The 71,712-nt window shown below is 36.0% G+C and overlaps 8 protein-coding genes, 1 long non-coding RNA gene and 1 other non-coding gene across 10 annotated transcripts; 7 read left to right on the top strand and 3 right to left on the bottom strand.

The window, feature by feature from the left end:
- Positions 1-436: 436 nt before the first annotated feature.
- Positions 437-1,411, top strand: LOC106402461. The gene is made up of 3 exons (XM_013843203.3): positions 437-803; positions 945-1,008; positions 1,110-1,411. Exons 1-3 carry the CDS (start codon positions 519-521, stop codon positions 1,283-1,285), a joined length of 525 nt encoding a protein of 174 aa, XP_013698657.2. The 5' UTR covers positions 437-518; the 3' UTR covers positions 1,286-1,411.
- A 3,113-nt stretch (positions 1,412-4,524) lies between these two features.
- LOC125588439 lies at positions 4,525-5,703 on the bottom strand. Its single transcript, XM_048759777.1, has one exon. It carries the CDS (start codon positions 5,701-5,703, stop codon positions 4,525-4,527), a length of 1,179 nt encoding a protein of 392 aa, XP_048615734.1.
- Positions 5,704-20,591: 14,888 nt separating this feature from the next.
- Positions 20,592-21,369, bottom strand: LOC125588906. Its single transcript, XR_007325101.1, has 3 exons — positions 21,277-21,369; positions 20,965-21,125; positions 20,592-20,855 (listed from the first exon to the last, which is right to left on the bottom strand). It is a non-coding gene; the product is annotated as an uncharacterized LOC125588906 (long non-coding RNA).
- Positions 21,370-26,587: 5,218 nt separating this feature from the next.
- On the top strand, positions 26,588-28,581 carry LOC125588905. Its single transcript, XM_048760850.1, has 2 exons — positions 26,588-26,629; positions 27,726-28,581. The coding sequence occupies exon 2, from the start codon at positions 27,731-27,733 to the stop codon at positions 28,439-28,441; it is 711 nt and encodes a 236-aa protein (XP_048616807.1). The 5' UTR covers positions 26,588-26,629; positions 27,726-27,730; the 3' UTR covers positions 28,442-28,581.
- Positions 28,582-38,844: 10,263 nt separating this feature from the next.
- On the bottom strand, positions 38,845-40,762 carry BNAC06G15860D. The gene is made up of 4 exons (XM_013847295.3): positions 40,173-40,762; positions 39,808-39,946; positions 39,520-39,580; positions 38,845-39,141 (listed from the first exon to the last, which is right to left on the bottom strand). Exons 1-4 carry the CDS (start codon positions 40,606-40,608, stop codon positions 39,007-39,009), a joined length of 771 nt encoding a protein of 256 aa, XP_013702749.2. The 5' UTR covers positions 40,609-40,762; the 3' UTR covers positions 38,845-39,006.
- Positions 40,763-43,439: 2,677 nt separating this feature from the next.
- Positions 43,440-44,600, top strand: LOC106402402 (copper transport protein CCH-like). The gene is made up of 3 exons (XM_013843117.3): positions 43,440-43,659; positions 44,030-44,105; positions 44,187-44,600. Exons 1-3 carry the CDS (start codon positions 43,651-43,653, stop codon positions 44,483-44,485), a joined length of 384 nt encoding a protein of 127 aa, XP_013698571.2. The 5' UTR covers positions 43,440-43,650; the 3' UTR covers positions 44,486-44,600.
- Positions 44,601-59,106: 14,506 nt separating this feature from the next.
- Positions 59,107-61,864, top strand: LOC106405535. The gene is made up of 3 exons (XR_007325100.1): positions 59,107-60,719; positions 60,812-60,993; positions 61,301-61,864. It is a non-coding gene; the product is annotated as an uncharacterized LOC106405535 (transcript).
- Positions 61,865-62,770: 906 nt separating this feature from the next.
- LOC106402916 (glutamate--cysteine ligase, chloroplastic) lies at positions 62,771-63,794 on the top strand. The gene is made up of 4 exons (XM_022704175.2): positions 62,771-63,045; positions 63,128-63,187; positions 63,452-63,539; positions 63,670-63,794. The coding sequence occupies exons 1-4, from the start codon at positions 62,958-62,960 to the stop codon at positions 63,725-63,727; spliced, it is 294 nt and encodes a 97-aa protein (XP_022559896.2). The 5' UTR covers positions 62,771-62,957; the 3' UTR covers positions 63,728-63,794.
- LOC111198288 (protein PATRONUS 1) lies at positions 63,728-64,615 on the top strand (the record flags this gene model as incomplete). Its single annotated transcript, XM_022704176.2, has 3 exons — positions 63,728-63,872; positions 63,948-63,994; positions 64,079-64,615. Coding segments are annotated over 3 exons (390 nt in total), but the record flags the coding sequence as incomplete, so codon positions are not given.
- Positions 64,616-64,846: 231 nt separating this feature from the next.
- On the top strand, positions 64,847-66,682 carry LOC106405735 (putative BTB/POZ domain-containing protein At2g40440). Its single transcript, XM_013846272.3, has 2 exons — positions 64,847-65,455; positions 65,538-66,682. The coding sequence occupies exons 1-2, from the start codon at positions 65,315-65,317 to the stop codon at positions 65,994-65,996; spliced, it is 600 nt and encodes a 199-aa protein (XP_013701726.1). The 5' UTR covers positions 64,847-65,314; the 3' UTR covers positions 65,997-66,682.
- The last annotated feature ends 5,030 nt before the right edge of the window (positions 66,683-71,712 follow it).

The raw sequence follows: 71,712 nt of genomic DNA, 5'->3' as shown, positions 1-71,712 counted from the left end.
TGGATTTAGGGTTAGTCTCGGGTTTTAATGATTTTTCAAATATGGATATTTTTAAAAACCTAAATCAAATTATCGGATGACCGGATTAACCGATTTGACCACATGTTCGGGTTGAATTTAAAAGTACTGATTTAAATGCAAAAATATTTTAAATATACAAAATTATTACAAATTAACAAACTATTTGTTAAATTATTAATGCTTAAATTATTAATGCAAAGCGCAGATCCATATCTAGTTTTTATTATAACATTTAAAAGACTGGGAATTCAGTGATGCAGATGATTGTGCAACAAAAATATCATATTATTAACAAAATAAACACAAGAAATAAAATTTAAGCCTCATAAATCACGAGATAACTAAACTCCCACGTAACCACATTGACCACAGCCATTATTCATTTGTGGCCCCCTATCCATTTCAACCCCTCCACATACACACCACATGTATGTTTACTATATAATATACCACAATATGCAATCTAATTTACTTGGAACTAGAACGAAAACCAAAAGATGGGTCTAAGAGCACTGCCTCTTCAACATAATAGTGGATTCATCTCCACGACCAAAGTCCCGATCTCAAGAACCTCGCAGAGATTAAGCTGGAACCCTAGATGGGTCGTGGTGTCGGCCAAGCAAGAGAAAGATGAGGAGAAGAAGAGGGAAGATGAGACTTCATTGTTCACCAGACTAACAGATGCGTTGGATTTCGCACAGGTTCGGTCGGAGAAAGACGCCGAGCTTCTCTACGAGGCCCGTGAAGCCACCAAATCTGGTGGCAAGATGAGCAAAGAACAGGTCAGTCTACTTAATTAACCTCACCACTTTCCAACCTTCATGTGAATAAAGCTTGCTTTATTAATTTTATTTTTTAAACCATGTTTGATACATTCGTAAAGTTACCGTCGACTTATGTTTAATACATTCGTAATGCTGCAGTATGGGGCGTTGAGAAGAAAAATCGGAGGGACATACAAGGACTTCTTTAAATCCTACGTTGAAGGTAGGCTCTAAATAACTATTTTATTTGGAAAAATGATGATGATTTTATTTTTTTTGAATATTTGAAATGATTTTAAATTGTTGTTTATATAAATGTGATAGTGGATGGAGAATATGTGGAGGAAGGATGGGTGGACAAAACATGTAAGATATGCAAAAAGGACACAAAGGGTGAGGCAAGACAAGTGGACAAGGCAGGGAGATATGCTCATGTCTCCTGTCTTCAAAACCCCTCCAACTCTTCTGGAAATTTCTTCACCAGACTCTTCTCAAGATGATCAATCTCCCAAATCATATACATGACTGTATTTGTTTCTGTTTTTTTATAGCTAAGTAATTCTTGCAATTTTGTGTATCTTACAGAAATCGAAATTATACACATGCCAAAACAAAAATTATGTTTATTGGGATCTTTAGAAACAAAGACATAACGATATCACTAGAAACTAGTTACAACTTACAAGTCTTCTCAGAATATCCGGCTCATCTCCACTGTCAATCTCATGGCTCTCTTCATTATACATGGGTTTTAATTCCATAGGCTGATATATATATTTATGATTAATTATTAAATTTAAATTTTGTTTTTCATAAATACAAGAACTTTCTTGAGATTTTGGGACTACTGTGTTTATAAGCATCTACAAAAACAAATACTACTTGCAGGCCTTCGTTACCACATAAGAACGCAGCATGTTCATACATATAGAAAACTAACCATCTCCATCAGTCCTTTATCCGTTGCAAGCAATTGATAAATTAAAAAGAAAACAAATAGTGGAAAAGTAATCGATACTGCATTATATTAATTGATACCCAGAAAAGAATGACTTGCCTTTTGACACACCTTTTAGAGAAGTAATGCCTCATTTCTAATACGGGAAGAACGAAACATAGATGGAAGAATATTCTAATACGTTTGGTGCTAATGCATTATCCTACTATCTCCAAATAGAGTTTCACCGACAAATAGAATTTTCTTATTTCATATTTGATATCTTTTAAAAATGAGAACAAAATATTGTCAATTTATATTATATTTTTAAAATTAAAAATTAAAAAATAAATAAAAAATAATCTAAGTTACAAATTTAAAAAAAAAAAATATTTTCAACGTCTCGTCAGCAAAACACTAAACACTAAATCGTAAACCCTAAACCCTTGGGTAAACCCTAAACCATTGAATAAATCTTAAACTCTAAATCAAAAACATTAAACACTAAAACACTAAAGGGTTTAGGATTTAGGGTTTAGTGTTTTGGTGTTTAGTGTTTTGATTTACAGTTTATGATTTATCCAAGGGTTTAAGTTTTACCCAAAGATTTAGGGTTTAAGATTTAATGTTTAGGATTTAAGGTTTATGTTTTAGGGTTTAGAGTTTAGGATTTAATGTTTTGCTGATGACGATAAAAATATATTTTTTAAAATATATTTTTTCCTGTAACTACTACTATGTTTATTTATTTATTTTTTACATTTTTATTTTAAAATCATAATATAACTTCACAATATCGAATATGAAATAACACAATCTTATTGGTTGGTGAACCGGGAGATTCATCCTATGGGGTGAACCTAAGAATAAATCCTCCAAATATATATAAGAAAAAAAGTTCTCTGGCTACACAAACTATGGGGTAATGTATCTGAAACCCCTAAGTACTAAAATGTGTCCTATACTACGTCAACTCACTGAAACATATTGAATTCAACACTCGAGGTGTAATTAGATCTAATTCTAATCAAAAGTTCTTGTTGCTCAATCGAATTCTTTAAAATTTTATTTGATCCAACCCCAAATCCAACTATTAAGATGACCCGACCCGGCCCTTATCCTCTAACTGTTTCGTTTTCTCTGCGGTAGCTCCCAAAATCCGAGGAAAAAAAGAAGAAAGAAAGATTAATGAACGGAAGTATTTCTAGAAAGATCAGAACACCTCTATAACTTCACCTTACCTTATCTCCGGTGAGGTCAACATAGATCTTCAGATGCATCAATACCATCTCCTCATCTTCCTTCTTCTTCTCCGTCTCAAAGATCACGCAGCCAACAGATCCCTCTCCATTGCTGGAGTCGCGGCGGCAGCTCGGCTATGGAATCTAAGGATTATTAAAGCTGTGTGTAGAGACGAATCTCCAGTGAAGATCGAAATTGGCGTAAAGAGAGGTGTGGATGAAGAAGAAATGGACAAGGATGAGAAACTGAAATTCTCAGTTTCATTGTTAAAAATTGGAGAGAATTTTATTGTAAGATAATCAAGCTACACTAACTAGAATACACAGTAACACATGGATATTTTTTTTCAACAAATACGACTAGATTAATCATTTTAAAAGTACATACAAGTTTTTCTTAAAAGCAATCTTTCAAGCAAGCTCAAGACAAACTTTGACTAGTCTCACTCGTTCACAGACTTGAAGTAGTCTATGAACCGCTCAAGCTCTTAACCCTTAGTGGCTTTGCTTCACCTTATTCGGACTTGCAAACCTCCTATTGCTAAAAACTCTCTCTGTGTGTTGAACGGCCACGCAGTGCCAAGACTCCTCTTTATACTCTTAGAGGAAAAACCCAAGATGTAAAATCTATCTAATGGAAACTTTCCATATCTATTCCTTCAGCGAATAAGCCAATCTTCCTTTCCTCTAAGCTCGATTGCTTCTTCTTCAATACTTTCTTTAAACTGACTTATTCAGTAAATCTTCCTTGAATGCTCGTTAACAGACTCGACCAACTCTGGTATCCTTGTCTGATGTCGTAGTTCATGTCGTGCTTCATGAACTACGACATCTCCGTCTTGACCATACATCTTAAATCTCCCCATTTTTAATCCTTGCGTCTCACAAGTACCTAAGATGAAGTCACATACAAAACACAGGGACTCGCAACAACCAAGAGCAAACTCACAAAACATAGAGCAACCAAAAGCATACTTATATTATCCTAATAATTGGGTTCAAGTATTTAATACATCTTAACAAAGACAACACACATAAATACTCCCCCATAAACCATGATCAGTCTGAATAATAGGATAAAAACAATTGCAGCAAGTGGTGCAATCGCAAAGTACATAAACCGATAACAAAATAAAAAAAGTTGCTCCCCCATAAACTTAGCCCTTCTTCATCTTAATCCTCATCTTCTCCCCCTGCTTGAGAGCGCATGGGTTAAAAACAAATGTAAACGAAAGAGTCCCAACTAGAGAAGGAGTTACTAACCTGCAACAGAGCGACTCAGATCCTGGACAATGTCAGTCAGTGCTTGAAAAGCTCGGGTCGTTTGCTGTAAGACGGCTTGGAGATCTTCCTGAGTGAGTAATCCTTGAGGTATGGAGACAGATCCAAGGTCATGCACACTGAAGCGTCTTGTTCCAGTGTTGTTGCTTGGAGTTGGAGCAATCAAGGATGGTGGCATAGGAGGCGGCATGCGAGTTGATCGAGATGACAGTTTTCCTTCCCCTCCCTTCTTTGCCTTACCCTTTGCCTTGGCGATGCGCTGTTCGTATATCTCACCAACTCATTTGTCTTTTGTGTAGACCACTGGACCCTGAGCTTTCTCACCCGAGAGAAGAGATATGCAGTGTTGCTTCTGGAGAATGTTCATGATTAGGCGAGGAAATATCAGCCATCTAGAGTCATTCTTCTGCACCATACCAAGATTCATGACTTGCTTGAAGATCAATCTTCCCATGTCAACGCGGATTCCTCGAGCCATCTTGTAGATTAGGCGTGCCCTACCAATAGACACATGGGTCTTGTGTGTAGACGGAATCCAGTTGTAGGCAGCAATGATCATGAGAGCACCATAGCATGGAGAAAGATCAGTCGTAGTCAGATGATCCCATTCCTTTCGAGTTCCTTCAGTGAGAAACTCAGCCAACTCAGACTTGGAGATGCCATCAAGAGTAGTTTCTTCATCCACTTCATCTTCATCCAGTGGTTCGAGATTCAGAACCTCATTGATTACTGTTGGCGAGAAGTTATAGGAGTGACCACGCACCTGCACCTCAATTTCCTCTGCATCTGCTTCAACCTTTGTGACAAGAAGACCCGCATAGAACTCAGCAACTACTGGTTCAACATAGTTGCCAAGCGATGATACTGTTGTTACCATGGAGCCCTTTGTCTTGAGGCGCTTTGATGTCCCTAACCCCAATTTCTTCATCACCCTCTTCTTTCTTCCTTGTTTCTCAGAGATCTCTTCAGAGGATGTTCCAAGAGAAACTACTCCTTCAGCCTCAACACCTTCTTGCACTTTCTCGACTGGCTCAGATTGGTCCTTACTCTCATCTTTCGTCTTTTCACCAGAGTCATCCTTTTCATCATGACAAATAAGCAAAAGAGAATCAGCTACCGGACTTGGATTTTCAGATCTGCGAGATTCTGATCCCGCAACTTCGAGTGGAACAGATTGAGACTTTGGTGGCGCTGGGTTAGACGATGTCGCAGTAACTGAGGCGATCTGAACCTCTTCGCGAGTAGAGGAGGTTTGCTGGTCACCGCTTTCCTCAGACAGATCCTTCTCACGCGCAGTGTTGAATTCGTCTAGTTCCTCAGTGATCTCGGGAAACAAGGCCGTCGACGACGGATCATTTCTCGGAGGAGTTGCTTCAGATCCTTCGTCAGTGAGATGCGACCTCGATGATTCACCCTTTGCATGTGTCGGCGAAGTAACTGCAATGTCGCGTTTAGCCATATTCTTCGTTCTCACCATCAATTTTGAGAATCTTGACTTTTGTTTGAGAGCAATAGAGATGATGTGGAGCGGTTCTAGAGTTTAAACAGTAACCGTTTAGGGCTTCTGACTCACAACTTCCCTTAAGAGGGAAACTCAACCAACTGTTCCGAAATTGCAACTCTGGTCCCTCCCTTTTAGCCTTTTCCCTATTTTGACCTACACTTTTAATTTCTCTCATCCAAACTCAATGTCATGCAAGCACATTCGTGAATCAATAGCGTATCATAAGACTCTCAGAATAGTAATCAAACACGAGTTAAAACTCACAATTGGCCAATTTCTAGCTGGGAATTTAAAGATTGCATATTCATTCTTTCTACCTTTTAAGATGTGTGCTGCAAGACTTGGCTCAACACTTGATTCAGGTTGCACATATCACTCTTTGAAGATTGTACGATCTGGTGCATCTGATTGTCTTTTTATGGCTAGCTTTCACATTGCCGTGCCTTTATCAATCATGTGGGTTTTCAACCTTTATTCGCGCGCTGTGAAACCCTTGTTGTTCCCCCTTCTTCCTTTTAATAAATATATATATATATATATATATATATTGAGCATCTTTCTGAAACATTACCGGCTCTTTTGAGATTAGGGAAGGGCCAAAGATTGACGCGAAACCTATACCTCACATATTGACGGCACAGCAAGCAGCTCTTTTCCACAGCGTTCTCAGGTCCAAACATAATCAGAATTATACGTACATCCTGAGCAAGTGCCTTCACTAATATCTGCACAACTTGACTCAATGGTCAAAATTACACACTCCAATTGCATTTCTTAGAGTGATAAATCGAGTGTATTCAAGAGATTTAGTAAATATATCAGCCAATTGAGAATCAGTAACTACATGATCGATGACTACCTGATTGTCTTCAACTAATTCTCTGATGAAGTGGTGCCTGATGTCAATGTGCTTTGTTCGTGAATGTTGAAGTGGATTCTTTGAGATATCAATCGCACTTTTACTGTCACAGTATACAAGAAGGGGACCCGAGTGCATTCCATAATCAGCTGACATTTGTTTCATCCAGATCAGTTGTGAGCAACAGTTTTCCATAGCGATATATTCTGCTTCTGCCGTAAAAAGTGATACATAATTTTTTTTCTTGCTCAGCCACGAAATGAGATTGTTTCCTAAAAAGAAGCATCCTACACTTGTGCTTTTCCTGTCATCAGCACATCCTGCCCAGTCTGCATCGCAATACCCCACCAAGTTTTCATTTGAGTTCTATGAGTAGTACACTCCGAGATTCTCCGTTCCTTTGACATACTTGATGATTCTTTTCACAGCGTTTAAGTGAGACACCTTTGGCTTGGCTTGATATCTTGCACAGACACCAACACTGAATGATAAATCTGGTCTACTAGCAGTAAGATACAATAGACTCCCAATCATTCCTCGATAGAGCTTTGTGTCAACATCTTCTCCTGCTTCATCACGTGCAAGTTTCAAGGCAGCACTCATAGGCGTTCTGGAAGTCTTGTTGTCTTCAAGTCCAAATTTTTTCACCAGACTGTGTGCATAAGCGCTTTGAGATATGAATACTCATTTCTCTGGTTGAACAATATGTAGCCCCATGAAGTACTTCAATTCACCACACATACTCATCTCAAATTCTTGTGTCATGTTCTCCACAAATTCATCTACCATTGATTGAGACGTGCTCCCAAAGATTATATCATCCACGTAGATCTGAACAATAATTATGTCTTTCTCTCTTTCCATGAAAAACAAAGTCTTGTCTACACTTCCCCTGATGTAACCGCCATCCACAAGAAATCCAGTAAGTCTCTCGTACCAAGCACGAGGTGCCTGCTTTAATCCATACAGAGCTTTCTTTAGTCGGTATACATGATCGTGATGAGTTGGATCCTCAAACCCCTTTGGTTGTTCCACATATACTTCTTCCTGTAGTATTCCATTCAAGAAAGCACTCTTCACATCCATCTAATAGACCTTGAAATTTAAAATACATGCCATTCCAAGAAATAACCGTATAGATTCCAGTCTTGCAACTGGAGCAAAGGTCTCCTCAAAATCATCTCCTTCGATTTGCGAGTATCCTTGTGCTACAAGTCGTGCCTTGTTGCGAACCACTTCTCCATGTTCATCTGTTTTGTTTTTGAAGATCCACTTGGTTCCAACAATGTTGAATCCATTAGGTCGAGCCACCAATTCCCATACATCATTCCGTGTGAATTGTTCTAATCTTCCTCCATAGAGACAATCCAATACTCATCTCGAAGTGCTTTAGCATGTGTCTTAGGTTCGATGACTGAGACAAAGCATGCAAACTGAACCATTTCTCTGAAGTTGATCACTTTTCCACGAGTTTTGCGCTCTTCCTCAACTCCTCCAATGATATCTGAAACTGAATGATTCTGATGAACTTGCTGAATAGCTTGTTGAGGAACTGCAACTTCTGTCCCAGCGACTACACCTTCTGTCTCGCTTTCTTCAGATGATTTATCACTAACCCGAGGCTCCTCCTTTTCGGTATCTTCATCTGACTCCCATTGCTCCCACGTGACCGATGACATGTCATCAAAGACAACATTCACAGATTCCATGATGATTGCCGATCTCTTGTTGAAGACTCGGTAAGCTGTACTAGTTCCTGAGTAGTCCAGAAAGATTTTCCCATCACTTCTTGAGTCAAATTTGCCGAGGTAATCCTTGTCATTTAGTATGTAACACCTGCAACCAAAGACATGACAATAACCAAGATTAGGTGTTCTTCCATTCCACATTTCATAAGGAGTTTTTGTGGTCCCTTTTCAAACATAAACCCTGTTGATTATGTAGCATGCAGTACAAAGTGCCTCTGCCCAGAACCTCTGAAGTATCTTGTTACCATGAATCATTGCACGAGCCATCTCCTGTAGTGTCATGTTCTTTCGTTCAACAACTCCATTCTGCTGTGGTGTCCTCGGTGCTGCAAACTGATGACTAATACCCTTTTGTTCACAGAATTCCATCATAACTCCATTCTCAAATTCTCCACCATGATCACTGCGTATCTTCTTGATTCCTCCTCTTTCATTCATAAGTTGGAGAGCCAGGATTTTGAAGCTTTCAGCAGTCTCTGATTTTTCTCTAATAAACCGAACCCAGGTGAAGCGAGTGTAGTCATCTACCAGCACAAACACATACTTCTTGCCTCCAATACTCTATTTCTGCATGGGTCCCATGAGAACCATATGAACTAGATCAAGTGGAGCTGATGCTTGTACATCAGGAACCTTCTTGTGTTGAACTTTTACTTTCTTTCCCTGATTGCAAGCTCCACACACAAGTTTGTCATCAATTCAGAGTTTTGGCACTCCACCAACTAGGTCTTTATGTACCAAATTTGTCATATTTCTGTCATTCATGTGTCCCAATCGTTGGTGCTATAGCTCTGCATTTCCTTGAGCCGACTTGCATTTGATCTTCTTTTCCCACATGTAGCAGTTGTTGCCTGACCTGATTCATTGCAATATCGTCACACCATATGCATTGATTGCACAACAATCAGTTGCTGAGAATACCACGGTGAGTCCTTCATCACACCACTACAAGAAAACAGGGGGATTCTGATGGCCGAAATCGTCAGAAATTCGTCGGAATAGACCGATTCCGATGAATTTCTGACGAACATATCCGTCGGTATCGTTTTGTCGGGAAAAAAAATTCGTCGAAATTTCGTCAGAACTTCCGACAACTTTCTGACGAATACCGAGAAACGTCATTCTGACGAACTTCCGACAATATTACGATGCGGACACACGAGACCAGAGTTCATCGGAAAAACTATATACCGACGGAGAACGTTCCTCGGACAATTCCGACAGAGTGAATTCCTCGGTATATTCTGACGAATTCTGGGCGTTGGAATATACCGACGGACATTGGTTCGTCGGAATATACCGACGGATATTGGTTCATCGGTATATTCCGACAGATATTGATTTGTCGGTATATTCCGACGGATGTTGGTTCGTCGGTATATTCCGAGGAACCGTTGTCCGTCGGTATATTCCGACGCCCAGAATTCGTCGGAATATACCAATTTTAAAAACGAATTAGTTTTGCATTTTTATATATTTTTTTATATTAAAAATTAATGAATAAATTAAAAAAAATCAGAAATTTAAAACTAATAATATTATAGAATATAAATTCATACAAACCGAAGTAGAAAAAAACATTCAGAAAGTTTAAAATTCATACAAAGCGAAATAGAAAAAAAAACACTTAGAAAGTTTTAAAAAGCCGAAAAGAACTAAGAAGAACTCGAAGACATCAAACGATCTAGCTTCTGCATTATCTCGGTGTTGAACTTCTTCTGGGATGCCAACTCAGCAAGGATAGTGGCATTCTCCAAACGGATAGTGGCATTCTCAGAAAGGATAGTGGTGTTCTGCTCCTCCAATGCCCCAATCCGTTCATCTTTGTCATGTAGCTCCTCGAGAATCATGGGATCGGCATACGGAGCTTGCGAAGAAGATGCCGGATACGAAGAAGCACGGCGGGCCAACCCAACTAAACGGTCTCCTTTCCTTTTATTAACCGCCTACAAAAGTATTTAAAGTTAGTAAATAGGGACAAGTTAGTAATCGACATTATAAAAAAAAAATATTAATAAAAAAAATTACATTTTCAACCATCTCATTTATTTGCAATAGAGACAAGTTGGTTGAAGCTCCCGTAGAATCGCCGTCATCAGAGAGAGGCTGAGATTGAGATACTATTTCAGCTTCCACCAAATCAACGACACCTTTGATCATAGGGTCCTGAATTTAACCCGTCGTCTTGTTAGTGTGAGCAACCTTAATGAGTTGGAGACGATCAACGGGATTACCGTCATTTGCTTCGATCTAAAAAAACCGCCATTATTAACCAAGGAATATATAAAATATTTATTTAAAAAATATAAAGATAAATAATAATAAAAAACTTACAAGTTCATCCTCCTTAGTAGACATAGAGCAAGGGCCGAGGTTGTGCACATACATACCTTTCCCGCCACGATCGCTCTTCCGGTTCTTGGAGTTCCTAGAAGACGTCTCTGTAGTTTCTTCCTTCTCCCAATGAGCTATCAACTGCTCCCACACCGTCCCGTTGATGAACCATGGCCTCTTGTTCTTCTGCCAAACTGTCTTCCACGCGTTTATCTGCTTCGTATAAGAGTCCATGGCCTTTTCGTTGAATTTCTTACGGACTATTTCCGTGAGATCGGAGTGCCAGTTGAACTCTTGCTACAAAACAAACATAATTTAATAAGTAAATATATTAAAAAAATGTAAAAACTTTAAAAAAATGAAGAGTTACTATACCGCAAAATGACGAAACCACAACTCTCGTTCGTCGGAAGGGTTCACACTCCACTTTGAATATCCAAAACGGAGCATGGAGTACATCATCTGGTTGATGCTCCTGCTAATGCCATTTTTCGACTTGGTGAACCTTTAAAAAAAATACAAGTTAGCAAGTTAATTAATGGAAAAAAACATAATGGTACAAATAAAAAAAATACTAACCAAGTGCTATGTCCTCGTCGTGGGTTGGGTCGGAGAACCGGGAGATGCTCTCGACCTGGTTGTTGAACCAATAGTTCAACTGGCATGACCCCCGGATCCTGTTGAGCAGCAGCGCGAGGGGCAGCGGGAGCTGGAGCGGGAATATATGCGGGAACCGAGTTTTGTTCATGAGACGATCCCGATGCACGGGAACTGCTCACCGAACTACGTCGAAGACGGGCTGCGGGGCGGGGTTCATCCTCGGCCCTAAAAAAAAATTAATACATCAAAAATCTTTTCAAATCATTTATATTTTTAATGTTTTCATTTATATATTTACAAAAGGTTTTATAAACGTTTTAAAAAAAACTATTAAACCTTTTATTATACATAGTTTATTTCTAGAAACTTATAAAAAATAATAAAAATTTTAAAATTTTTTTATTATACATGATTTATATATATATATATATATATATATATATATATGTATACACAATTATAAAAAAATTATAAATGTAGAAAAATGTTGTTAAATATTTTTAAATTTTTTTAAAAAACGTTTTATTATACATAGTTTATTAGTGGAAACTTATAAAAAATTTTAAAAAATTTTAAAATTTTTATTATACATGATTTGTATATATATATATATATATATGTATACAAAATTATAAAAAATTTATAAATATAGAAAAATGTTGTTAAATATTTTTTAAAAAATTTTAAAAACGTTTTATTATATATATTTCATTACTGGAAACTTGAAAAACGTTTTTAAAAATCAAAAAACATTTTAAAAATAGTAAAACGTTTTGAATTTTAACAAAAAAAAAATAATTCCAAAAAAAAACTAAAACAACAATCCAAACAACAATCCTATATATCCTAAACTATCCATTCAATCCTAAAATTTTCAATCAAACAACCTAAAATCCGAGATCTAACTTCCAAAACCCTAAACAATTGACATAAAACAAGGTTTGGGATGATTCTTACATGATTTGGGGTTTGGGGAAGAGATATGAGGGTGAGAAGAGGATTCGCCGGTGAAGGGAGGTCGAGAAGGGCCGGAATCGCCGGAGAGATAGAGAAATCGCCGGAGAGAGAGGATGTTTGAGAGAGGGGCGAAAATAACGAAGAAGGAAGAAGAAGGGTTATTATATCTGAAGATTCCGACGGACACGGGTTCGTCAGTATTCCGTCGGTATAATTAAAATATACCAAATGGCGATTCGCGAAAATTTTCACGCGGTTTGGTTCTCCCGGGCAAATTGGATTTCCGACGGAATGTGTCCGTCAGTATATTCCGACGGAATGTGTCCGTCAGTATTTTCCGACGGAATTCCGACGACTTAGTGTTTAGGGTGTTGATTACAAGTTTCTAAATGCAAAATCCATATCTTTGATAAGATATATAGTATTTGCATAAAGATTTAACAATAAAAATGTTTTTATAACACGATTTTACACAACAACATTTTTTGTAATGTAAGATTATATGAATATGATTGCATAAGTATATGAGTGTTAAGATGAGATGTTATGAAAACAATGATATGCATACATAAATATTTTAATGAGTTGTTATATTTGAACGGTTCCGATCTAATACTATACTAAACACTTATTATGTGTTATTTTCATAGTTTTGGCATCTAAATTTATAGATTTTTATGATTGAAATATTTTAGAAACACATGTCGTCGGTAATTCGTCGGAATATACCGACGACATTCCGACGAACTTGTCTAGTTCGTCGGAATGTTGTCGGTATATACCGACGAATTACCGACGACCTTTCCAAACTTCAGCGAAACCCTTGGTCGTCACTGTGTCGTCTGTATATTGGGAGGGATTTCCGACGGACCAATAATAAAAAAAAAAAACTAATCAGAATCTTCTGAATCTTCGTCAAACTCCCTAACCTCGGCGTCTGGCTCCGAATGTACAACAGCATCATGTCCAAACACAGTCAAATTCTCAACAAGTTGAACATTTTCCAAATCTTCAACTGCCTGGGCGTTGCTGGTGGACTCTGGTTGCAATGGTTCATCATCATCAGATGTTCCATCCACTCGTCCTCTTGGGTTGATTTGCGTTACAGTAACCCATGGATCATCTCTGTACGTCACCCGAGGGTAACTGATGTAGCACACCTATACATATCAATTATATAAGTATTAGTAAAATATATAACATTAATTAATTATATTGGTAAAAAACTATGAATAGATTGACATACCTGATCAGCTTGCGAACCAAGAATGAAGGGATCATAATATTGAAGTTTCCGCCGCGAATGAACTGATGTAACACCAAACGCATCAATCTTCACTCCTCTATCTGGGGTGGTGTCATACCAATCACAATGAATACTACACAACGCAATCCAACCAGTCCAGGAAATTGGATTTCCAATATTTCTTTTATGTTGCCGTAGTAGACATCGTCACCGGAAGAAGATGAAACACCAGCATCATATGTTGTCTTAGAATGACATTTTCTTGTGAATGCATATCCTCGCGTACAAAATTTAGGATATGATTTGACCACATAGTTTGGTTCCTGCACAAATTCACGTATCCAATCATCGAACACAAGACCGCTGGCCAAACCATCATTCACCTATAAATTAAAAACATATATGATTGAAAAGTTAATTAGTTTATATTAAATTTAAACTAATCATTTGCATAGGGTAATATGATAGATGACTCACATAACTACGAAGCCACGCAGCAAATCCGTTATCTCTAAGTTGTCGAAGCTCATCTTCTGTTGCATGCCTGTGAGTCATACGCAACTCCGCCATATATACACTATATACAAAAATATTATCAATATGAAATAAATTTATTGAATATTAATCTAATAATAAATGAATAAATATTTTTACCTCTCATATTGTAGAACATCTTCACAGTTAGTGAGCAAATATGTTTGCAAATGAGCGTGCTCAGTGTCCGTAAGTCTCCGCTTCGTGAATTTTCCACTAAGTCGTCCTATTTCCTTGAACATGCTTGGGACAGTAACATGATATGTTGCTCTCTCCCCTCTATCATCATGCCGAGCAGGTCTTCGGTGTTTTGTATGCACTTCTGGTGGAAAATAATTTTCAGCAAAGATTCCAGTTTCTTCATTGATCACCTGTGCCACTATAGAACCTTCCACACAGCTTTGATTTTTGACCATCTTCTTCAGATGATGCATATAACGTTCAAAAATATACATCCATCTGTACTGTACAGGACCACCAAGTTCCAATTCTCTTGCGAGATGAATAGCAAGATGTTCCATTACATCAAAGAATGATGGAGGAAATATCTTCTCAAGGTTGCACATGCTGACTGGTGCGTTTGTCTTCAAATTATTAATACCCTCTTCAGTCACTACTCTGCTGCATAAGTCGCGGAAGAAAACACTAATCCTTACATAGATAAAAGACATAATTTTCGTAAGTATTAAGTTTTTATAAGCATAATTGTTAAATATAAAAATAAATTAAATTGTAAAAATATAAGATACCTGCAATTGCTTCATGAACATTACGTGGCAATAATGCTGAAAAAGCAAACGGAAGGAGGCGCTGCATAATTACATGACAATCATGACTCTTCAAGCCAGTAAACTTTCCTTCGCTTCTATCAACGCAGTTCCCCAAATTTGATGCATATCCGTCATGAAATTTCACTTTATCTGTAATCCAATCAAAGAACTCTTCTTTTCTAGCACCATCCAGCCGATAAATGGGAAAAGGGGCCGTACCGTTCTCATCAACGTGAAGTTCAGAACGATCACAGATATCGACTAAATCCAACCTTGACTTCAAATTATCCTTCGTTTTACCTTGGATGTTAAGGACTGTGTTCATCAGATTGTCGAAGAAGTTCTTCTCAATATGCATGACATCTAAATTATGCCGCAGTAGATGACTCTCCCAATATGGCAGATCCCAAAAAATACTCTTTTTGTACCAGTTATGTAGCTCTCCAACCGCACTGACTCGAATGTTTTCATGTCCACCTACATCTGGCGTCCTTTCTGCATCAAAATACCTAAACTGGTTCAACAAATCTTTCCCACTAACTTCCTCAGGTGGACCATCAAACACCTATTTGTTCTTCGTAAACGAAGTCTTACTCCTGCGGTATGGATGATCAGGTGGTAGAAATCGTCTGTGACAGTCAAACCAACACGTTTTCCTTCCGTTCTTTAGTTGGAAAGCATCTGTGTCATCTTGACAATATGGACATGATAGCCTCCCATGTGTTGTCCATCCAGATAACATACCATATGCTAGAAAGTCACTTATTGTCCACATAAGTACTGCCCCCATCTGAAAGTTTTCTTTGCACGAAACATCGTATGTCTCAAAACCATGCGCCCATAGTTGTTGCAACTCATATATCAGTGGTTGAAGAAACACATCTAGTGATCTTTTAGGATGATCTGGCCCGGAGACGAGAATTGAGAGAAACAAAAACTCTCGTCGCATGCACAAGCTCGGCCGTAAGTTGTACGGTGTCACAATAACTGGCCATAGAGAATACTGTATTCCATTCTTTCCAAATGGGCTGAAACCATCAGTAGATAATCCAAGATAAACATTTCTTCTCTCTTCCGCATATTCTAGATATGTTGACTGGAAATGTTTCCAAGCCTTCGCATCTGAAGGATGTCTAATCTCACCATTTGTGGAATGCTCTGCATGCCATCTCATTGCTTTTGCTGTGCGCTCCCACTGATACAACCTCTTCAATCTTTTTGTCAAAGACAAATACCACATTCTTTTGAATGGGATCAGAACTCTTCCCCTCGTCTCCTGATAACGAGGTTTTCCCCAAAATTTGCATACATTCCGTGTCTCATCCGCTCTCCAGTAGATCATGCAGTTGTCAATACATACATCTATCACTTCGTACGGTAGTTGAAGACCGGCAACAAGTTTCTGAACCTCGTAGTATGAGCCCGGTGCAAGGTTATCCTTAGGTAGAATACCTTTGACAAAATCAGTAATCGCATTCATACATTCTTCAGCCAAATTATAATCTGTCTTAATACCCATTAATCTAGTTGCAGATGATAAGACTGAATGACCATCTCTACAATTTTGATACAAAAGTTGTTTTCCTGCATCCAACATGTCAAAAAATCTCCTAGATTCGGGATTTGGTTCTTCCCCTCTATAATGATCATGTACCATCTGCTCAGTACCTACACCATAATCTATATCCGTTCTAGATTCTTCTAACCTAATATCAGACTGAAATTCACTAAAAGGCTGAGGTTCGCTAGTACTACCATATTCATAACCAGTTTCCCCATGAAGGTACCAAACTTTATAATTACGTGAAAACCCTTTCATATACAAATGAGTCCAAACATCAAATTCTTTTATAACCTTATTATTATTGCAAGTAGAGCAGAAACATCTTAACATACCACTTTTTGCATCCGGCTGCTGTTGAACAAGCCTCATGAATTCTCCAATCTCTTGAACGTATTCTTCCGTAAGCAAATTGGTGTTCGGATCCAAATGAGGTTTATCCATCCACGAACGATAATAAACTTCTGAAGACATGATTTTCACGGAATTGTTATGACTAAAGAGAATGAAGAGAGAATGAAGTGTGAATGAGTTGAATGAGGAGGGGTTGTATTTATAGGAAATTGCTTACGGCCCTCCGACGACTTTCCGACGAAATTCCGACGGATGTAAAGAAGTCCGTCGGAATTCCGTCGGTATTTTCCAATCTCAAACGGCTATACAACGGTCATATATATTTGTCGGCAACGGTCACATGTTTCGTCGGAAAATTCCGACGGAATACCGACGACTGTACTGTTAATCGGAGTGTCGTCGGAAGTTCGTCGGTATATTCCAACGAATTTCCGACGACGTAACGGTTACATTTTTTATCGGAATGTCGTCGAAAAGTCGTCGGAAAATTCCGACGACCCATGTTTCGTCGAAATTCCGTCGGAAATGGCCGACGGAATTCCGACGACTTCAAATTTTTGGTTTTCGTCGGAAATTGGTCGGTAATCCGTCACAAACGTCCGACGACATTGTTGTCTGTCGGAATTTGACGTATTTTCTTGTAGTGCACAGTTGACTCACACTAATCAGATTTGCCTTTAGTCCTTTGATAAAGTACACATTCACCAGTTTGGGTAAGTCTGAGTTGCACGTGGTGCCTTTGCCTTTGATGATTCCATATCCTCCATCGCCAAATGTGACCTTTCCGCCTTTAACCTTTGACACTTCTTCAAGATACTCAGCATTCCCAGTCATATGTGTGGAGCATCCGCTGTCAAAGTACCATGGTTCATCTGAATCAGAATCATCTGTGACACGCGCCATGTTACACCTAACTCCACCAACCCCATTAATGACTGGTCTTGAATACAGGTCAGTTTTCTTCATCCAGACTTGGTTAGTTTTCTTGATTCTCCAAAACTTGTGTTGTTTCCACATTTGCTTAACCCTGTTGAGGTACTTGTAGCAGAACTTTTTGTAATGTTCAAACTTCCCGCAGAAGAAACACCCAGAAGCTTGACGCACGGTTGTCTTAAAGTTGAGCTCCTCTCAATGTGCATACCCTCATGACACAAAGTTTGTCTTACCTGTATTACCATTCTGTCTTCCCGTGTAGCCCAGACCCATATGTGAGCTCTCCGTTCTTCCAGTACTCAGAATTTTGTCTAGTTGTTTGGTTCCAGTGAGCATCTTGATGTTTTTGTTCTGGTGATCCAGTTTTGCCTGGAGATCTGTCGACACCTTTTTCTCAGCTACAACTTCATGTCTGAGCTCTTCAGCTTGTTTGGCCAGAATTAGTTTTTCTTTGATTAGTCCGACACTCTCCTTAGCCAGTTCAGCTTCTCTCTGAAGTTCAATTCGAACGAGAGATAGTTCAACTTATAGTTTCTCTTTCTCTTTAGTGAGAGAGAGATTCTCTTTAGTGAGAGAGAGATTCTCCATACTGAGCCTGATCAATGTTTTACGGACCTCCTTATAGCTTTCATCCAACTCTCTTTCTGGTTCACCATCACTATCAGAGCCTGATTCAAAGTCAGTTATTCCAAGAAAAGCCACAAAATTGTTCAACTCTTCCTCACTGTCACTTTCCGAGTCACTGTCATTGATTCCAATCATGGATCTTTCATTTTTCCTTTTTCCATCTGCCTCACACTCAGCCTAAGTATGACCAAAACCTTGACATCCATGACACTGAAATTCTCTTCTCTTCACCGTTGGACATTCGGTTCTGAAGTAACCATATCCCTTACATTCATAGCACTTGACATCAGCCTTTTTGTTACCCTTGTCAGGTTCAGCACCTGTCTTTCTTCCTGGACGAACTTCTTCTGTCCTTGCTCTACCTTGCGTAGGGCTCTGTCAAATCGTCTGACCAGCAGACTCACTGGATCATTATCCATGACTTCACTTTTCTCAACTGACGCTAGCGCGATTCCTTTTGCCTTCTTTCCACCAGATACCTCCATTTCATGAGCCTGAAGCATCCCAACTACTTCATCAAAGGTCATGTCGTTAGTGTTCAGGGACACACTCATTGCTGCCTTATACGACATGAACTTAGCTGGTAGACACCTTAGGAATTTTTTCACTAGCTTCTTTTCTTTGTATTTTTTTACCAAGCGTCAACGCTTCCTGAGCCAATGAGCTGAGCTTGGAGCTGAAGTCACCAATTGATTCGTGCTCATCCATCTTAAGTTCCTCAAATTTGGTAGCAAGCATGTCTTTTCTGGAACTTTGAACCTTCAGTGTTCCTTCAAAATGAATTTGAAGGATGTTCCAAGCATCTTTTGCTGATTCGCACCCTTGAATCAGCTCAAATTGTTTTCTTGCTACGCTGCAGTGAATGACAGTAAGAGCTCTAGCATTAAACTTGGCCATCTTGTTTTCTTCATCAGTCCAGAGCTCTTCTCCCCTTGGTACATCTGTTCCATCATCGCCTCTGGCAACAGGTGCGGTCCACCCAGATTCCACTTCTTTCCACGCCAGAGGATCAATACCCTTGATCGCTGCCTTCATATGCGCCTTCCAAAAGCCGTAGTTTCCAACTTTAAGAATCACCTTTGAGTGCGACAACATCTCACGGTAGTTGTCCATCTTACTCCGCATGATCTTACCTGTTTAAAAACAAATACAGATACCCGCTCTGATACCACTTGTTAATGTAAGATAATCAAGCTACACTAACTAGAACACACAGTAACACAGGGATATTTCTTTTCAACAAATACGACTAGATTAATCCTTTTAAAAGCACATACAAGTTCTTCTCAAAAGCAATCCTTCAAGCAAGCTCAAGACAAACCTTGACTTGTTGACTAGTCTCACTCGTTCACAGACTTGAAGTAGTCAATGAACCGCTCAAGCTCTTAACCCCTAGTGGCTTTGCTTCACCTTATTCGGACTTGCAAACCTCTTATTGCTAAAAACTCTCTCTGTGTGCTGAACGGCCATGCAGTGCCAAGACTGCTCTTTATATTCTTAGAGGAAAAACCCTAGATGTAAAGTCTATCTAATGGAAACTTTCCATATCTATTCCTTCAGCGAATAAGCCAATCTTCCTTTCATCTAAACTCGATTGCTTCTTCTTCAATACTTTCTTTAAACTGACTTCTTCAGTAAATCTTCCTTGAATGCTCGTTAACAGACTCGACCAACTCTGGTATCTTTGTCTGATGTCGTAGTTCATGTTGTGCTTCATGAATGACTACATCTCCGTCTTGACCATACATCTTCAGAGAATTTCTCGAACATGATTGAGAAAAGACCTCCAAGGAGACCTAAGAAGAGACCAAGGGTTGTTCCAAAAAAAACTTAATATAAGCTTTATCGGAAAATTTTGTTGTTCGGTCTGAGAAAATTAAAATCAATTCTGTGCTAATAATTTTGTTTTTGTTTTGGGATACGATTTTTCCTGGATTTTAGTTGTCGGAAGAAGTAACAATGGATTCTCATATGATGTTCCTGAAGCTGTGGAAACGTGACAAAGGTGTTAACTTCAATTGTTATTCTCTTTGCACCACATTTGTTTCAATTTTCTTGAGACATTCTCAAGGTTTTTATATGCAGTTGTCATTGTAAACGAATGAACATGTAGCGCAATGACTCGGGTGTGTGAAGAAACCCAATTTCTGATATATTTTTTTTATCATCACAGAGGAAACGAAACATAAGAGTTGGATCGGGTCATTTTAATAGTTGGATCGGATAAAAGTTTAAAGAATTCGATTGACGCCAAGAACTTTTGATTAGATCTAATTACGCCCTGAATGATGAATTCAACATATTTCAGTGAGTCGGTGTAGTTTGGAACACATTTTAATAATTCAGTAGGTTTCAGATACATTACCCAATAGTTTGTGTAGCTAGAGAACTTTTTTCCATATATATATTGATACAAGACTGAAAACAATTCACTAATTCAAATTTCAATCTGACTTAATTATATTATAATCCGAATATAAGCTTAAAATATGTATATTCCTTCTTTATAACGACAATCCCATCCATGCTAGAGATCTCCTGATCTTATCCTTCTCCATATGGCTTAGCGTGAGATTACATTTAACTGCATTTATAGTTCGTATATATGTATTAACTTGATCAGAATCATGTATTAATAGCCCCATATCTATAACAAATAAAAGAATGAGATGACAATGATTGCATAAAGGTACCATGGCTTAGAGTGACTTGAACCGTCAAACCAGATGTACTTCGACGGTCCATGGGCCATACAATGGACGACCAATCTTTCTAAAGATCAATAGGCCGATGTATTGACCGCTGAATACGAAGATCTTTGTATTTTCTTTTCTCAAAATCTTGATCTGCATTTCTATAAACAACAAATCCTTTCCTTTATATAAGCAAAGCAAAAGAGTGTTTACAGCATTCGAAAGAAACTAAAAAAATGCGAGAAAGACGTTATCTTTTCGATTATTCTCACGAATCGAGCAAAGCAACCTAATTTAAAAGTGCGAACGTACCGTCGGATAGTCGACACGGCGAAAAGCCAGCCCACGTGTTGGGAAGTTCGAACTAGCATCAGACAATAATTTTGCTAACCCACGCCTCTCTTTATTTTTGGAATAGCTTCTTTAGGGATACACGGCAACATCAGACAAAGACACGTGGTTTTCAGTTATTGGATACGTTAGATTGCATTATAAGTGTTGGCCACGTCATCATTCTGATATCGACACATTGACGTCAGCTCCAAACTCGTATAAAGAGTGTTTTTTTTTTCTTCAAAATTTTAGCTAACATTCAACTTCGTCCTTTCTCTAACCAAAAGTCTCCTGCTTCTCTCTAACCCTCAAGCCGCTGCCGTTTGCTTTTGTCACTGGCTCCGGTAGCTATCATAGCACTAGAATTAGGTTTCTTCTTCTTTTTCTGTTATGTTTCTTTTTCTTTAATTTTTTTTATTCGTAAGTTTCATTTTTTTGGTGGATCTAAAAATCGATTTGGGAGTTTTTATTTTAGATTTGGCTGGTTCGCGTCTACAGTGAAGCTGAGGCACCGAATCATTTGGTTCAATGGTGCGGTTGATGCAAACGCCATAATTTTCCTTCTTCACCCTAGCTAGATTTCCATATATACCTTCTTTGTTTCAGAGATTTTTGAAACCTCTTTCAGCCGATCTTCTTCTTTCTTCTTCAATGATGATAGGTTTGGATTCTTTCCAATTCGATATTTTCTTTTTCTTCTCCTCATGTGTCTGCCGTTAGCCATATTGAATCATTTTTTCCATGGCGTGTATTTAAGCGAATGGGTGCAATATCATATATGAACCATTGCAATTATTTATACGAACAATTGCAACTATAGAATGAAACTTTTGATAATTAACCATATTGATAATTGCAATTCTTGGTGATTAACTATTGCAACTCTTTACTAACCATTGCAACTCTTCACCAACCTTTGCAACTTTTGGTTTAACCATTGCAACTATTGGTTGCAACTCTTCATTCTCTACATAAGGAGGTATAGGCATTGGCAAATGGAGATAGAAAAAATCAGAAACTAATAGTTAGTAAGAAAGAGAGAGAGAAAAATATTCATTGTTCAAAGATCATCAAAGACTTTGAAGAAACACATATAAGCACTAAACCTTTATTTATATCTTAGCCTAGAACAAGAGTGAGACTTTGATTGTCTTATCCTACAAAGGGATTTCGTGTAACCCAAAGTTTGGAATATGGTCGAAATACTGTTTAAGGAAAGCACGGCGATTCAATCATTATCCAAGTATATAATTCACAATTTGCGGGTTACAACCCAATATAACAAACAATCTTAAAGAGTATTTTCTTGTGAAATATGGCTGGTGTATCGGTGCGAGAGATGACATCAAAGTTTGGAAAGTTATATAAGTTTGAAGGAGTAGATTTTCGGAGATGGCCAAAGAAGATGCACTTTCTCCTCACAAATCTGAATGTAGTGTATGTTCTAAGCATGCCTATGCCTACTGTACCGGAGGATGCTGAGAATGAGTCTCTGGATGAGACATAGAAGCAACTTAAATGGGAAAATGACGATTACATATGCCGTGGCCATATTCTCAATGGTATGTCAGATCCTCTCTTTGATGTTTATCAGAATGTCGAATCTGCAAAAGAGTTGTGGGATGCGTTAGAATCAAAATACATGGCTGAGGATGCTTCTACTAAGAAGTTCCTTGTTAGTAATTTTAATAATTACAAAATGTCTGATTCTAGGCCAGTTATGAGCAATACAATGAATTACTTTGTATACTAGGTCAATTTGCACAACACAACATGAAGATGGACGAATCCATCTCAGTATCGAGCATCATCGATAAGTTACCACCTTCATGAAAAGATTTTAAACACACGTTAAAACACAGAAAGGAAGAGTTGTCTCTTGTACAACTTGGCAGCCATTTGCGCATAGAGAAATCTTTAAGGACGCAAGAGGGAGAAAACCCAAAAATAATGAGGCTAGTACTTCTTCCATCAATATGATGGAGGAAGGTGTGAGTTCTAAGAATAAGAATAGGAGGAAACGATCCTTTAATAACAACACTTACAATGGATCTAACAAAAAATTTAAGAGCATTTGTTGGAATTGTAACAAGCCGAGTCACTTTAGTCGTGATTGCCGAGTAGGGAATGATAAAAATAAAGCGGGAAAAAACCATTTGGGACAAGTGTCTAAGGACCAAGGTCCATCCACTCATCAAGGTCAAATCTATGATTTTAAACTATATTCTAATGTGAATTATGTATCAAAGATTTATGAGGCATTTTATGTGCAGGATGATGAAGTGGCATGGTGGATTGACTCGGGTGCAACAACACATGTTTGCAAGGATCGTGAATGGTTCACTACATATGAGCAAGTTCAAGATGGATCCGTACTTCATATGGGAAACGAGTCAACTGCCCCTATCCTAGGTCGTGGAAAAGTGGTGTTAGAGTTTAGTTGTGGAAAAACCCGTGATCTCAAGGATGTACTTCATGTACCCGAAATTGGGAAAAAACATAGTCTCTGGTAGTATTTTAAATAAATGTGGTTTTAAAAAAGTGTATGAATCCGATTAGTATATATTATCGAAGTGTGGTATATTTGTTGGATTTGGATATTTCTGTAATGGAATGGTTATGCTTAATATTAATAAAGCTGTCAATTCTGTTTATATGACAAGTTCTAGTAAAAATGATTTATCTTTGTGGCATGCTAGATTAGGTTATGTACATTATAATCGTATGATTAATATGTCTAAAGACAGGTTAATTCCTACTTTTGATATAAATTTAGAAAAATATAGTACTTGTATGTTAACAAAAATAATTAGGCAACCATTTAAAAGTATTGTAAGAAATTTTGTAGTGCTAGGACTTATACATAGTGATCTATGTGATTTGCATGCTACACCATATTAGGAAACAAGAAGTATTTTGTCACTTTTATAGATGATTATTCTCTTTTCTGTTATGTGTATTTATTACATGCTAAAGATGAGGCCCTAGATAAATTTAAGGTTTATAAAACTGAGGTTGAATTGGAACAAAATGGTTTGATTAAGAAGTTACGCACTAATAGAGGTGGAGAGTATTATGATCATGTATATTTCCAATCCGTAGGCATTATTCATGAAACTACGGCTCCATATACACAGCAAAAAAATGGTGTATCACAAAGGAAAAATAGAATCCTAAAAGAAATGGTTAATTTCATGTTATCTTACTCGGGATTAAGTGACGGATTTTGGGGTGAAGCCATGTTAACGGCTTGCTATTTATCAAATAAAGTTCCTAACAAAAAGAACAAAATTACCCTTTATGAACTTTGGTATAAGAGAAAACCAAACTTGAATTATCTTCGAGTTTGGGGATGTAGGGCTGTTGTAAGACTACCCCAACCCAAAATAAAAACTTTGGGAGAGAATGGTTTTGATTGCATTTTTATTGGATATGCAGAGCATTCCAAAGCTTATAGGTTTTATGTAATAGAACCTAATGATTTAGTAGCAGTTCACACTGTAATTGAATCAAGAGATGCAATACTTGATGAAAATCGGTTTTCATCTATACCTATGCCAAAGGATTTGGTACCAAGTTCAAGTAGAGCCAATAAAGGAGACGACACTTTAGTGCCTCCTGGCATATCACCTATGCTCCGTAGGAGCAAACGAGGAAGGATTGGAAAATCATTTGGTCCTGATTTTCAAATATATTTAGTTGAAGGATCAAGAGATGAGATTGGTTTCCAACACTCATATTGTTATCATATTGATAATGATCCAAGAACTTATAGTGAAGCTATGAATTCTCAGGATGTTTCTTTTTGGAAAGAAGCAATAAATGATGAGATGGACTCCATCATGGGAAATAATACTTGGGTCTTGTCGGATCTCCCACATGGTTGCAAGCCTTTAGGATGCAAATGGATCTTCAAAAAAAAGATGAAAGTTGATGGAACAATAGACAAGTTTAAAGCATGATTGGTTATTCAAGGCTTTAAACAAAGAGAAGGTATTGATTATTTTGATACATATGCTCCAGTTGCTAGGATCTCTTCTATAAGATTATTAATTGCTTTGGCAGCAATTAATAACCATGTGATTTACCAAATGGATGTTAAGACAGCGTTCTTAAATGGTATTTTGGAAGAAGAGGTGTATATGAAGCAACCTGAAGATTTTGTTATGTCTGGTAATGAGCATAAGGTGTGTAAGTTGATCAAATCATTGTATGGGCTAAAGCAAGACCTAAGCAGTGGCATCAAAGGTTTGATGAGGTTGTCTTATCAAATGGTTTCATGTTAAACCAATCGGATAAGTGTTTATATAGCAAATTTGACGAATCCGGTAACGGCGTAATCATTTGCTTGTATGTTGATGACATGCTGATCTTTGGTACTGACCTTAGACAAGTAGAGCTTACAAAAGCATTTTCGTCATCAAATTTTGCAATGAAAGACATGGGGGAGGCGGAGGTGATTCTTGGAATTAGAATCAAACTTGAAACTAAAGGACTATCTTTGACACAATCTCACTACATTGAGAGAATTTTTAAGAAGTTCAATTGTGAGAATTGTTCTCTAATGAGCACTCCCATGGATGCTAGTGTGAAGCTTATGCCTAATGCAGGACAAGCAGTATCACAACTTGAATATTCACAAGTGATTGGCTGCTTAATGTATGCCATGACGAGCACTAGGTCAGATATAGCTTACGCTGTAAGAAGGTTGAGTAGATACACTAGTAATCCTAGTACTCAACATTGGCAAGCCTTAAAAAGGGTGCTCAAGTATTTGAAAGGAACCATTAATTATGGTTTAACATATGTCGGATGTCCTTCGGTGCTAGAAGGATATTCAGATGCAAGTTGGATTACCAACATAGAAGATCATTCTTCTACAAGTGGTTGGGTGTTTTTGCTTGGGGGAGGTGCCATTTCTTGATCTTCCAAGAAGCAAACTTGCATTACAAGTTCGACTATGGAGTCAGAATTCGTAGCATTAGCAGCTGCTGGTAAAGAAGCAGAGTGGCTAAGAAACTTAGTGTACGGGATTCCATTGTGGCCGAAACCAGTATCACCAATTTCTATCCATTGTGATAGTGATATGATCATGGACCAGCCAAACAAAGAAGATAATGAGAGCATGGATGATCCAGCTGATGGAGGAGCTCTAGCCATATCTGAAGGTCCTATGACTCGAGCCAGAAGCAAGCAACTCAAAGAAGCCATTGGAGGATTACTTAAGACATCACTGAAGCAAGAAGAGAGTCTTGGAAGAAGCTTGATCAACCAAGACACACTTGCCACAATTCAAGCCATCTCAGCTCCAAGATAGACATCAAATGAGCAAGTAACATATGTGTGCTCTTTTTCCCTATCTTTGGTTTTGTCCCACTGGGTTTTCCAAAGATAGGTTTTTAATGAGGCCATATGTTGCTTTCCTATCACTCATTTGATGATCTCAGTTCAAGACTTTATTTTAATTAGTTATCTTTGTTAACATGAAGCAGAATTAGACTGCTAGACTTGAGAATTAGGCTGCTAGACTTGAGAATTAAGCTGCCAGACTTGAGAACCCTTATAAGGTTTTATAAGGTTTTATAAGGTTTATTTTTAAGGCCCATTTAGAGACCAAGGAGCCTGTTCCTTGCCTTCTCTATAAATATGTGTCTGAAAACCCTAATAGAACTATCCAATCTTTTATTTTCAGACTCTTGTCTCTCTCTGACGGCTGCAAGTCTTCTTGTAGATCTGAGTGTTCTTGAGTCTTTGTTAGTGTGTCATATCTAACAAAACCACAAGAGTGATTGTCTTGGTGTGTCATATCCAAGGGATTCACTTAGGAGTATCAAGGAGACCTCTCACATCTCTTTGTGTCACCATTCATTCCACAAACCTTGAAGCAGATTGAGTCTTTGATTCTCTGTGTGCAAGGATCTATCCCATTCCAACCAGAGAAGCATCCTAGGAGTGTATTATGTGGTATCAGAGCAAATCTCTGGAAGGAAGTTTCTAAACTCTCTACTTCTATTTTCAATTTCGAAATTTTCTTATGAACCCTAGATCTGAAAAAAAAAAAAAATTGAAATTCTTCTAATCTTTTTAGATCTGTTCTGTTTGGGTTTGTGGTCGAAATTCTCTGTCTAGATTTGAATCTGATTCGATTTGGGCTTGAGTAGGTTGAGTTTCTCTTGATCTGTTTGAGTTTTTGGTCAAACTGTTCTATATCTAATCTCAGGTTGAGTATCTGATTATTGTCTGATTTAGAGCTTGTTATTTTCAATCTGAGTTCAATATTGATAGATCTGTTGTTCTGTGCTTTGAATGTGATAAATCTGAGAATTTTTATTCTAGATCTGTGCTGAATCTGTTTCATCTCTTGTTTGTTTTCCTTATTTAATTTTGATTTCGAACTACTTACTGGCTTAGTCTTTCTCTTGTCTCAGGTACCATGGCAGGAGATCAAAAAGGAGAACTCACTAAGGATGAAAAGCTTTTACTTAAGGCTATGAGTGCTCAGATGCAGGAGAAGATGAAAGCCAGCCTTGATAAATTCCGGCATGAGTTGAGACAGGAACTCCAACAAGCTACTGGTCAGAGTTTTGAGTCTAGAAGCAGTGAGAGGAGACAAAGACGTGGGCATGAAGGCCGAAGCAATCACAAAGATAAATTGGCTGATCAAAAGCTAAAAATCCCTCCTTTCTATGGTGATGCTGACCCTGCTGCATACGTGGAGTGGGAAGAGAAGATGGAGTTGATTTTTAACTGTCAACACTCTGCTGAAAGAAAGAAGGTTCAAATGGCTACTGCTGAGTTTTATGGTTATGCTTCAAGCTGGTGGAATCAATTGGTGTCATCTAGGAGACACTATGGAAAAGAACCAGTTACAACCTGGCTTAAATTAAGGGCTTTGATGCGTCCTAAGTATGTTCCAAGACAGTACAACAAGGAAGTGCTTCGAAAACAGTCTGAAACAAAGCCATGCTCTGCAAACTCAGTTCAGAAACAACAAGTCAGTATGAGATCAATTCCAGCCAGTGTTATTGGTTTACCTAGCAAGACAACAAGCTGGTTCAGTGAGGAGGACATAAAGAAGCTGTCTAAGTGGTTATGGATGTTGAGAAACAACTCAGAGAGACCTACACCACACGTCCATCCTTAGAAGAACAGAACCAGGAGTCAATCACTTCAGTCTCAGAACTTAATTCAGCAGAGCCAGTATCAGCTACATCTATTCAAGGAGATCAAGGCAAAGAATCATCATCTATCATTCAGAAAAAAGAGCAGCCTATTCAGAACTTCATGGTTCCTTTCAAACAAGACATGGTAGCAGAGGAGACACCCAGGGAACCACAGGCAGCTCACAGATTGACTAAACTAATTGTCTTTGATCCATATGATTTCCAAAAGACCTTCTTAGGTACTTTTCTGATCAGACCTTTTGTTTGGAGCAAGGCCAGAGAAGTGGAGCTCTCAAGACACGAACTGGGCTTGAAGCATGTTGTATTTGAGCCTGGAGTAGACTTGTGGGATCACAGGAACAATGACATATTGATTAAGAAGAAATCGGCAGCACCCACAAGTGATTTTGATGATCTTTTACCAACATGAGATAAAGTGATTCAGCTCAGCAAGAGTTTCACTATGAAACCAATTGGAGAGTGTTACCCACTCAGTCCTTGATCCAACAAACCAAACAACGAAGCAAATGGCCACCTGATCCTCAAGATATTGTCCATTTTGCAAAACATATCGCTTTGGATCATTTCCGAGATATGCTTAACTCTGATTGGACTGGAAGGTTACAGATCTACTTTTGGAAACCTGGAGCATATGACAGCATATTTATAATCCTTGGGGAGTGCTCTGCTCGTACTAGAACCAGCTGGGGTAATAAAGAGTTGGAAGCTGATAAAAATGCCTTGCTTCTTGATCATGTCAAGGTGTGGAAGCCACCAGATTTGCAAAAGCTTCAATACCATTTCAGAGATTGTCAAACCATGAGTGGAGATGGAGATTTCACTAGAGTAAATGGTAAAGTGATTACTGGAGCAGGAGGAGAACTCATGTTTTTTTCTCAAATCAAGGAGAAACCACCAGATGGACTCAGTCTACATCAATCTCCAAATAAACCAACCCGAGGTAACTATCTAAACTCAAAGAAAAATATGAAACCTGATTTGCTTGCTGTTGGAACAGGTAAAATTGTTTTGAGGTCTACACTTTTCGAAAAGAGGGGCCATAATGATCAGAGTGTCAATTATGAGTCATTGGCTAAGTTGGAGACGCAACAATCAAACTGTCTAGCCGCCAGCTTTGACATAGGAGCAGTCCGAGGATCATATCTCAACAACCAAAAGGAATTAAGCAACAAACTCGACTGCAATAGAAACTTAACTCATCTGGGTCTCACGTCGAATTGGAATCATGTCCAAAGCTTCTCAGATGAAATAGTTATGGGTTTTAGAAGTCGGGTGATCCTGTGTTTGCTTTGTTTGAAATTTTCTGAGTTTAGAACATCTCAATTCTATCTATGGCGACCAGGTGAGTATGTTAATGTAAGTGATCATGTTTTCAAGAATTCTTTTATCACTGATTATAGAGATATGATGCACTTGTTTTTGTCAAAAGAGCCATGTGCAGATTTTAAGAGAGCTTGGAAGCATATAAGAAGAAACTACAAAAATGAGGAAGATAAGAGATTCAAACCACCTGATCTAGACCAGGATAACCACCAAGACGTCCCTAGCTTTATCATCATCAAAGAAGCACCTCCAGATGCAGCCTACAATCCAAAACCGAGCAGAAACAAATTTGGGATAAGACTCTTACTTTATGACAACTTCGCATGTGCTAACTTGTTTTGTTTCAGTGTGTGTGAATCGGGTTTGGGGAATGCATCAAGAGTATGGAGAGCCCAACGAATCAGTTCCTTCTACCAAACAAATCCAGTCAGCAACAATGCCTATCAAAGAGGCTTGCAAGGTAAGTGTAATCTGATTATCAACGTTAATGTTACTGACTTGGCTCCTTTTGTTGCAGATGAGCTAGATTTGAGGACAAATCCTTTTCAAGAGGGAGGGGATGATATGATCATGGACCAGCCAAACAAAGAAGATAATGAGAGCATGGATGATCCAGCTGATGGAGGAGCTCTAGCCATATCTGAAGGTCCTATGACTCGAGCCAGAAGCAAGCAACTCAAAGAAGCCATTGGAGGATTACTTAAGACATCACTGAAGCAAGAAGAGAGTCTTGGAAGAAGCTTGATCAACCAAGACACACTTGCCACAATTCAAGCCATCTCAGCTCCAAGATAGACATCAAATGAGCAAGTAACATATGTGTGCTCTTTTTCCCTATCTTTGGTTTTGTCCCACTGGGTTTTCCAAAGATAGGTTTTTAATGAGGCCATATGTTGCTTTCCTATCACTCATTTGATGATCTCAGTTCAAGACTTTATTTTAATTATTTATCTTTGTTAACATGAAGCAGAATTAGGCTGCTAGACTTGAGAATTAGGCTGCTAGACTTGAGAATTAAGCTGCCAGACTTGAGAACCATTATAAGGTTTTATAAAGTTTCATAAGGTTTATTTTTAAGGCCCATTTAGAGACCAAGGAGCCTGTTCCTTGTCTTCTCTATAAATATGTGTCTGAAAACCCTAATAGAACTATCCAATCTTTTATTTTCAGACTCTTGTCTCTCTCTGACGGCTGCAAGTCTTCTTGTAGATCTGAGTGTTCTTGAGTCTTTGTTAGTGTGTCATATCTAACAAAACCACAAGAGTGATTGTCTTGGTGTGTCATATCCAAGGGATTCACTTAGGAGTATCAAGGAGACCTCTCACATCTCTTTGTGTCACCATTCATTCCACAATCCTTGAAGCAGATTAAGTCTTTGATTCTCTGTTTGCAAGGATCTATCCCATTCCAACCAGAGAAGCATCCTAGGAGTGTATTAGATAGTCAAGCTACCTTGGCTAAGGCCTATAGCCAAGTGTATAATGGTAAATCTAGACATCTGAGCGTTAGACATAGCGCAGTACCTGAGCTGATCACTTACGGGGTGATTACAATAGAGTTTGTTCGATCTCAACAAAATTTAGCTGATCATTTGACGAAAGGATTAGCTAGGGACTTAGTGATTAAGTCGGTTAAAGAGATGGGGTTTAAAGTCCATTTTAAATCTTTAATGGTGGGATACCCAATTCCCCTTTAATACGACATTAGAGGCTGAATTCAATGTGGAAAGCCTACACTTAAAGATTGAAGCACATTTTTTTAATATCATCCCAAGGTATGTGCTTGGACCTGCAAGAATGAGATAGGTTGAAATATAATTCTTAATAAATACTTTGAAAAAATATATTTGCAGGTGCATGAGTGAAAGTATTTACCTATATGAGTGTGAAGTGATGCCGCTTCAATAAGCTGAGACTTGGCTTTGTACGCGCTCAAGAATGGATAGGGACACATGGCTTATAATAGTGTCAAGTATAAACACTTAGAGTAGTGTGGAAACACATGTGTGTATTATCTTCATGTGCCCAAAATAGGTTGAGGGAATCAATCTGTAGGATATCCTGATTCTCGGACATTTGGAATGTGTAATACACTAAGATGAAAATTCAATTCTTCGAACATTTTCATTTATGCATGAGTTTGATATATGTATGATTTATTTAATGAATCTATGATTACACTTAAATGGGGGGGGAGGATTGTTATATATTTAATTGAATGGGTGCAATATTATATATGAATCATTGCAATTGTTTATATGAACAATTGCAACTATATAATGAAACCTTTGATAATTAACCAATTGATAATTGCAACCCTTGGTGATTAACCATTGTAACTCTTCAGTAACCTTTGCAACTTTTGGTTTAACCATTGCAACTATTGGTTGCAACTCTTCATTCTCTATATAAGGAGGTGTAGGCAATGGCAAATGGAGATAGAAAAAATCAGAAACTAATAGTTAGTAAGAAAGAGAGAGAGAAAAAGATTCATTCTTCAAAGATCATCAAAGACTTTGAAGAAACACATATAAGAACTAAAGTTTTATTTGTTTCTCTTGTATCTTAGCCTAGAACAAGAGTGAGATTTTTATTGTCTTATCCTACAAAAAGATTTCGTGTAATCCAAAGTTTGGAATAGGATCGAAATACTCTTCAAGGAAAGCAAGGCGATTCAATCATTATGTAAGTATATAATTCACAATTTACGGGTATAACCAACATGGCTCTACTTTACAGATCCGGTTGAGATCTCTTCAAAAGCTTCGATCTAGGTGCGTTCAAGTCGTAGTTACCGACTCCACCGCTTTCGGAGATCTGTTTTCTTCATCTTGCAGGACATGAAGTTTTTTTCTTTCTTTTTTAAGAACTAAAATGTAGGTCTTTGGAGAAATTTGTTATCGTTGGTTGGCAAGAGCATCTGTGATAAGGTTCGTTTGTCTTGAAGAACTGAAGTTGGTCTGGTTTTGTTGAGTTTTCCTTGTCTCAGATTAAGTCTCCTAGGTGCTTTCTGTTTTGGTTATAGAACATGTGGTTTGTTGCATTTTAGGTTTTGGTATGAATGTTTCCCTTACATACGACTCTATCCCTGTAGAACTAGGTTTTTGCCAGCTTTGTGTTCAAGGATTTATGTTCCTTCTTTGGTTATGTTTTTCACAATATATACCTCCTTATATATGATATCTAATTTCAGCTGACCAGAAAAAAAAAGAAAGAATGTTTTATTTTCCTATAAGCAGTATAATCTGAAAGTTACAAGCTTCCTATCTTTAGGGTTACAGGCTTAAGATATACATATATATAAAAATTACAATTCCAAGATAAGTTCAAAACATGTGGAAGTACCATGGCGTCTATGATAAAAGTTTAAAAGATTCTACCTCAAATTTGGGGTTCAATTCCCAGAGAATGTATTTCTTGCAGAGAATGTATATGCTGAATTATCTGTCGATCCGAATGTTACATGAATAAATTTATCTGTGAAGGTGTTCATATGTGATAAATATCACATATGTCACATGCAATTTATCACCATTTGTAATACAGATAGAAATTATATAATTATGTACCCAATCTTTAAAAAAAAAAAAAGACAAGATTAAAATAATAATACTTCATGTCTAAGAGCAAAAATTATATAGAACAGTAATTATTTATCATTACGAATCACCTAATCAGTTAGACAGTTAACTAACCTAATCAGTCGTGCTCTTCTCCGGCCTCAGGCTGTGAGAATAAGATCAACGAAATCATCTCTCTCTTTACTGTATCTCAGCGCTCTCTATTTGATGGCCTTCATGTTGTATTCTTCTCTTTCTATGGCGTTCCTCTCTGTCTCTCCTCATCCATCACAGCTTGCTCCCCTCTCGTTGCCGTCACCTTCGCTGAACAGTCCTCAGCTTCTGTTCCTGTCGCTCAACAGCCATTGCTTTCTCGTGTCTTCTCACTAACGGTACAAAAAAACCGTCCTCCTTCTGACCTGTGTTAAGATTGGTCCCATCACCACCGGACGTCTTCTCCGTATCAACCTATCTCTTCTGGATCCAACATTATCTTCTACGATGAAGGTTCCAGCATGTTCAGTCAGTCAACTTGTTGGGTTCACGATATCTGAACTTTTCTTGGGATTTAACGGAAGAATCCTTTCGAAAATTACCACCTGCCACCGCTGTGGTTTATCTTTGCTCATTAAACGGCTCAGTTGCTTGTCTTGCCATCGATTGAACTGCAATTGACAAGGAAGCTTTTTAAGTTTCCGGTCAGATCTGATACAGTGTCGTGGGATCCTTGTCAGTCACTGAACTATTCATTGTCTCAGGTCTCCTCAGTGGAATCATCTCCTTCTCAGTTGTTTGATCTGTACTTTTTGGAGGGTTCCCGAAGAGCTTGTTCAATCATAATCACCTATCTCTGGATCTAAATCCTTTTCCGGAGGTTCCCGAAGAGATTTGGCTTCTATCTTTCTCTTAGTTGTAGCAGAGCTCTCCCCATCAAAATTACTCTTCATGAGAGGTACTATTCTCTCGATTTCAAAGCCAAAGAACATTTTTGTCCTCCATGATGTTTGCTACCTTATGTGATGGTCCTTTTGGGGCAAGAAGGTAAAACAAAACTCATTCGGATGAGAATCGAGGTTTTGGAACTTAACATCACAATTTACTGTGACTATTTTTAAGTTTGAAGAAATTTGAAGGACAGTGTAGCTTTCTGTGGTTTTACTTGTGTAGTATCATTCAAATCTGTTGTTCAAAAAAAAAAAAAGTATCATCGAAATCTCTTTCGACATTTTTATCAAAATTGGTTAAGTTTGTCTCTCTATCGTCCTTCTATTACTGTGTTCTAGAAAATATCTATTAGGTATGCACATTGATTGTCCGATGAGGCTTTTATCTTTGTAATCGCTTAAGAGTGTAGTATGAATGAAATTTGTTTTGTCCAAAAAAAACATAAAATATATATAAGATGATAATGCGTCCTAAAGCCTTGATGACAACAGACTTGCAACACTTTTTTTTTTTTTGATGACCCGGGTTATCCGGACCGTAAAGACCCGACTTCGAATCCAGAGAACCGAGCTTCCACAGAAAAACTGGGTCAACGCCTTGTTGGTAAAATGTTCGACACATATTAACGTTAGATTTGTCTAGTTTTCTCAGAATCTCAGTGGATAAGTCTTCTTTCATATGTGCTTTAAGTGTTATGGGGGACCTTGGTGAATCGTCCTGGTTTATCCTGCAGCAATCAATATCATTTTTCTTGAAATTTACATATAATCGCATAAAATATAGTTGCATATTTACATGGATATATTGTTTCTACAACGTGAACTCAAGTAGTGTAGGCTTATTTTCTTGTTGAATTTTTTTTTATAATTGGTTGTATTCAAATACGATATCACTAGGTTAAGATCCGCGTCTTGCGCGGAATAAATATTATATAGATTAGTTTTACATATTACATGTTCTTTTACATATTATTAAATAATACATATATATTGATAATTAAAAACTCAGTAAATATTACGTATATGATTAAATTGGTGCAAAGACATAAATAAATTTTATTAATTCAAACAAACACTTTTTCTATTTTATATGATATAAAATTAAGTTTTAATGATATTAACATAGATATATAGTACATTTTTAATATTGATATATGTTAAATAATATTTTATACTCATATTGTTTTTTGATCATTTGTATTTTCTGTAACAAAAATTTTGAATCACTGATAACAATTTTTTTTGTGGGATATTTAATAATTTTAGTCATTTATAATTTTAAAAACATTATGAAAAGTTTTATAATTAAGTTATCAATATTTGTTCAAATTTTTTATCAAACAAAAAATCAAAGCAACTTTCGAAATTAAAATACATATGTAGTTTTATATGGTACATAATTTATTTTTAAAAAATATTAATATTTATTAAATAAGACTTCTTATTATATAATTTTGTAATCATTTATATCTTGTTATAACAAAAAATTTAAACCATGAAAAATTCAATGTGAGATTTTTGACAACTTTAGTCATTTATATTCGTATTTAAAATTTCAAAATATAACATATACAGAAAAATCTAAATTTTTACTATATTAATGTAGTTGTTTAATTTATTTTAATATGTTAAAATTTAAAAAATGATAGAGAATAGACTAATTTTTATCAAATATTTATTATTCAAAATCATTAATTGTCATATATACTTTAGCCACATTTGGTAATTCCGTTATTTTTATTTAAGGAAACAATGAAGAACATTAATAATCAATTTATGATTAATTTAATAAAAAACTTATTATATATTTTGATGGACCAATATATTTTTTTAAAGATTCTAAGAATGATTGTGATGATGACACGTAGCTTAAAAAGATATGTTATAATCCGGAAGTTGACATAATATCGACCACATGTGATATGATCGTAAATGTATGCGTGAAATAAATAGCTCGACCAATTTTATAGTTTTCTAACTTTGCGGCCAATAATTATATTAAAAAAGATTGTGCTCACTTTCGAGTTAAAGCATAATCTGAGTAGGAGGAGAATGGACCACGTACAAATACGATCGCAACCTTCATTAATTTTATACGGTCTCAGGTATCAACACGTAAAACAGTATGATCAACCCTTCTTTCTATCAGTCACGTTTCTATTTCTGTTTCCGCATTCGTATCTTCCAACGAAATTTGAACCGACGAAAAAAAACATCGTATTGTTGGGACTTATAATTAGGTCAAAACTAAACACTGGTCATATAATTTATACTGATACACTAAGCTGTACATGAGTTGTTTGTAGGGGTGTTCAAAAGACTGCATAAATAATACTATGAGATGGGTTTATTAGGGCCTCAAATATACGGTGAGATGCTTTCAGCGATACGTGTAAATATCATCAGTCTCAGATTTTCTTACATTTCAAGTTAACATGCATTGAGACTCTTGCTCTTGTTTTCTTTTGTTTGATAAAGGTTATTCAATTATTAAAAACACTTACATATTTAACATAATATTAAAACCCCCACAGAAAAAAAAGTATTAAACCTCACGTCTCTCCGATAAGTAATGCATAAACATGAACGGTAAGATAGCAACCTTTCATTTATTATCTAACCATTTCTTTTTCTTAGTCTATGTATTATGAGAAATATCTTTCTTATACATGTAACTAGGGTCGGCCCGCCCTACAGGCGGGATATTAGTTAATTTGATATTCACTAAATGTTTGAGTTGAAATTTGTTTTAAGATTCAAAAATTTGGTTATATGTTATGTGTTACTTATTAGTACGCGGTGGTATAGTTGTTTTTCGATTATTCTTGCTTTGGTATTGTATCAAATTAACTAATTGTCCAACTCATAATTATAGATGTACAAATGTGGATTTGTGATAAAGTTTGATGACAATACTGTTTTTTCTTTTTAATTCTTATTCATAGTGGAGTGTGCATGTGTCAGAAAGAGGCCTATAACAACTTTTATGTTTTTGCGTATGGATTTTAAATATATATTATTTTGTATAATGCATACTTGCTCTACAACATTTGCTTGTAAACTAAAAAAACTGTTTTCTATATTTTTAAAAGAGAAAATATTTAGTCTATAATATAACATGGACATATGTATTGACTATATATAGAAGTTGAGTGTTATTTTAAAATGACATATGTATAGAGGTTTTTCAACCATTACTTCACTGGCACAAAACATTTATAACTGTAAATATCTTCTTTTAAAAGCAAAACTAATAAAAACGTGTACAACAAATGTATTTTGATATATATTATATGCATCAAGTTATAAAGGTTGGAAACATTGCAAAACTGTTTGGAGCAAAGTTTTTAACTTCACGATCTTCATCTTGACGTCAGTTAGTGTCGGCCCTGGCCACAAGCAGAAGAAGTATGGGCTTCCAGCCGACACGATAATAAGTATTTTTGCGGCCACATATTTATAAAAAGTGACTTCAGCCTAGTGGTTTTAAGAGAAATTACCAGTGCTAGAGGTGCTGGGTTCGATTACCCCTGACTGCATTCATTTATTTTGGCTCCAAATATAAAATGGGACACGTGTCACTCCCATAACGCACGACTTGATGACGTGGCTTGTGGTTTCACGGGAGAGATGCGAACATTTCTTTATATATATAGATATGCTCATCCATACGAATTATTTCCTATGAAAAAAATCCAAAATAAATTAATAGCAATAAAAAAGGATAAATATCAACACTTATAACCATGCAAACAAGACTCTTCTACAAGTAGAGATCCCTACCTCCTTTGTCTCTCTTTAATATTGTGTTCGTGTGAGATCTAACAACCTTTTGAATCCGACAAGAACGAGACACAAACACATTGTAACATGTTAGGAAGATTAAGAGATGACATGGAGTACTCTGGCCTCGATGAGGAGCAAGACGAGAGATCCTTCTACTATGGTGGAGCCTCCGTACCATTCGTATGGGAGTCAAGGCCAGGTACACCCAAACACAATCACTTTTCCGAGTTCTCTCTTCCCCCGCCACTCACGCCGCCTCCGTCTTATTACTCCTCCGGGATTTTGTCGACGCCAAAGAGACAGAACAAGGTGCGAGCAAAACTAACTAGAATCATGTCGATGTCTCTGTTCCATGACCTCAAGAAGGCCAGTAACAGTAGAAAGACGACGACCGACTATATTTCTGGGTCTACGTCTTCTTCATCCTCGTTTTCCTCGTCACCGCATTCTTTGAGAAAACCAGTGAGTCATGTTACAAAGAGCATGAGTTTAGGTCGTCACCGACCTTGACCTTGACCCTGTGTTACTCCAATGGTGGAAGAAAAGGTTGAAATTCTTCAATGGGGAGCGTGAATCCACTGGTAAAGCTCTCACCATCGGTGACATGAACAAAATTTGAATATGTTAATTTATTGTGTTCTTGATTCGTTCTGTCAGATGTTTGCTTCATTGAACAGAGTGTTATCTTTGATGTGTAATTGTAATTGTATGATGTATATCAGTATAAATATCTATATAGTTCGTCTCCCAGTAAAACCATGTAAAATATTATAAACCGATAGATCTTTTGTATACACAAAGATTAGCTTGTCATGTGTATTAAGGGGTCAGTGAAATATTCCATGTGAGAAGAAGCCTTAGCTATACAGTGATACGAACAAAACGGGTTATGGTGTGTCATTGATATCCTTACTTAATCTAAGTCGCTACTAGATACCTCTTCTTCTTGCAGCTCAAAAGCATCGACCTCTGCAAAGTAGGCTTTCTGCTGCTCAATATAATCCTGATCCACATTGTCTTCTTTATGCTTCTTTACTGTTCGCTGCCTCTGTAATATAACCATAGATACATAATTAGATTTGGACAACACCGTTAAAGCAACCAGCAAGTAATCTCATGAGAATATTTCAAAATCCACCTTAAAAAAGAAAAGAAAAGAGTATAGAGAGCAACAGAGAAATATTACACTTCTGATAAGTATATAACAGTGAAACCTCTATACATAAATAATGTTGGGACTACACCAAAACTATAATTTTTTTTATTAATTTATAGAGATATTAATTTATCGATATACTAATTGAACCAAAAACTCAATTTGAGACTATAAAATTATATTATTTTATAGAGATTTTTAGTGTACATTAATTTATAGAGTATTAATTTAAAGAGGTTATACTTATGGCTAGAATTTTCTTGAATTTACCTTTTTGGGAGCCACTTTTGAGGGCTTCGTTTTGTTTTCATCTGCTTGAAGTTTCCTCTTCCTGTGATACAAATTTCAAAAAGACTAATTAAAACAACGACCTGCTTGAATTCTACACAGGCCACAAAATGCTAAACAAGTTTGATGAAACCAGTTATAACACCTAGATTTCATACAAATAAGATACTTTCCAAAACAAGAGAGCATATACAATGTTCTATCCTGATTCCACATGTCCATAGCTACCATTACTTATACAATCAAACATCACTGAATGAGTTTTCATACCCAGGGCTTGTTAACAAGTCAAGACGAAGGCGAGGCATTGCACTAGAGGAAGACACGTCTTTACTCCTTTTTCTCCCAGAAGCCTTCCTTCTAACAGTGTAAACCGAGTAAGGCTCAGTAAAATCCTTGTCACCAACACCTAAAGCATAACACAGTTCTTAAAAACATCAGCCTAAGGAACATGACGATGACACCCAACCCAACTAGTTCTCTTCCACTATAGCAAGAAACGTGACAAAGCAAAGATTCTTCCTTTCAATTCCTCAATAACCCTAGACTTGCGCACAAATTCAATTCAGCTCAAAATCGATATCCTAGAATCAAATTCGAACAAACCCATTGTAATTGAAATCAATTACACTCACCGGAGCGAGGCCGAGGCGGCGCGGAGGCCGGGAAACCTAGATCCGCGGACATACGGCGAGTTACGGGTCTTAACCGGGAAGCGGCACGAGCGTCTGGTTTACTGAAATCATCCGGCTTCGAGGGAGGAGAAGACGTAGTGGCCGCCGGAGATCCCAGATCGGCGGACGCACGGCGAGTCACGGGCCTAACGGACTTGGAAACGGTTCCGGTTCCGGTTCCGGGAACAACCTTTGATGAGTTATTGGCATCTTGGGCTTTCTCCTTGAGGGAGGTTTGATCTACTAATCTCTTGAGAGAAGACGTGAGGCTCGGATTCGCGAATTTGACGGAGGAAGAAGAAGAAGATGGATGTTGGGGAGTTCTGGAGATGGTGTTGGTGCAATCTCCGAGGGGTTTTCTCTGTGGTCTTCCTGCGACGGAACGGTGAGGTTCCATATTTCTCCGGCGAGTCGGAGTCTTCGGATTCACACTCGCTATTGGCGGGAAGGTGGAGGGTGGAAAGAGGAAAGGGGAAGAGTTCTGAAGAAGAGAAGTCTCGAGAGCTGGAGGATTCTATTGTTAGTGGGTTTGTGGGCCCATTTTTGATTAATTATTACTTGGCCTATATGTTGTAGTGATCACTGGTCAGTGTAAGGATGAACAAATCATTAGATATCAACAACATTCGTATGAATCTATTCCCAAAAATAGTTTTTCTTTTCTTTTTTTTTTTTAAGTTACAATCAACATTATAAAATGTTTGGACTTGTATTCTTTTAAAGTAAGAATTAATTATATAATTATAAATAATACGATTTATCTTATTACAAAAATTAACAATATACAATTTATCATATTAGAGCATCTATCTTATTAAATTAAAAGTACTTTAAACTTTTATTTGCCAACATAGATAGCAGTTAGAAAAAAATATAGTTTTGTTTGGAAACATGGATATCAATATATTAAAAAAAAAAGTTATGGGCTTATATTATCAAAAAAAATTAGAAATTCATTATATTATGAAAAATATCATCTTTAAAATATACGAAAATGGATGGCCCAATCTAATTACCTAAAAACATCCTTGTATAAATTTAAATTTTATATACATATTTCAAATCAAAATATTAATTTAAAATTGATTTATATTAAAATTGATTCAAAAATATACATATATTCAAAAATTTATTTTACTAAAATGTTTTTTATAACCATTATAAAATGTTTTAAATATATTTAAGAAAAATACAATACAAAGGAATTTCAAACACGAACGTAAATTATGATTTTTATATTTCATATTAAGTTTTAAAAATATAATATGTATGATTATTTATATGACGGTACGTATAAAATACTATTAATTATATGATTACTTATATGATGGTAGGTAAAAACACGATTAACTATATCATGACACATATATATTATTTAATAGTGACATGAAAAAATAAATAACAACATATTTTTGAAATATTATATCTTCTATCTTATTAAAGTTGCAGTACTTTTGGAAATGTTTGGAAACAAGAATAACATAATTAAAAATAAATATAATGTTGTTTGAAACTTTATTTTTTTTAATTTATATCCATTTTAAAAATTTTAAAATATATTATATACAAAAAAACTAAATTTTAATTATCTAATAGTTTAATTTATTTTCATAATATAAATTAAACAAACGAAGAGGATAAACAAATTGTTATCAAATTTTTACTATTCAAAATCATTAATTGTCATATATATTTTAGTCATATTAGATAATTCTGTAGTTTTTATTTAAGAAAAGAAAGAAGAATATTTTTATAGATTAATTAATTTTATGGTTAGTTTAATAAAAACTATAATATATATTTAGATTGACCAATATATTTCTCTAAAAATTCTACTTGACAACATTCAAATGTTGTAATGCTTACCATTTAATATATAGAGATAAAAGATATGAACCAATTCACTTATCAACAATTAGTTTACTTTGAAAATCTATCTAGATAAAACTAAAATTAATGACTCGAGTCGGTGAGAAATAGTGGTTTTGCATACTGCAAAGTAAACTAATTGTTGACTGACAATGATATGAACCAATTCACTTATCGACAATTACTGTACTACTATCAAATAAAATAACAAACAATTAAACTTTTGACTGGCCCCATATAAAATGTAATTATTTATATCTTTTACGTATTAATTGAGAAACATTACAACATTGTTTTATAGATACGTGTCACCGTGAAGATGAAATTCAGAATTCCTAGAGAAATAAGTTGGTGTATCTTAACTTATATTATATTTTTTATTAAACTAACTATTAAATTGATAAATAGTGTTCAAAAGAATATTCTCGTACTTTCTTTCAATAAAAACTACGCCCGATATGATTAACGTATAATATGACAATTAATGATTATGAATAATAAATATTTGATAACAATTTTTGTTTCTTAGCTCTTTTTTGTTTAATTTTATATTATTAAAATATATTAAACAATCACATTAACCATATAATAAAAAAAATTAAAAAAATTATATATTATATTTTGAATTTTTAAAACAACTATAAATTACTAAAAATGTTAAATGTCTCACACTACAATTTTGTGATCAATGGTTTAACTTTTTTGGTAATAACAAGATACAAATGATCATAAACCGTGTGAATATAAACTTTCATTTACTAGACATTCATATTATATATTAAATATAGTTTAAAATTAAACTGTATAACATATAAAAAATACTAAAATATGATAATTTCTAAATTTGTATTAAAAAGTATTAAAACTTTAATATTTTAATTTTGAAAGTTGCATTAAAAAATCACACATTTTGTGTTTATCATATGAGTATGAATTCTCAGTAATAAATATTTATATTAAATGATACTATATATCTATGTCCATGTCATTAAATTTTAGTTATATACTATATAAAATAAATGACTGTTTTGATTTATTTAACAAAAAAAATATTGTAAATAAAAAAAAATGTATTGTTTTGATTTATTTGATTACTCTAATTTAATTATGTACATAATACGTAAATTAATATACAAAAATAATAATATATAAAAAAAATATTTTTATATATATCATTCATACCGCACAGTTAAGCTAGTAAAATAAGTATTTGGTACTACAACCAAAGATGTGTACTGCAATAAGACCTGATAGTCCTTCGCTCCTTTGTACATCTAGTTTTGGACTTTTGGTTAGTGGATTTTAAAGAAGTTGGTTGGCTTTTTCTACATCCGGTATAACTAACCTTCCTAAAACTTTTGGAATATGGTAAATGCACTTATTCTAATAATGTGCTCGTTTCCTTTACGCTAACTCCACCTCTAACGAATCTTTGCTTTTGCGTTATAAATAATCAAGAACACACCATTTCTTCTCATTCATCAAATTACAAAGATCTCTCATCCCATTATCTAACTCGGATCATCTATCTCAAAGGCTTCTCATTTTCGTTTCATCTTATATTGTAGCCATGTCTCAGGTGACTTTGATCTCTCTATCCATTTTCTTTCTTTATTTTTCTCAGTTGGTTCTTCCTGGTTCTTTTTGGCTATAAAAAGATGAGTTAATGTTTTGAAGAGCCAAGGATCTTCAAGCAAGCACGTCTTTTAGTGTTCGTTTCCAAAAGATGCTACCAATTGTTTAGGATAAACGCTCATCAAGATATATAGTTCTAGAGTGGCATATGTAATTATTTTTTTTGTTCAGCATTAGTGCTCTTCATTGTTGATTTAGATATAAAATTACCTATTGATGTATATGTATTTTGGACCGGACTCGTCCGATCAACATTCCTATATATATAATCTTGTTCGAACTTTCTTCGGATTAATTTTTTTTTATAAGTGCAGACTGTGGTCCTCAAAGTTGGTATGTCATGCCAGGGCTGCGTTGGTGCCGTCAATAGAGTCTTGGGAAAAATGGATGGTATTTTTTAACCTATTCTTTTAATGATTTTAAATACTTTCTATTAAATATTTTTTTTATTATGCCTTGCAATGATCTCAGGGGTTGAGTCATTTGACATTGATATAAAGGAGCAAAAGGTGACAGTGAAAGGTAATGTTGAACCTGAAGCAGTTTTTCAAACAGTTTCAAAGACTGGTAAGAAGACTTCTTACTGGCCTGTGGAGGCTGAGGCCGAGGCTAAGGCTGAGGCCGAGGCTAAGGCTGAGGCCGTGACTGAGACTAAAACCGAGGCTGAGACTAAAACCGAGGCTGAGACTAAGATTGAGACTAAGGTTGATGCAAAGGCTGATGTTGAACCAAAACTCGCAGAAGCTGAGACTAAGCCATCACAAGTTTAAGTACTAAAGATGACAATGAGGCTTTTTATCTGTATTTGAAATGCTTCTTTTTGTCTTTTGTGTTGTTGTAAAAACTAAGAAATTTATGCTTTATCGACGTACCTAATATTTTCAAGATGTTGGACCCATGTTGTTCCGACTTTCTTTTTAAATATTTACGAAAAGAAAAATTTACTCTAAGAGACACAATTCAAGTTTCCAATTACGCAAAAAGACATATTGGATATTGAAGGCACTTTTTCATGTTAAATTGACCAATAAACGCTTTAACTAGTAAGTTAGTGAGCTTTGTTACATCTCCTAACTAGAAATAACTGATTAGAAACTGAACCATCCAATAATTCATTTTTCTTTTTTTTTTAAAAAAAAATCAAGTCTTCTTCTGGAAACCAAGGAAACCAACTCCCTTTTTTTCTAAATTCAATTCTTTTGCTCTAGATCTAGAAATTGTAAAAATTGAATGTGCTAAATTCTCACTTTTATGATTTTTTTTTTTGTTTTCGTATTCTTTCTTTCTTGTATCATGATTTGAAAGTTAAAACTTATATATATGAGAATCAAACAAGTTAAACGACAGTGACGGTGATGACCACCGCAAGACATCGGGGCCGGTGAGTCAGGCTGCGTTGCTTTAACAGCCATGAAAGAACAGTTGTCTCTTCTAAAGCTTTCTTCTTCATCCATGACCATCTGCTTCGATCTATACTCCACGCTACAGAACGCTCTACCACCTCTGATGTATTCAAACCAGAACCAAAACACATCTGAAAAACATAAACACAAGTCGTATAATAAAGAGAATTGTGGATGAGAGAATTATGGACGTCAAAGTTGTGGAAGAGAGATTTGTGGACGAGATAGTTACGGACAATATACTTTGTGGACAAGAGAATTGTGTTAACATTTTTTTATAGAGAAGCTATGCAATTGGCTGTTTGTATTTCAATTTTTTGTACAATCAAGTGGAAGCTCAAGTATGCAATGTCTTAGATTTTGTGATCTTACGAACCATGCATGAGAGCATGTGTACTGATTCAAGGATATCTGAAAACTTTCCTATCATCTATAAGGCTCATGAACGGGTGATATGTGGATGGTGGTTTATAGATGGATGTATCGTGGATGGGTTTCTCGTGGATAGTGTGTCGTGGATGGTGTCTCGTGGATAGTGTGTCGTGGATGGTTTCTCGTGAATAGTATGTTGGATAGTTCATGGATGAATGTAACGTGGAGAGTATAAACAGAGGTTGAGGAAAAATAAGTTACTCACAATAAAAAATATTTAAGAAAACATGGGAAAACATGGGATTATTAGAAAACAGAAATTTTGTGTGGAGAGTATAAACATATGTTCAATCTCCACCGCTTTCCACTGTTCACCATCTCTTTCACTATAGCTCCCAAGATAACAAGCTCTACGAAAACCTTAAATTCTTTACCAACTTTCTCAACCTTTGCAACCCATTAATTACACTCCATAAGGCATCTTTTCTTCCATCCGTTGATCTGCTTTCATCAAAATGATCCGATATACACGATCAATTCACGTAAATCCATATATCTAACTTTTTGCTTTATGACTTTATCATTAATTGTAACTACAAAAAAAACTGAGTTTCCTTACGGTTGCATTTTTAAAACAAACATTATTCTCCTTACCAAAAGCAAGGTTAAAGCTGTCGTAAAAAAGACAGCTGTCGTAAAAAAGACAGCTGCCAGACTAAAGTATGTTAAAATTACATTGTCTTATAGACTAAAATAACCTCAGAAAGTGTTCTTTTAGGTAAGTCTCTCGGTCCGGGGCCACATTGATATTATGTATTTCGTATGAAGATTATTATAACAGAGAAAAGCAAGTATACGGATTCCATCATATGAAGAACAATCCATTCTTTTTGTTTTGCAAATTCTTTCATAGTATTTCATTCTCAAAATTTTCATTCAATACATTTTCTGATTATGTGTCTGATAAGACTAAGAAATCACACTTTAATATTCAGAAAAAATAAGTAATTTAATATTCAGAAAAATAAATAAATCTATATTATTAAAACAGAAGTACAAAAATGAATTAAACCTTAGATTAACATTTTAATTACAATCAATTCCATTAAGAATCTATATAATCCTATATTTCAGTATTAATTGTTATTTCATCATAAGATCACGTTTACATATATGAACAAAATCTTTCTTTAAATAAACAATAAATTAATTTATATATGGTCATCACTAATAATTTTTTTAAATAACGACATATCTTAACAAATTTTTTATTAAAAATAGACAATTAATTAAAACATATAAAAATAGACATTCTGTTTTTGTTTTTAACATTTAATAAATATTAAAACATATACTAATTTGAGATGTCCAAAAATAAGTTATCCATTTATATTATATATATAGATATATAATAAATAATTTCAAAATAATATTTTTTGTGTACGCGAACGATATAAAATTGACATAAAAGTACGCACAACTTCAAATAATTACTTATTTGTTGAATTACTGAACTTTATCCACGTTAATAAATACATCCAACACAAAATAAAATTAAACACAAATAATAAGATATAAAATCATTTTTAACTTTTAGTAAGTATTAAAACATATATCAATTTTTCTGTCCAAAAATAAGTAGTCCATTTATATTATATTTATGATAATTATTTTCAAAATTTAAATATCAGAATACATGAATAATATAGAATTGAAATAATACAAATAAAAATTTAAATAATTAATTACGTATGGTACTACTAATCATTTTATCCGCACTGAAAATATATTTAATACAAAAAAATATTCAATATTGTATAAAAATATATAATAAGAAAGAAAACAACATTTAATACAAATAATAATTAAAAAATAACATAATAATATTTATGTACAAAAAATATATGTATTTTAAAGTTAAAACAAGGGCTTATTTGTGTAATAGCCATAAATTGAGTATAAATTAGGTAACTAGCATTGATTTTGACATAATGTAATGTCAGGTATTTACACCATTTCCCAACCGATTTTACCCCTTATTTAACAAGTTCCCAGTCAATGTGTATAATAGGAAAGAAAAAGGAGTCATCCACATCATACGTTTATTGACCACATATATATGCACTGAGTATTCTATTCCATATGGCCGAAATAGTATAAGATTATAACATTACCTACAACCTTTACTACTAAACATTACCTCAATCCATAAATACTAAACCCCAAATCTCAATCACTAAACTCATACCCAAATATAAACTATAATATATATTTATATATATTTACAAAAATTAAAAATCTGAAAATAATATATCATATTTTGTAATATTATACTTTACTATATAAATAGACAGGAAAAAAAAGAAGTCATTCACGTCACATATTTATTGACCACACACATGTACTGAGTGTTCTATTCCAAATGACCGAAATAGTATAGGATTATAACCCACCCACAACCCCTAATACAAAACATTATCCCAAACCATAAATACTAAACCCTAAATCTTAATCACTAAACCAAATCCAAATATAAACAATAATATATATTTATAATATTTACATAACTGGAAAAAAAAATTAACAAAATATTATACTATACTATATAAATAGATACATTGAGTTTTCTATTCCATATGACCGAAATAGTATAGGATTATAACTTTACCCACAACCACTAATACTAAACATTACCTCAATCTATGAATACTAAACCCAAAATCTTAATCATCAAACCCAAACCCAAATATAAACAAAAATGTATAATAATAATATTTTACATAACTAGATTAAAAAAAATTAAAAGAGATAAATTGATGATGAGAATAAAACAAAAAAAAAACATATGTAAATGTTAATTGCAAAGAAGAGAACAAAGATGAAAGGAAATGAAGCTAACCGGTTGTATTGAAGGATAGTTTGGTATATATTGTAGAAAATACGTTGAATATCTTGGTCAATTTTGTTTTTTAGCTAGTTACCTAATTATAGAGTATTCGGTGGTCATATAGCCTAATTTTCCTTAAAACAAACAGGCGTGCAGATAAATCTAGTTAATTTTGAAGCTATATTTAAATAGCGTATATCTATCTATAATATTAAAAGAGATTTTTCTCTCTTCTCAGCCCTCCATCTCATCATCTTAGAATGGAGCAAATTTCGCCACCTGGCATCTTCTCATTATACAGCTTTTTTTTCCCGTAAACAAAAAATGAATGGGCTCATCGATTTTTTGACGTTTATAGGTAGGCATGGCCTTTGTACGGGCTTCTGTGATATCCTTTTGTTCAGGCCCAATATAGATAGGGTTTGAACATTTTAGGAAAACGAGAAAGTGATCTCCGTCGTCGCTTCCCTTCTTTTCAGACGATACCGCCTCCGAGGAAATTTCAGTAACGGTGTGAGTTTCCATTTATTTGCTCCTTAACTTCGTGCATTTATGTCATTATCCCATTCTCTATCAGTTAATCGATCTCTCCATCTTCCAAAGTAATCAGCGGAAGCTCTCCTATAAATCTGCAAGCTCCCAGCAATGCACAGCACCAACTCTACAAAATCGACAAGAATGGTCTCTAGCTCCGCTAATAACCAAGTTCAACAATGGCGTATTCATTCATCTTGCTTGCCGATGTAAAAGCTTGTTGCTGCTCAAACACAGCTGAGGTCTGTTTGTTGAGATTCATGGAGGCTCATAATGTGAAGAATCTATCGGATCCATGGCTAAGAAGACATCAAAATCAACGGCTGACGGAACCCTCCGTCGTGTTCTTCCATGTCGTTCCTCATGGGTTGGGAAAGGCCAAGATCATCTCCAAGCTTATCCTTTTATGGGAACTTCTCCGGATTTTTGTAGAGATGTTATTCAACAACAAACATGTAAGATTCTATTTACTATTCCTATATTCTTCCTATTAGAGAATCAAAGACCCTGACTAATTGAATTTACTTAGGTTCAATGCTACAAGGCTTCATCTCCCCTTATCGTGTAGCACAAGACGAAAGTCGTACTGCTTTTGAATTCAAATATGAAAAGTTGTATTAGCTTAGTATGCCAAGGTATTTGGGAGTAACATGTGAGAGTTTCCTGTGGGATCGTGTTTATATCATTTGTTAAAATCTCAAAAAATAAATCTAAGCAATAAAAAGCTATGGGCATCTGTGTAAACGCTTTTTACCTTAACTATTCCCAGTAGTGTTATATATATTAACTTCCTCTTGAATTCTAACTTGGTATCTTGCAATGCACAGCATTATAAGTTTGTCAATAGAACTACGAAGGTTGAACCAACTCCAGAAGATACAAAGGTGGACAAAGAAGAGGAAGAACCGCAGAAAGAAAGTAACTTCAAGTACAGTGTCTTCTTCTTCTTTGTATTTATTTTTATTTTGGTATTTTGGGAAGATAAAACAATTTAATATGTTTCCATGTGTTCTACCGCAGACAAAGGAGTTCCAATATTCTTGCTGACGGCAATGAAGAACAATGATATTAATTCTAAGGAGGTACTCTATCACTACAAGAAAACATAAGTTTAACGAGGGCGGTTTTCCTCGTGAGTTCGTCGTAAAAGAGGCTTTACGAGGAATTAGCGAGGAAACACGTTTCGTCGTTACTCGTTCGTCGTAACACATATTTCCTCGCCAATTCGTCGTAAATTAGCAAGGAAAATATTTCGTCGTAAAGACAAAGTACATCATTTCGTCGTAAAGACCACGTAAATATTACACGTAAGGAGGTCGCTATATTTCCTCGTAAATACCTCGAAACGTGTTCCTCGTAAACTACACTTAAATATCTCGAAAGTGTTTCCTCGTAAAGTACAGGTAACTACCACGAAAGTATTTCCTCGTAAAATACTCGTTTATCTTTCCTCGTCATTTCCTCGTAAACGTTTCCTCGTAAAATACTCGTTTATTTTTCCTCGTCATTTTCTCGTAAAGTTTCCACGTAAATAGGTCGTAAATTAGCTACGAATTTACTTAGTTTTTTTATTTTACAGAATTTAAAAACATAATTAAAAAAATAATTAAAATTATTTAATTTATTAATAAAATTAAAATTTAAAAAAAAAATCAATACCAAAATATTTTATATATAAATAAGTTTTGAATTTATAATTCAACAACCGAAAAAAAAACTAAGAGTCGTTCATCGCTCGGTAGAATTCATCACTTCTCCTCTCTACATCCGCCTCGGGATGTGTGTCGGATGATGACTCGCCTGGAATGGGATTTTGTCATCGCAAGTTCCTCAACAAGGACTCTTATTCCGGATTTGTGGCCGCTAAAACGTCCAAGAAGCCCTTGAGTCCACCCATACGAGTTGTGAACACAGATCGCGTCGAGTCCATCTCATTTCGCAGCTGAGCGGACTCTCTACGCAGCTGCTCGGACTCTCTACGCAGCGCAGTGACTTCATCTTCCCGTGTCTGAGCATAAGACGATGTTGCTCTCGGAACATCGTTGACGGAACCAATCCCCAACGTACGTCCCTTTTTCTTAGAGACAACCTTAAAAACAAAAAAAATAAATATTGTTAGTAAAAATTTAAAGTGAAATTAAATGAATAAAAAAAAAATTAAATTTAAAAAAATTTACCTCCTCGAATATCTTATCCACTTCATGTGTGGATAAGGTGACGGGTAATCCGTCGGTGGACTGCTGGGTCAGCTGGGTCTGGCGGTCGTCAACCTGAGCAACCAAGTCGTTGAAGATTTGCTCGGACTTGCCATCTAGAAATTAGCCCGCCTTATTCTTGTGGGTCCTCTAGTAAAGTTGCATAAGAGACGAGAATTGTCTCGTCTCTTTGGCCTAAAAACATTTAAGAAAGTTAGAATATATATATATATTAAAATTTTAATTAAATAAAATATTTAATTACCATTTCCAGACTGACACCGGCGTGGAGTTTTTGGCCTGTAGAGTGAAGCATCGGCCCGTGGCCGTGCTCATCTACCGTGTTACGGGAGGCAGAGCAAGACTGGGCGATTCTGATGGACTCAGGATCCCGCCAATAACGGATGAGGCCATCCCACCACATCCGTGGTGAGCTCAGCGGGTTTGCCACTCTCATATCCCTTACAACGTAAATTTTGAACCACGTCTTTCTGACGTAAATCGGCGTCTTTTTCCGGTTCGAATGTGGCATGGAGAAGTAACCTTTGATCGTGTCGGTTACGTCTGATGCAAGACAATTGTTAACCCCAAACCTGAAAAACAAATTTAAAGTATAAATTATTTATTAATTTTATAAAAGAATTGAAAAAGAATTGAAAAAAAATTAATGTAACATACTACAAAGTTCCGTCCGGTCGGTCGAGGTCTATGACTGGTACACCTTCTCTGCCTGGCTGACGGAGAAGGTCCTCGACAATGTACTGTAAGTAAGGAGCACTCGTAGGCACCATCAAATCGGGATGAATCTCGGCGGGCATCGGAGGAGCCATCGGAGGAGGCACAGGAGGAGGCATCGTCGGAGGAGCCATCGGAAGAGGCACATGAGGTGCACTAGAAGAAGGCGACCGAGAGACTCACTGAGAAGAGTGAGTCTCGGGGACAGTCTCCGGACCCGAAGAACCGGGAGCTGAAGAAGACGTGTCTAAACGACTACCAGGCTCACCGAACATCTCTCTGTAATGGAGAGTAAGTCTGTTCTTTCGAACCTAGAAAACAAATTTTAATTTTTAAAATTAACATCAACAGTAATTAACAAATTCTATAAACCTATCTAAATTTCCTACACTAACCACCTAATCAACACTAATTAACATAAAATCCATAAACCTATCTAAATTCCATACACTAACCACCTAATCTATCCTAAACTAATCAAATTAGAGAGGAATTGGAGAGAGTTACCATTGCTACGAAATGGAGAGGAAGTGGAGAGGAATTTGAGACGAAATAAAGAGTGAGCGCTCGGGAGTATATATAAGAGAATACATGTCCTCGTAATTTCCTCGTAAAGTTACGTGGAATTACAAAGGCCCGCGTTTTACAATACGAGGAAATAGTGAGGCCCGCGTTTTACTATACTAGGAAATAGCGAGGCCCGCGTTTTCCGGTTACGAGGTCTTTACGACGATTTTGCCTTACGTGGAATTAACGAGTCCTTCCCTTACGAGGAATTAGAGAGGCCCGCTTTTCTATAAATACCCAGTTTCCTTCTCAAATCACACACAAACTCACAAATCACACACTAATTACTCACCAGTTTGCTTTTCAAATTAGAAAGATTTGAAAAAAAAAGAGGAGAAGAAGATATTGGAACATATGTGGCCTAGACTTACGTAAGTCTCACCACATGTGATTCCAGTATCTTTCTTCTCTTCTTTTTTTCTAGTTTTTATTCTACGAGTAATTAGCAAGGCCCGTGTTTTCCGATTACGAGGTATTTACGACGATTTCTTCTTACGTGGAATTAACGAGCACCGCGTTCTTTATTTTTTATTTCGTCGTTATTTCTTCGTTAGCTTACGAGTTGTTTACAATGATTTCTGCTTACGTGGAATTAACGAGTCCCGCGTTCTTTATTTTTAAGATTCGTCGTAAGTTCCTCGTTAGTATACGAAGAAATAACGATGATTATGTTTAAATCCCTAAAATCCGAAACCCAAAACCCCAAACCCCATCTTCCTTATCTTCTACTTCATATATTCCAAACCCCAAACCCATCTTCCATTTAACCTCGATCTATTCTTTCCATTCCAAACCCCAAATTCTAAAACCACAATTCCTTAACTTATAATCTCAATTTATCTTATTTTTAAAATAAACTCCCATTACCTTACAGGAAATCAAATATATCAATCGGATACATCAACATTCTCGTCATCACTAGAAACATCATCATTTTCATTAAACTTGTCTTCAACAGCTTCATCTGTGGCATCGTCGGTAAGATCTTCGTACTCGTGATTATACGGATCAATGAGAAGGATGTCATCAATTTCTTATTCAGGTTCCTCGACTTCATTTATCTGTTCTTCTTGCAATGGTGGTTCTTCTCCACTGATGATTCGTCCTCGAGGTGTAACTTTGAACACAGCTAACCAATTTATACCCGAATCTCTCATCCGAGGGTATGGAAGGAAGCTAACTTGGTCTGCTTGTGAAGCTAAGATGAAAGGCTCGAATTTGTTGTATGTTCGTCCACCGTTGACATCAACTACACCAAATTTGTTAAACCGAACACCTCCGTTGACGACGGGGTCAAACAATTCACATTTGAAGAGGACGCATTTCAGCTTCAATATCCCTGGGAATTCGACTTCAATAATTTCCGTCAAGATCCCGTAGAAATATGTTCCCCTTTCACATATATTCCATAGTTACTGGTTGCCCGCTGTCTACCATACTCATATGTGTGAAAAGTATAGCCTCGTGTGAAATACATCTGTGATGTGGTGAACTTTACAAGTGGAGATTGAATTACTTCGTATAACCATTTAGGATAATCTGCATCGTCGTCATAATCAACCTGCAAAAATAAAGAGAACGTTGAAATACAAATCATGTATGAAAAAGAGTTTGAGTTGATACCTGATTCTTCAACCACTTAATAAAGTGTTGATCTTTCCTTTTGTCTACGTCACTTGTGGAAATACCTGGAAATGTTTCTTCGACTTGAGAAACAAATAGGCTGTAAAATCTCATTTTATATTAATTAATCTTTCGCAATTATATAATTTATACTTATATGTGTTTAGAAGTGTCCATATATGTTACCTTCCAAAATAACGCATCAATGGATCCTAGCAATTGAGTAGAATATAGGTGTGTGCACTATGAGTGTCTTGTTCAATCGACCACCAAACCTCTTTTGATTTCCCACCGAGTCGCCCAATCTGGCTAAACATGTCTGGAACACCAGCAACTGCATATGTTGGCGCAACACCACCATCATCATATCTTCTTGGAGCCCTTCTCCGGGTACGTACTTTTGACGCAAAGTAGTACATGTGAAGTGAGAAACTTCTTCCGTCAAACTTCCAGAAATTATAGAATCTTCAACTTTGGCGAGGTTCTTTGCTTTTCCCTTCAAATATTTCATGGCTCGCTCATGCTGATACATTCATCCGTAATGTACAGGTCCACGAAGCAATGCCTCATATGGGAGGTGGACAGCTAGATGCTCCATGACGTCAAAAAATTCCGGAGGAAATATCTTCTCCAAGTTGCACAATAAGATAGGAATTTTCTCCTGAAGCTGTTCCACAACTTCTTCTTTAAGGGTGCGTGTGCTCAGATCCCTGAAAAATGCTCCAATGCATATTTTATATTCCAAAAACAATTGAACACAATATTATTCATATATTATTGCAAACTAAACCATTATAAAATTACTGCGCTATAATATACTACATGCAAGTGCTTCATGTACGTTTGTTGGAAGTAGCTCCGCAAATGCAAAAGGCAGTAGTCGTTGCATAAAGACATGACAATCATGACTCTTCATCCCGTAGAACTTTTGACCCTTTTCAACACATCTAGAGAGATTTGAAACATACCCATCGAGGAACTTCACTTCTGATGCCACCCAGTTGGACAATCTGAATATCGGAACGGGAACTTGTCCATTGCTTTTTATATGTAACTCACTTCTTGAGCAAATATCCGGCAAGTCCAACCTCGATTTTATGTTGTCTTTTGTCTTCCCTGGGACATTCAATATTGTATTAATGATGTTCTCAAAGAAATTCTTCTCTATATGCATCACATCGAGGTTGTGGCGCAGAAGAAGATCCTTCCAATATGGCAACTCCCAAAATATACTCTTCTTGTGCCAGTTGTGATGAACACCGTAAGAATCAGACATATTACGAGGGACATGCCAATTACCACCACAACGAACTGTTTCGTTAGCTCCGTAGTAGTTGATTTGTGTTTCAATTTGTTCCCTAGTTAGATATGGAGGAGGAGTGTCTCTCACAACCCTTTTGTGCCTAAACAAATTTTTGTTTCTTCGGTACGGATGGCCAATGGGAAGAAATCGACGGTGACAATCGAACCAACTTGTCTTCCTACCATTCTTCAGTTGAAACGCATCTGTTGTTCCATTACAATATGGACAAGCTAATCTCCCATGTGTAGTCTATCCAGATAACATCCCATAGGTAGGAAAGTCACTTATGGTTCACAAAAGCATCGCTTGCATCGTAAAATTCGTCTTCGTTGAGCAGTCATACGTCCTCACCCCTGTTGACCACAAATCCTTTAACTCTTTTATCAGTGGTTGTAGGAAAACATCCAGAGACCTATTTGGATGGTTCGGACCAGGTATTAATATGGTCAAGAATAGCAACTCCCGTTGCATGCACAGCTCTGGTGGCAGGTTGTATGACGTAAGAAAGACTGGCCACAATGAATATTGTCTCCCTGACATTCCGAATGGACTAAATCCATCTGTGCATAATCCGAGATACACATTCCGGCTATTGCTAGCGAAATCCGGATGTACTTTGTTAAAATGTTTCCATACTCTTGCATCTGATGGATGAGTCATCTCACCATCTGTCTGAGTATGCTCGGCATGCCATCTCATCTTTCCAGCAGTCTGCTCTGATTGGTACAATCTTTTCATTCTGTAATTGGTAGGTACCACATCCTTTGGTACGGTATCCTATTACGTCCCCGTCCTTGCGGCTTGAATCGTGGCTTCTTGCATAATCGACATTCTTCTAACTTCTCAATATCTCCCCAGTAGATCATGCAGTTGTCGATGCAAACATCTATCATCTCCGAAGGCAACCCAAGACTATAAACCAGTTTCTAAATCTCATAATAAGAATCAGCAGACACATTGTCTTCCGGCAAATACTCTTTAAACAAGTCTGCCCATTCATTCATGCAACTTTCAGGTAGATTGTGATCAGTTTTAATATTCATCATTCTAGCAGCCAACGATAATTTAGAGAGACTTTCTCTACAACCACTGTAAAGTGGCAGATTTGCCGCGTTTATCATTTCTTAAAACTTGTTTTCATCTATATTAGGTTCTTCGTCTTCATCTTCATCATGAGCTACGACTGCATCAGCTACCATATCATGAACCTTATCATAATCTACCATCTCCTCATGATGGTAACTATGTTCATTATGCAAATGATGATCAACCGGTTTTTCCTGTAAATTTTTATTACTACTACTAGCTTCATTCTAATCATAATTATACCCTTCCCCATGTTGAAACCAGATATAATAATTTGGCGTGAAACCTCTATTTATTAAATGCTTCCTAACATTTTCACGGCTTGCCAATTTCGAATTGTTGCATTTCCGACAAAGAAAGAACATCTTACCACTTTCTTGGGCAAGCGGTGTGGAATTTGCTTGATGCATAAATGTCTCCAGCCCCGCAAGGTATTCTTTCGTCACTCCCCCGTTAGAATCTCTATGCATATACATCCACCTCTGCAACTCAAAAATATTCCCGGAGCCCGATATTTTTTTGTTTCACGTTTTTTTTTCTTGGTGGTGTGTTTAAAATGATGTTAAAACGTCCATATTTATAGAAAACTTTCGAATCTGGTAGTTGTAATTTTCCTAGGAATTTAGGACGAAAATTAGTTAGGTGGCCGAAAAAAACGTGTTACAACTACAAAGTTGTGGATTCAAAATTTCCTCGCTAAGTACACGTAAATTATTTCCTCATAAAGAACACACTAATTTTACGTCGAATTTACGAGGAAAGTGTATTTCCTCGTAAAAGCCACGTCACTTTACACCGACTTTACGACGAAACGGTTTCGTCGTTACTTTACGAGGAAATAACGCTGATTTTATTTTTCAACGTAATTTCCTCGTAAACTCGACGTAATTTTACGAGGATTACTTTTCCTCGTTAATTTTCGTCGTTAAGCTTGTGTTTTCTTGTAGTGTATTTGCAATAATTCTAAGGAGGTACTCTATATGCAATTTTGGTATTCATTTTGTATGCAAAACTCCCAATCATTACCATGGACAATAACTATAGCTTGATGTGCTTAACGTCAGGTCAAAGATGTTAAATGGTCCTACACTCAAGAGTGTAAAGGATTCAAACTTGAGATTTTTTTTTAACTCAGATGCCTATTTTAAGAACATTTTCTTGACAAAGTCTTATCATATGATTGATGAAGATGACCCCATTGCTTGAGAAGGCTATTCGGTAACTGTTCTACAATTTTTTTTTGCATATACTTCATATGATTATATATAATAATATTAGATCAGATTTATATAATGTTGGCCTCCAGCTCGGCGATGCTCTTGATCAGATTCAGAGAGATGGGCGACATCTCAGGCACTATGGCTGGAGCGTTGTCCACTGCTAAGGAACCAAGAGCTTGAACTTAAGTGTCAGGTAGATTAATTCTCTTCAAAATATTTTGATGTAAATAATGCATCTTCACTGCTCCGAGTTGAGTTTTTGATATATCACCAATACGGAGCTCCTCAAACCGTCAAGTAGGTGCCACATCAATAACATGGACAAACATTGCAACCGGTGCTTTTACTACGAGCAGATTAAGAAACTCCTTAACTACATGTACCTGAAGATAATATGGATCACATGCATTCCTATTGCTTATGTTTTTCCCTAAATACTGCTTCTGTTTACACCTTTACCTCCTATTGCAATTTTCCATTAATTAAGTTGAACATTTCCGAGTGCAACTCGAAGATCCCATACCCACACATGAATCAGACATTTCTTAAAACAATTTATCGAAAACAAAAATATATGAAAACTATCTATTTATATAAACAAATAACTAAGTTATTTAATTTATTTGACAATTTTATAATTATTATAATATCTTCACTTATTAGTAAGTTTTTGCAATGGTCTGTTACTAAATTCAGATTTGATGAACGTTATATCTTAAATAAATAAAAACTATTCGAACTTTGTTAACAAAATACCAACCGCAGATTACAACTTAGACATAAAAGGTTAATGATTGTGAAGTTTGGACAAATGTGAAAATAACAATGTCATGCCTACAATAACAATGTCAAAAAATAACAACGTCATGCCTACAATCTCCGGTACGCAAATTTGCAATTAGACCAATCGCAAAAGCATTATGCTAAATGCGCTAGGGTGGCAATGACAACCCGGTGATTACATGCACGGTGTAGAGCTGTGAAAAGAAGTCATCCATGTGAGAACATGAGGGACTCGGACATTAGAGGAAGCACTGCTGATGGAATGGTGATAGGAAGACAGTTGCTCCAAGTGAACTAAATGAGTCACATGTAGCTGACAAGAATACAGGAGAGGATGCAGCAGTTCTGGAGGAATGGCGCTCCACAAAGAAGAAGAGAAACAATGAGATTAACAAGTTTGAACTAAGACATTTTTCTTAAACCATGTCACTGCTTTTAATAAGTTAAGTTTGTCGCGCTAATCTGTTACTACTCGGTTATCAAAGTAAAGAAATATTTGGGACCACTTTGACCACAATTGTATTTTTTTTTAAATTTATTCTTATTATCATAGTCAAATTAGAAGAAAAAATTAAAAATTAAAACATATCCATTTTCATGAAAACATTAATGGTCGAACAAGTATATAATCTCTAAATGGAATAATAAAACATAAAGCAATTTTTTTGAAAAAAACAAGAAATAGTAAAATTTAATATTATTTTAAATTAAAGTTAAAATTTCAAAAGTTTGCCACATTTAATTAATATTTATATTATTTGCTCATTTTCTCACCCGTCGGTAAGCAATTGTTTTTTTTTTAATTTATTCTTATTATCATAGTCAAATTAGAAGAAAAAATTAAAAAATTAAAACATATCCATTTTCATGAAAACATTAATGGTCTAACAAGTATATAATCTCTAAATGGAATAATAAAACATATAGCAATTTTTTTGAAAAAATAAGAAATAGTAAAATTTAATATTATTTTAAATTAAAGTTAAAATTTCAAAAGTTTGCTACATTTAAATAATATTTATATTATTTGCTCATTTGCTCACCCGTTGGTAGGTACTATCTGGTACTTAAATAAAATAAAGATTCAAATACCGTTCCTTCTATATACTGTCCACATGGTACTCAACAGTATAAGTATGTTATCTAAATAAAATATCAACTTTACTTTATGTTTAAATTTCAATTAAATTAATTTTGTTACGACTATCGGTTTTTTATTCTACTTTTAATTTATTGAATCGATTAGTCACAACCATTTATGCTATTTCACTCTGAACTAATCAACTTCAAAACAAACTAATACCTTATAGTCGCTAACCACTATCAAATAAATCAGAAAAATATATCATTCTCTTTCAACATATTTTCATTTTCATATTTTTAAACATATTCTATTTACTAAGATCATAAAATAAATTGTAAATTCATGTAAGAATTAAATATATGAACCCGGCGCCGGAATACCACTAGTATATATAATTATATACGGAAGGGGCGACGTGCTTGCACTACACATATTTGCTGTTGAATCGTTGGAAAGTCATTTCCCTTTTCCCAACTTCCAAGTCTTTTAACTTTTGGAGCTATCATATCCCAAATCTCCACATTCTTATTTCCTTTCTAATTAATTCTTCATTAATTAACTCATCATCGATCATGTACATATGAAGCATATCCAGCATACAAATAAACTAATAATTTTATTATCCATTATAAAATCCATTGAAGTTTCCAAGTTCCAACTAGACTGCTCCCCGTAATAACGTTTTTTCGTGAATTAATCATTTCATCTTTCGTCGTTATATTTGTTAAATTATGCTCAACAACTCTTTACGTAAACAATCACGGAGTTGGTTATCAATGAAATTTGTATATAAAATGTTTCAAGAACGTAACCATCTCTAACCAACTCTTGAATAATAATTTAACAACTTGAGTTCGAAGCAAGAAACTGTTCGTCCATCATCTTCCTTTGTCGACCTTCTTCAAATCATCAAGTTTACTCCAAAAATCTGCAAGATAGAGAAAAACAAAACAAAAACTACAAAACCAAGAAAATGGATTGTTCAATTTGCACCACAAAGCCATCTATTTTACGACCACCGAGGAACACGAAATGCGGATCATGCTATGAAGGTGCTCGAACCACTATCGCACTCCTCAAGAAGCTTGAGGGTTAAGTTCAAAAAAAAAAAAGAAGCTTGAGGGCTCAAAAGAAGATCATGAAAAATTGACCGTTAAGTCCGCCGTCAACAATGGCTCCTCTCTTTCTTCTTCTCCTTTGTTTTCTCGTGAGGTACTCCATTATGTATTCTCACTTAGGTTTTCAATAAGCTGTCAAAGTTTTTATATATCAATTAGATTACATGAATTTTTATTATATTCCAGTCGCAACCATTTGAGAAGGTGATCAAATGGATGGAAAGAATGAAAGAAACTGAAGACAAGCAGAAGAAGAGAATAGTCTTCGTGAGCAGCTTTGTTTTGGGATTCAAAAAAGGCTTCATGCTGATATTCTTTTATACCCCGGCGATGATGGACCTCCGATCCATGCACATAGAGCTTTGTTGGTAATTTTAATGACTTTTTCGGGGTTTGTGGTTATTTTCTACATTTAGATGTGTTATCCCTTCCATTGACATGAAACCACAGTTTAGAGTTTTTATAAAAATAAATTACTTATCGTTGTATGTGGTTGTTTTAAATTTTTTTAAAAAATCTATATAGGATTTTCTTAATATGAAATATTCATAAAAGAAGAATAAAAGAGATTCTTAATATAGGATTTTTAACATAAAATAACGCAACCGTTCAAAGTTGTTTTTTCAATCGAGACTTAATATAACTCTATATATGATAATATTTTGTGCTTTATAGGCTTCAAAATCTGTTCAAGAACATTCTAGATTCAGACAAGTACAAAACCGCTCCAGAATACGCCATAACGCTCCAAGAACTAAACTCAGAGGAACTTCAAGCTTTCTTGTAGTTTCTATACACCGGCACATTGGCTTCAGACAAGTTGGAGAAACATGTATATGCCTTGTTTGTTGCAGCTGATAAGTACATGATTCATTACTTGCAAGAGTTCTGCGAGAAACATATGCTTAGTTCCTTGAAAACCTCTATAGTGTTCTTGACGTTCTTGATGTCTCGGATCTTGGTTCGAGCAAGAGGCTGAAGGAAGCTGCTATAGGGTTTGTGGTACAGAACATGGACGACATCATTGTCTTGGACAAGTTCGAAGCTTTTTCTCAGAAAAATCAACATTTATGCGTTCAAATTTCTAGGGCGTTCTTGACGGAAACAAGAAGCAAGAGACGTGACTAGATTAGTGAGATAGAAAATTTTAGTGTATTTTTTTTGTATATTTTGGTTGTACCATGAGGAATGTGACCTTGGCCTTAAGGCATATGATGCATCTTTCACAAAATTGTTCCACATCTCTTTTCAAATGTGACCAAAAGAAGTGCTCGGCCACTATGCATATATAGTGTCAGTGATTCTTAAGTTTTAAGTTGCAGACTTTACGGTTCATAACTTTTTCGAATTAAATGAATTTACTACTTGCCGTCGGTGTACATATTTCACGTTCATATTACATGGACTATGTGTAAGAGCACCATTAAAACTAGGCCCGGGCATAAAATCCATAATCCGAAATCGGAACCGAAAAACCCGATCCGTACCCGGTCCGAAATGTAAAAAATATCCGAATGGATCTTGTAAGGTGGTACAAAACATATTCGAACCCGAAGTATTATTAACCGAACCCGAACGGGTAACCCGAAAAACCGAAAAAATCAAAAAATCCGAAAAGATCGAAACCGTTCCGAATGTTTAAACTAATATACAATATAATTATATGAAACATGAATATATACTTCAAATATTCAATTTCATATTTATTTTGATATGGTATCTAACAATAAGTATTTAAAATTTAAATAACTAGTTTAAATACTTAATTATATATACATAAGTATATATTTCTTATGTTTTGCTTTTAAATTTTAGATTTTATTTTGGGTACATCTGAACCGATCCGATATAACCCGAATCCGAATGATATATGGTTACTTTATGGATTCTATGATGTGATACAAAACCGACTCGAACCCGATGTGTTATATCCGAACCCGACCCGTACTTGTAAATTTACTAGAATGAGACCTCTGAGGTGTTATAAAAAAGAACCGAAATCCAAAAAACCCGATCCGACCGCTAACGGGTACCCGAATGCCCGTTGCTTAGGTGGGGTTTTTAATGTTTTTAGAATTAAAAAAAAAAAGAAAATTATGCATTAAGAGAAGGAACGTCTCTTAATCTCGTTCTTAATCAAGGGTCAGTCTCTTATGAGACACGTGTCCATCATTCGTCGCGTCTCTTTCTCTCTCACGGAATCAATCTGCGTTGCTCTTGCTCTCCATGACGGACCAGAAAAGGAGAGACAGGAAGAGTCAGATCTCTATCTTCTTCTTCTTCTTCCACCATTCTTTCTTTCGGCGTGCGGTTCAAACTGTCACAAACGGCTATGGGATTGATTCGATTGGACTCGTCTCTCTCGTTGAGGCTTTGGTTAACGAAGGTCTCTACAGTGTCCATGTCTGTGCTCCTCAAACGTGAGGAAGAATTGGTTATGATTTTGTTCATTTTTTCTTGTTAAAGTTTCCAACTTTTGGTGACCCAATTAGAATGTTGCAGGGATAAATCATTCTATGACTCCTGGAGAAACCATTGCTGCGAGCTCCATTAGTATCAAAGGTGCTAAAGCCTTTGAAGTTTCAGGAATGCTGATTTTGATTGAGTGTTTGTTACTACAGTTGTTATTAAGGGTTTGATTAACATATCTATATGAAAGTTGGAGTCTTTGTTGAAATTGATTCTCGAGTTGTTCAAAAGCTGTATGCTTTTCGCTAGTTTAGGGGAATTTGTTTGTTTCACAACATCTTGACAAATTAACATGTCTGTCTGTTTGAAAAGAAAGTATTGATGGTCTTTTGATTGATTGGTTAAGTGATCCAATAGAGGAATCTGTGGTTGCGACTGAGTCGCTTACGAGAGAGGATCTCATTGCTTATTTTGCCTCTGGTTGCAAACCAAAGCAAAAATGGAGGTACTGTTTTGTTAAATGTCTTTGTATGTGTTCGTGTGCTACCTTGTTTTTTTGTTTTTAAGCTCATACAGATTGCTTTGTGTGTTGGACCATTATACCATGAAGCTAACTTGACGTTTTGAGTATGCAGGATAGGTACAGAACATGAGAAGTTTGGTTTTGAGGTTAATACTTTGCGCATCAAATAGCCGAGCTGTTTAACCTTCTTTAATCGTGGTCTGTGGATAAGCGAAAGAACAATCACTTCTCTGCTGAGAAAAAAGAGAAAATGCATCAAAGAGCAGCGGAGTCTCTGGAACAATCACTTCTCTGCTGATATTCTACTCCACCAGGGTAAGCTCTGATGGTAGCCACCAGTCTTTGCTTGTGAACTTGTGTGCTAAGCTTGTTCCTTTTGTTTTTACACAGATTCTACCAGCATCAAGGTAAAGCATCTCAAGCATGACAAAGAAACGGTACTTGACTCCGCTTCAATGTGTCTCTCTTGAGACTTGCTTTAGTTATGACTTATGAGAGATTTTGTGTTTTTTTGGTTCCAGATGGATGCTAAGAACAAACTGACTTGTGAAGAACCAGAAGAGATACCATCTCCCAAGTTGACTGATTGGCTGAAGAGCTCAACAACTCCATGGCGCTCCCCAATTCCGCCTGGCTTTATGATGATGATGATGCCTTCCACACCTCTGGCTTGGCGGTTCGGTTCAGCTGAGTTCACTCTCAAAGAAGACCTCTTCTGAATGTCTGCTTCTTATATCGTCTCTTAAATTTTTTTCAGATGAAGTAGTAGTAGTAGTAGTAGGTAGCGACTCTATTTTGTTGACATCATTTTATACTAGTGTCCATCACTCTGTAACTGATAGATAAATCATCTGACAAAAGAAGTTTGCTTAGAAATACCACTTATCATCACGAAAATTGCATTCTTGTCAGATTTTCTGAACATTGAATCAAGCAAGAATCAAATATTGCACTCGTATTGTGAGCCATTATTTGAGACGTTCTTGTTTGTTTGTACCCTTCCATTGTCTAACACTTTGGTGGACACATAAGAGAAAAAGGTCAAAGTTTTTTCCTCATTTTTTTTTTTAGTTTATACTCCTCTATTCATTTATTTTTTTTCTCAAAAAAAAAATTATTTTAAATAAACTCGATTTATCGCCAATATGATGGGTATTCGAACTAGAATTCGTGATAGACAAATGCATCAACAACTGAAAACTGATTTGATTGAACATATATCGTGTAAATTTGGACGTGACGAATATAACAACTGAGCTCAGATGCTTCTTTCAAATTATTTTCCTTTTGCTAATCTTTGTTTTTATGTTTTTTTTTAAAAAATTATGTTTAAAATGTTATCTTTTATAATGTTTATTTAATAAATAAATTTTAGTTTTAATTAAACAATGTTAAACTTTTTTATTTTTTTAAGAACCTCTAAATAAGAGACTCCCATTGGAACACAAAAATGTTGGTGTCTCTTAACTAAATCTCTCAATTAATATTTAATTCTAAAAAATCATTAAGAAATCAGAGTGGATCTTTAGGTTAATGATGGTCTAACAAAAGCCCACTATAGTAAAACAACATAATTTAATCCTATTTCGTTTCTGTAAGGGATTAGCATTCCTAGTTAGGAATGGCAAACTGTCTCTATTTATATATACGGTGATCTACTCGAGCTTTCTTTGATCATACTATTGCCTAACTAAATTTAAACCTATTTGTTTTATTCTCTCTCAATCGTCTGCTTGTTTTCTTAATAAACTAAAGGTATGGCCGATCATCAAAGGAACATGGATCTTTTCCATGATGGTCTAGCGAAGATCTTTACAGAACAATGGCACCCCGATGTACTGTGTTTAGCTGGCGAGGATGATCACGAAGATCCTATCCCCGCCAATAAAGTTATTTTGGTATGTAACTTTCAATTATTAGTGTTGCATGCAAAAAACGTCGCCCAATTTTATGGCTAACTGATTTAGTGATATATCCTAGGGAGCAAGATCAGACGAACTCAGAGAGCTTTTTGATGGTGATGGTAAAGAGAAGGAGACGATCATTCTCTACGGAATGAACCATGAAGCGCTAGAGGTTTTCATCGAGTTCATGTACGTTGGAAACTCCATACAGTACTCCGAGAAGTTGAAGAAGCATGCAAGGTCGTTATATTTTGCAGCTAATTTGTACAGCATCCCCTTATTACGAGATCTATGTAGGTACCAACTTATGTCTTCACTTAACATTGGGAATGCTCTTGATATTTTGGAAATCTCGAAAGACGATCCTCGTGAGAAAACTCTCCACGATGAAGCTCGGTGTTATGTCATACGTCACATGAAGGAGATTGCTTTTACTAGAGAGTTTAATTCGTTCGTGAAGAGAAACACAAGTTTAACCGTGGAGCTAATTAGGGTTCTTGCAATAAGAGGGGATAGAACATACCCCAAAAGATAAGAATAAGATTTTACTGGTCCGCTACGTATAGTTTACTCGTCCAGAGCTTTAATGAGGGCCGTTTGCTACCTTTGAAAGTTTCAGTCAAAAAACTTTTTTTTGTTAATTTTTTTTTAATGCTCGAAATATGAATGCAAAACTTAGGAGATGTTTACTGGTTCTAATCTCATTTTCACCAGTATTTATAGCTGGAGTTTTTCTATGATAAAACATTAATTTATTTTATATTATAAAATATTAAATAGATAATTTAACGACCGATAATTTATATCTTATGAGAATTCATCTAACGATTTTATTTGCATTCACTACAAGAAAACATGAGATTAACGACGGCGGTATTCCTTGTGAGTTCGTCGTAAAAGAGGCTTTATGAGGAATTAGCGAGGAAACACGTTTCGTCGTTACTCGTTCGTCGTAACGCATATTTCCTCGCCAATTTGTCGTAACTTAGCGAGGAAAACATTTCGTCATAAAGACGAAGTATATCATTTCGTCGTAAAGACCACGTAATCATTCCACGTAAGGAGGTCGCTATATTTCCTCGTAAATACCTCGAAAAGAGTACCTCGTAAATTACAAGTAAATATCTCGAAAGTATTTCCTCGTAAAATTCACGTAAATACCTCGAAAGTATTTCCTCGTAAAATACTCGTTTAACCTTCCTCGTCATTTCCTCGTAAACTTTCCACGTAAATAAGTCGTAATTTAGCTACGAATTTACTTCGTTTTTTATTTTACAGAATTTAAAAATATAATTAAAATAATGTAATTTATTAATAAAATTATAATTTAAAATAAAAATCAATACGGAAATATTTTATATATAAATAAGTTTTGAATTTATAATACAACAACCGAAAAAAAGAAAGAACTAAAGGTCGTTCATCGCCTGGTTGAATTCCTCACTCCTCCTCGGAACATCCGCCTCGTTATGTGTGTCGGATGACTCGCCTGAAATGGGATGTTGTTGTCGCATGTTCCTCAACATGGATTTCCATTCCGGATTTGTGGCCGGTATAACGTCCAAGAAGCCCTCGACTCCACCCATACGAGCTGTGAACGCAGCTTTTGTCGAGGCCAACTCGTTACGCAGCTCAGTGACTTCCTCATCCCATCTCTGACCATAAGACGATGTCGCTCTCGGAATATCATTGACGGAACCAATCCCCAACGTACGTCCCTTTTTCTTAGGGACAAAATTTAAAACAAAAAAATAAATATCATTAGTAAAAATTTAAAGTTAAATTAAATGAATAATAAAAAAATTAAAATTTAAAAAAATTTACCTTCTCGTAAATCCTATCCACTTCAAGTGTAGATAAGGTGACGGGTAATCCGTCGGTGGACTACTGGGTCAGCTGGGTCTAGCGGTCGTCAACCCAAGAAACCAAGTCGTTGAAGATTTGCTCGGACTTGCCATCTAGAAATTAGCCCGCCTTGTTCTTGTGGGTCCTCTCGTAAAGTTGCAAAAGAGACGGGAGTTGTCCCGTCTCTTTTGCCTAAAAAATATTTAAGAAAGTTATAATACATCTATATATATATATATATTAAAATAATTAAATAAAATATTTAATTACCATTTCCAAACGAACACCGGCGTGGGGTTTTGGCCCGTAGAGTGAAGCATCGGCCCGTACCGTGTTACGGGAAGCAGAACAAGACTGGGCGATTCTAATGGCGTTAGGATCCCACCAATAACGGATGAGGCCATCCCACACATATGTGGTGAGCTCAGCAGGTTTGCCACGCTCATACCCCTTCACGATCCAGTCACCCTTCCTGTAGGAGACCGTGTCCAACAAGCGACTTTCGCCTTCGCGTAAAACGCTTTCCTCACCCTCTCATTGACCCCCATGGACCAATAATATTTTTGCTGTAAGAAAAAATTAAATTAATAATTAGTTTTAAAAAAAAGTATATAAATCATAAAAAAATAAAGTATATATTAATAGTAACTTACAGTAAATTTTGAACCACGTCTTTCTGACGTAGATCGGCGTCTTTTTCCAGTTCGGATGTGCCATGGAGAAGTAACCTTTGATCGTGTCGGTTACGTCCGATGCAAGACATCCGTCAACCCCAAACCTGAAAAAAAAAACTTTAAACTATAAATTATTTATTAATGTTATAAAAGAATTAAAAAAAATTATTGTAACATACCACAAAGTTTCGTCCGGTCGTTCGGGGTCTATGACTGGTAAACCTTCTCTGCCTGGCTGACCGAGAAGGTCCTCGACAGTGTACTGCGAGTAAGGAGCACTTGGAGGCACCATCAAATCGGGATGAATCTCGGCGGGCATCGGAGGAGCCATCGGAGGAGGCATAGGAGGAGGCATCATCGGAGGAGCCATCGGAGGAGGCACATGAGGAACCGATGGTGCACTAGAAGAAGGCGACCGAGAGACTCTCTGAGAAGGCTGAATCTCGGGGACAGTCTCCGGACCCTAAGAACCGGGAGCTGAAGAAGACGGGCCTAAACGACTACAAGGCTCACAGAAAATCTCTCTGTAATGCGGAGTAAGTCTGTTCTTTCGAACCGTCTGGAAAAAAAAAATTAAATTTTAAAATTAACATCAACAGTAATTAAATAATTCTATAAATAACAAATTCTATAAATCTAGCTAAATTTCCTACATTAACCACTTAATCAACACTAATTAACATAAAATCAGTAAACCTATCTAAATTCCCTACACTAACCACCTAATCTACCCTAAACTAATCCAATTAGAGAGGAAATAGAGAGAGTATGTACCATTGCTACGAAATAGAGAGGAAGTAAGAAGCTCGCGTGTATATATATTAGTAATCGTCGTAATTTTCTCGTAAATTTACGAGGAACTAGCGAGGCCCATGTTTTTCTTTACGAGGAATTAGCGAGGCCCACGTTTTGTTTCCTCGTAATGTCCTCGTTGAGTAACGAGGAATTAGCGAGGCCCATGTTTTGTTTCCTCGTAACGTCCTTGTTAGTTTACGAGGAAATACCGAGGATTATGTTTAAAGCCCTAAAATCCGAAACTCCAAACCCTGAAGCTAATTGGTTGTAAAACCTTTCGAAATTTCCTATAAATACTCACCAGTTTGCTTCTCAAATTAGAAAGATTTGAAAAAAAAGAAGGAGAAGAAAATACTGAAACACATGTGGGCGGAGACAAGGCTAGACTTACGTAGGTCTCGCCTTGTTTCTTCCCACCTGTGATTCCAGTATCTTTCTTCTCTTCTTTTTTCAAATATTACAATGGTAGTCCCTAATTGGTCATTCATTTACGAGGAATTAGCGATGCCCGCTTTTTCATTTACGAGGAAATAGCAAGGCCCACTTTTTCCGGTTACAAGGTCTTTACGACGATTTCTGGTTACGTGGAATTAACGAGTCCCGCGTTCTTTAGTTTTTAATTTCGTCGTTACTTCCTCGTTATTTTACGAGGATTATGTTTAAATCCCTAAAATCCGAAACCCCAAACCCCATCTTCCTTATCTTCTACTTCATATATTCCAAACCCCAAACTCATCTTCCCTTTAACCTCAATCTATTCTTTCCATTCCAAACCCCAAATTCTAAAACCACAATTCTTTAACTTATAATCTCAATCTCTTATTTCTAATACAAACTCCCATTACCTTACACAAAATCAAATTATATAAATAGTTTTTCATGATTAAATCCATCAAATCACATGCATTAAGTCTGAAAATCAATCTTATTAAAAACAAATACATCAATCGAATACATCGACATTCTCGCCATCACTAGAAACATCATCATTTTCATTAAACTCGTCTTTAACAGCTTCGTCCGTGGCATCGTCGGTAAGATCTTCGTACTCATGATTATGCGGATCAATGAGAAGGATGTCATCAATTTCTTGTTCAGGTTCCTCGACTTCATTTATCTGTTCTTCTTGCAATGGTGGTTCTTCTCTACTGATGATTCGTCCTCGAGGTGTAACTTTGATCACGGCTAACCAATTTATTCCTGATTCTCTCATCCGAGGGTATTAAAGGAAGCTAACTTTGTCTGCTTGTGAAGCTAAGATGAAAGGCTCGAATTTGTTGTACCTGCAAAAATAAAGAAAACGTAGAAATTAATTTATTTTGCTCATGTATGGCAAAAAATGAATTTGTTGTACGTTCGTCCACCATTGACATCAACTACACCAAATTTGTTAAACCGAACACCTCTATTGACAACGGGGTCGAACCATTCACATTTGAAGAGGACGCATTTCAGCTTCAATATCCCTGGGAATTCGACTTCAATAATCTCCGTCAAGATCCCGTAGAAATTTGTTTCCCCTTTCACGCATATTCCATAGTTACTGGTCACCCGCTGTCTACCATACTCATATGTGTGAAAAATATAGTCTCGTGTGAAATACATCTGTGATGTGGTGACCTTTACAAGTGGAGATTGAATTACTTCGTGTAACCACTTAGGATAATCTGCATCGTCGTCATAATCAACCTGCAAAAATAAAGAGAACGTTGAAATACAGATCATGTAAGAAGAAGAGTTTGATCGACTTGAAAAACTTAAGAGTTTGAGTTAATATCTGATTCTTCAACCACTTAATAAAGTGTTGATCTTTCCTTTTGTCTACGTTACTTGTGGATATACCTGGGAATGTTTCTTCGACTTAAGAAAAAAATAGGCTGTAAAATCACATTTTATATTAATTAATCTTTGGCATTTATATAATTTATACTTATATGTGTTTAGAAGTGTTCATTTATGTTACCTTTCAAAATAACGCATCCATGGATCCTCGCAATTGAGTAGAATATAGGTGTGTGCATTATGAGTGTCTTCTTCACTCGACCACCAAACCTCTTTTGATTTCCCGCCGAGTCGTCCAATCTGGCTAAAGATGTTTCAAACACCAGCAACTGCATATGTTGGCGCGACACCACCATCATCATATCTTCTTGGAGCTCTTTTCCGGGTACGTACTTTTGACGCAAAGTAGTACAATGTGAAGGGAGAAGTTTCTTCCGTCAAACTTCCAGCAATTATAGAACCTTCAACTTTTGCGAGGTTCTTTGCTTTTCCCTTCAAATATTTCATGCCTCGCTCATACTGATACATCCATCCGTAATGTACAGGTCCACGAAGCAATGCCTCATATGGAAGGTGGACAGCTAGATGCTCCATGACGTCAAAAAATCCCGGAGGAAATATCTTCTTCAAGTTGCACAATAAGATGGGAATGTTCTCCTGAAGTTGTTCCACGACTTCTTCTTTAAGAGTGTGTGTGCTCAGATCTCTTAAAAATGCTCCAATGCCTTGTATATTCCAAAAACAATTAAACACATTATTAGTCATATATTATTGCAAACTAAACCATTATAAAATTACTGCGTTATAATATACTACCTGCAAGTGCTTCATGTACGTTTGTTGGAAGTAACTCCGCAAATGCAAAGGTAAGTAGTCGTTGCATAAAAACATAACAATCATGACTCTTCATCCCGGAGAACTTTTGACCCTTTTCAACACATCTATAGAGATTTGAAACATACCCATCGGGGAACTTCACTTCTGATGCCACCCATTTGAACAACACCGACTTTTTTTCTGAAGACAATCTGAATATCGGAACGGGAACTTGTCCATTGCTTTTTATATGTAACTCACTTCTTGAGCAAATATCCGGCAAGTCCAACCTCGATTTTATGTTGTCTTTTGTATTCCCTGGGACATTCAATATTGTAT

The sequence above is a fragment of the Brassica napus genome, chromosome C6 (genome assembly GCF_020379485.1).
Source record: "Brassica napus cultivar Da-Ae chromosome C6, Da-Ae, whole genome shotgun sequence".
Classification (NCBI taxonomy): Eukaryota; Viridiplantae; Streptophyta; class Magnoliopsida; order Brassicales; family Brassicaceae; genus Brassica; species Brassica napus.
Note: the sequence above shows the minus strand (reverse complement) of the source record. Positions and strands in the feature narration are given on the sequence as shown.

Excerpts from the sequence above, each read along its gene's own strand:
- LOC106402461 (XM_013843203.3), top strand. The coding sequence starts at position 519 with ATGGGTCTAAGAGCACTGCCTCTTCAACATAATAGTGGATTCATCTCC. Across the intron at positions 804-944 it reads GCAAGATGAGCAAAGAACAG|TATGGGGCGTTGAGAAGAAA; the intron begins GTCAGTCTACTT and ends GTAATGCTGCAG. Across the intron at positions 1,009-1,109 it reads CTTTAAATCCTACGTTGAAG|TGGATGGAGAATATGTGGAG; the intron begins GTAGGCTCTAAA and ends TAAATGTGATAG.
- LOC125588439 (XM_048759777.1), bottom strand. The coding sequence starts at position 5,703 with ATGGCTAAACGCGACATTGCAGTTACTTCGCCGACACATGCAAAGGGT.
- LOC125588905 (XM_048760850.1), top strand. The coding sequence starts at position 27,731 with ATGGCAGGAGATCAAAAAGGAGAACTCACTAAGGATGAAAAGCTTTTA.
- BNAC06G15860D (XM_013847295.3), bottom strand. The coding sequence starts at position 40,608 with ATGGAACCTCACCGTTCCGTCGCAGGAAGACCACAGAGAAAACCCCTC. Across the intron at positions 39,947-40,172 it reads GCCGCCTCGGCCTCGCTCCG|GTGTTGGTGACAAGGATTTT; the intron begins GTGAGTGTAATT and ends GTTATGCTTTAG. Across the intron at positions 39,142-39,519 it reads CAAAAGTGGCTCCCAAAAAG|AGGCAGCGAACAGTAAAGAA; the intron begins GTAAATTCAAGA and ends GTTATATTACAG.
- LOC106402402 (XM_013843117.3), top strand. Across the intron at positions 44,106-44,186 it reads AGTCTTGGGAAAAATGGATG|GGGTTGAGTCATTTGACATT; the intron begins GTATTTTTTAAC and ends CAATGATCTCAG.
- LOC106402916 (XM_022704175.2), top strand. The coding sequence starts at position 62,958 with ATGGGATTGATTCGATTGGACTCGTCTCTCTCGTTGAGGCTTTGGTTA. Across the intron at positions 63,046-63,127 it reads CATGTCTGTGCTCCTCAAAC|GGATAAATCATTCTATGACT; the intron begins GTGAGGAAGAAT and ends AGAATGTTGCAG. Across the intron at positions 63,540-63,669 it reads AAACCAAAGCAAAAATGGAG|GATAGGTACAGAACATGAGA; the intron begins GTACTGTTTTGT and ends TTGAGTATGCAG.
- LOC106405735 (XM_013846272.3), top strand. The coding sequence starts at position 65,315 with ATGGCCGATCATCAAAGGAACATGGATCTTTTCCATGATGGTCTAGCG. Across the intron at positions 65,456-65,537 it reads CCGCCAATAAAGTTATTTTG|GGAGCAAGATCAGACGAACT; the intron begins GTATGTAACTTT and ends GATATATCCTAG.